This window comes from Cibotium barometz, chromosome 46 (genome assembly GCF_041138505.1).
Source record: "Cibotium barometz isolate CiBa-2024 chromosome 46, ASM4113850v1, whole genome shotgun sequence".
Lineage (NCBI taxonomy): Eukaryota > Viridiplantae > Streptophyta > Polypodiopsida > Cyatheales > Cibotiaceae > Cibotium > Cibotium barometz.
In genome coordinates, this window is record NC_141091.1 from 42,560,494 (window position 1) to 42,632,582 (window position 72,089).

A 72,089-nucleotide genomic window follows, 5' to 3' on the forward strand; every position below is an offset into this window, starting at 1 on the left:
AGAATCAAGCAAAAGAGGTGGAGTGAATCAAAGAGAGATCAGTGGGATTAGATGCTTGGCATCTTGTGGATGTAAACACTATAAATTGAGGCATTGGCCTAACGAGTATTTGCTGGTTTTTGAGTATCCATGCCTACATTAAGCTATCAGCAGTTAATTGCTCACTAATCTTATCTTAATCATCGTATAATCACTTTGCTAATGATGTTGATTCTTGCATTTGATCCACCGTAGCTCATCACTTTGCTTGCATTTTAACAGACCCCCTGCAGTTGTTTATGGCATGACATTTGCACAAAAGTTAACAAGCATAAAACCATATGTGTCTCACTTGAATATATTTGGATGTATTGCATATGTGGATTGTTTCCCATGAAGTGAGAATAAAGTTAGATCCAAAGGAAAAGAAATGCACTTCATTGATTATGCATTTGTGCAGAAAGGTTATAAATGTTATAGCCCTACCACTCAAGAGATGCGAGTAAGCATAGATATTGTCTTTGATAAGATAAGTAGCTGGTATAAACCAATGATCAAGGCAACGGCAGACGCAAATGTAAGAATTGATGATGCTACCCCACATGCAACAACCACACATGCTTAGTGGACTTGGAGAGTCCTCTAGTAGATATTGTCTTTGATGAGATGAGGAGCTAGTATACACCAATGATTAAGGAAATGGAAGACACGGATGTAAGAAGTAATGCTACCCTACATGCAACAATCACACGTGCTTAGTAGACCTGGAGAGTCCTCTAGTAGTGGATCTAGTGTTAGTCCATGATCAAGCAGGTTGAGGATAGATGTAGGTACACATGTATCACACAAAGGGAAAAAAAGGTAGATCAACCTTTTATGCCTGATCTATTAATAGATCACTTATGTGTGGATGGTGACTCTAGTGACTCTGAGCAAATCCTTGATGAGACCTTTGCATTCTCTACTCTTGGAACTACATGGCAAATTATGGCTGTTTTGAGGACACCTAGCAGTGATCTAGGTGTACGTCGGTCTACGAGAGCTAGACACTCTATTGACAAGTCAAGATATGATGAATATATAACCCATCATTGTGCTTACAAGGTTAAAGTAGTACAAGAGTTGGAGGAGCCCACTTTTGACAAGATGTGATGTGATGGATATATAACCCATCATTATGCTTACATGCTTAAAGTAGTACAAGAGTTAGAGGAGCCCACTTAATTTGATCATGCACTTGGAAATAAAAAATGGAAAGATGCTATGGATAAGGAGATGGCAGCATTGGATGCAAATGCAACATGGGAGTTAGTGTATTTGCCTAAGAAAAAGAAGGTAATTGGATGTAAGTGGGTTTTTAAGGTTAAGCATAACTTGGATGGATCAGTGAGAGAGCAGGTATAAGGTAAGATTGGTTTAAAGTAGACAAGAGTGGTTTGAAGTAGGCACCTTGAGCTTGGTCAAGCAAAATCAAGGAGTATCTTGTTACCATTAGATTTTAGATATTCAATGGCAATTTTTTACTTTCTGTAAAAAAGATAGATAGAGAGATCATGCTATTAGTCATTTATGTGGATGACTTGATTATCACTTGTGATAGTAATACTAACATACATGATGTCAGGATGAGTTTAAAGCAAAAGGTTGAAATGAGGGATTTGGTGGGTAAGCTATGGTCTTTCTTGGGTATAGAGATGGTGAGATCCACTCATGGCATTTTGTTATTACATAGATAATATGGCTTGGGCATCTTGTGTCCAAGTAAGGTATGACAGGCTATAAGCCTATTTCAATGCCATTGGAGAAGAACACAAAGCTTTTTGTAGATGTACATGTGAGCTTTTTGGAGGACCCCACTATGTGCAAGCACATAGTGGGTAGCTTGATCAACATGGCCATTACTAAGCCAAACTTGAGCTATGATGTTGGACTTTGTGAGTCACTTTATGTGCATGCCCCCAAGAAGCCACATTTGGATGTGGCTAGATGGATTTTCAGCAAGTACATAAAGTCCATAGTGAATTATAGACTTTTCTATGAGGCTGCACAGAGATATAGCTACATGGGTACACATATGTTGATTAGGCTGGTAGTGTCACCCGCAAATAGGAGATCTACTAGTTGCTTTATGTTTTCTTTTGGAATTACTATGAGTTAGGAAGCAAGAAACAACGACAATTGCCTTGTTGAGTATAGAGGTAGAGTACAAGCACTGCTATGGCAACTTGTGAGATAGCTTAGTTTCGGAAGCTACTTAGTGATATGGGTGAGCTCATGGATAGGGCCATTGTCATTGATTATGATAACATAAGTAGCATACAGCTTGTTAGTAACCCTGTCTCTCATACTCGGATGAAGCACATTGATTATGATAACATAAGTAGCATACAGCTTGTTAGTAACCCTGTCTCTCATGCTCGGATGAAGCACATTGAGGTGCATTATCATTTTATGATGGAGAATGTTAGCAAGTCATGTGAATTTGGTATATGTATCATAGAGGAACAGGTGGCTGACATCTTCGCGAAGGCACTGGGTATAAATAAGCTCCGTAAAAGTCTCACGTGATTTAAGTTTCACATGTATGGGATTCTCATGCGATTAGCAATTTAAGTTTCGCGCGCAGGTGATTCTTTTACGTGAATTTAATTTTCACACTTGAAAATGTGATTTATTTATTTTGGATTCTCACGCAATTTTATATTCATGCAAATGTGATTCTTGTTACCTATGGATTACAATGAAGAAATCCTACATGAATCATCATCAGAACTGGGCGGAGACCCTCCCTTTTATTTTCTTTTATAGGAGGATACTCCAACCTAGAAACATCTCCTCCTCTCCTCAATTATTTTTCATCTAGTGCCCCTGATTCCTAATGGGAGCCCTCTGGTCAAAGCCTATTGGAAGGAGGCTTGGTTCTCTTAAAAACCTCGGGATTCTCTCCCATCAGGGGTACCAACTCTTTTCATGGTTCTCTTAAACAACTCAAAATTCTCTCCCATCAAGGGCACCATAACTACTATATTAACTCCAGAGAGATGGAGCTCTTGCATGTCTGGCTAAGAATAGGAATAGTGTATCTTAGATTCCAGACCCTTCTCGATTTGCTGGTTAACTACAATTTACATATCTTTGATAGTTTGATGTCTAGTTTTGAGTAGCTCTTTGTACCTTTTTTTTTTGGCCATATTTTGATGATGTAACTAGCCTCTGACTTGTATGGCTCCCTTTAATATGACTTGTACAAATCAATATTCAGTGTTGTATTAAAAACCATAAAGTTCACACAATTGGTTTAGATGGAGAGAAAAAAATTAAGACATGTTTAACCCCCTAAGGTTGTGATCATATTGAAAACGACTACAAAACTCATAAATTCAACAGTAAATTACTTCTAATTGTTATGCAATTCCAAAACTATGAAGTCAATTTGCCCACTTTTCCCACTCTTGAAATGATAACATGAGAATGTCCCATAAATGAGCGCTAAAATTGAAGCAACATTTGAGATATTTAGATTGGGATAGTTTATTTAAACCTTAAATTAAAAGGTTACCAAAAATATGTGATTAGTTTCCAACTTGGTTTAGCTAATTTGTGAAGTTAGAGCTTATAATGGCTGATTGTACTATCAATTCCAATGCTATTTTATAATGTTGACATCCAAGGAACAGGGATAAACTCAAAAATAAATCAATCTCAAATATATTAAACATCAAATGATATTTAAGCCAATACAATAAGTAGAATCTCATCAAAGCTGTATGGTTCATGCAATGTTTGCAATATTGATACAATATGCAATGGTAAGCAAGAATTTCTCAATCTCAAGACTAGAAACCTCTTCACATAGTTAAATTGGATGTAAACATGGCTATAATTAGTTTTCAATGTAACTTGCTTACTACTTTCAGGCATGATAATCTCCATCTCGTAGGTGCAATCTCTAAAGAATCCCATTGTCAGATGCAATTGATATCTTTTAGGCATTTGTGGAGGAATTTATAGAAAAGATTCTAACCATTGGGATCTACCTAATTTATGAAGCAACTTGAAACTTCCAAAAACCTGAATTGCAAAAAAATCACCAATAGCAATGTGACATGCATGATGATCTTGTGAAATGTAAAAAGTGAAAATATATTATTGCATTGTTAGACACGTAATATAATGACCATGAACCTAATATACATCCAAACAGAGAGATGCCAGATCAGAAATATATGCACATGCCACATCAAATTAGTGGCCCTGTCTCATGATACTCTAGAAAGATGTAACGTTCAGTCTTTCCTCCCAAGTAGGCAAGCAATAGCACATATGACATGTTGCTTGCAAATATCACATCATAGTAAACACGATTTTCTATGAAAACTAAGCAGATCCTTTGTTTCTCATAGCTTTTCTATGCTATAGTTTTGATTGAATGCTTGCCCCATCAGTAGAGTCTGCTTTGCCGAGCTCTCTTTCCCTTCTCTTCTGGTACATGCTCGCAGCTTTCATCAGTGTTTCGTGCACTTCAGAGAAATGCGGTGCAGTGGCCTTCTCGACAGCATCCAACCATTTGTTCACCTTTGGCCTGGGGCCCAGCAACTCCAACACATTGTCTTTATCGAGAAGCTTTTTGCATGCACACACACCACAAGAAGCCGTGTATGACCATATCACTCACTAATGACTTGTGTGTCAACCTTATCTATGGCAAAAGAAGTACCTGCAATTGCATGACTTCGCAAGCGAGGCTTAAGTCTGCAATGGATGGTTGCAAACTGCCTGTCAAAAAACTTCCACTCTCTTTCAACCAGATGGTCTCCATCTTCGTGAGAGATGCTTTCAAGAGGGTTTCAGCTTCTGATGCAGCACGGGCATCCAAAGCACGGCCCAAAGCGGGTGCAATGACACGGTTCATTACCAAGCCCGCTGCAACAAATCACACATCCCACACCATAGCATCCTTCAATAAGCCTATTGTTCACCCATTTAAAATAACGGCTCTTGGCACAGAGCAGCTTACTGCACCTGAACCACGTCGAAGGTTGGAATGATGCCAATCCAGAACACAATCAATTTGAGCTCTCTTTCTTAAATCCGCAGGGTACCTGATACCAAGTATAAGGTTAATGTTAGCTGCGATAACGGCACCAATTCAGTACGAAGACATGATAACCAACTGAAATCATCTTGCCACTTACCAGTGGTCTTTCATGTTGGGGAATGCACAAGCTAAATACCTCAAAATCGCATGACTGCAACATGTCAACCAAAGGTTATTTTAGTGCACCAAATACTCTAGTAGTACTAATTATTTTAGTGTCCCAAATACTCTAGTATAAGTGACACCATGGTATGGAATCTGTTGCGTACGCATACCTCTCAAAAAGTTGAAACCCATCATCATTTATGGCAGGCACCAGGCCCATTGGATTAATAGCTGTCAATGATGCAAACAAGTTTCCACAAAGATCAGAACATGAACATCAGAGAAAAGCAGGAAACCAAAGTTTCCACATGATCAGAACACGATGCAAATGCTTGTGGTCACACCAGAAATTTGACTGATATGAGTATCAACAAAGGTATCCCACATAGATCTTTAACAAAACTAGATGTTGCAACCGGGATCTAAGCCTCTGCATGCAGGTGCCTCTGTATTTGCAATCCAGAATCCAGTTCACCAATGTCAATTGATGATAGCCCCTGCCCAGAAAAGAGAAATACCGCAGTAACATGGCCAAGGACTGAATGTTCTTCTTGGCCTATTCCACTGCCTGTGAGAAACAAGGATATTGAAGGACCTTCTTAAGAGAAACCTAAAAAGTTCATGTACCCATTGCTGCCTTACAGAAGTTCCATTCTAAGCAGGTTGTCAGCAGACTACCTCAGCTCATGTCTCTCACACATCTCCTCATCCTGCATGATGGGCAAGCATCATTGAGATGCATTTCCAGAGGAGGCCACTCATCAAGCAACCCAAAGACGAGCTTAGATCTTGCAGGCAGAGTCACACGGGGACGCGGGGACAGGCCGTAGGGACGCGGGACGCGGGGACGCGGAGACGGGGACGGGTGGGACGCGCAGGGGACGCCGTGCAACACGGGGACGCATGAGGGCGTCCCGGGGACGCGTTCCCGAAACGCGGGACGGGCAGGGGACGCGGTGAGGGGACGTCTCCAACGGCCAGAAACGGGCAGAAAACGGCCAGAAACGGGCAGATTTCCAGCTATAAAAAAAGGCACTCTCTCTATTGCACCCACACTCATTTCTCAAGCCTCAAGCTTCCAAATCCAAACTTCAAAGTTCCAAGTTGTGCCAACTTCCAAGCCATCTCTCTCTCTCTCTCTCTCTCTCTCTCTCTCTCTCTCTCTCCAAGCCATCTCTCTCTCTCTCCAAGTTCCATGATCCATCCCTCTTGAGACTTGCAAGCCTCAAGAGTCAAGCAATACTTGCAACTCTCTATTGCACCCTTCTTCCCTCTCTCTCACACTATCATCATTCATCATTTCATGGCATCTCAAGGTGAAGGCGCCGCCGCCACATCTTCCGTTGCGGGCTCTTCACGAAGGAGGCCGGCGGTGCACACATGGTCATGGTGGGATGAGGTCCACTACGCTAGTCGTGGAGTGGGCGGTGGTTCAAGGGCATGGAATTGCAAGCTTTGTTCCTACAAGAGAAGTGGCGGCGCCAACAAAGTGCGAGCTCACTTTTTGCACGAGGCCGGTCATCAAGTGCAATTTTGCGCACGCGTTACTCCTGAGAAGCGAGCGGAGCTTCTTGAGAAGCTCAAGGTTTATGAGGCGGCCGAGGCGGCAAAGAGAGGGCGACATGTTGCCGTTGATCCTCATGATGTGGTGAGAGCACGAGAGCAACCGACGCGAATGGAGGTGGAGAGGAACCCAAATCTTGCTTCAAGCTCTCAACCATTCAAGTCCACTCCATCCACATCGGGTGCCTCCATTCCCATCCACCGTCAATCCACTCTTAACGAGAATTGGAACCCAAAATTGAAGGATGAGGTGGATAGGTCGGTGGCTAGGTTCTTCTACCACGACCACATTGCGTTTCAAGCGGCACGGTGAGAGTCGAGACTCAATTCTCTTCACTCTTTTTTTTTTTAATGTCTCATGCTTCAAAGCATTTGTCATATTGCCAAAAAAAGCTAACATGCTACATGGTTTTCCTTACTTGAAATAGGTCTCCTTACTTCCGTGAGATGGCCACAAAGATCGGGGAATATGGCCCCTCTTATGTGCCACCATCATCGGAAAAGATTCGCACCACTTTGCTTGATAGGGAGAAGTTGGCCGTTGAGCAGGCGGCGGCGGATACAAAGGCAACATGGGAGACTAACGGAGTCTCTCTCATTGTAGACGGATGGAGTGACACGCGCAAGCGCTCCATCCATGGAGTGGTGGCCTACTCAAGGGGCAAAGTGTACTTCATCGAGTCACATGATGCGAGTGGCACTGGGAAGGCCGTGGATGTGCTTGCCGCGGAATGGGCGTCCACGATCGAGGTCATTGGACCGGAGCTTGTGGTCGGCATGGTGGCGGATGGAGAGGCGTCAAATAGGGCAACCGGGAGCATTATTGAGTCAATGTATCCATCCATCACAGTTTCTTTTTGCATGGCCCATTGTCTCAACAACCTCCTCAAAGACATAGGTGCCTTGCCATGGATTGCACCCACCATTGAGGAGGCTAACCAGCTTGTATCCTTTGTCCTCAACCACCAAAGGCTGGACATGAGTTCTCTAAAAGGAGCACTCTTTCCCTCCTCAAGTATTCTGAGAAAAGGTTTGCATACAACTTCCTCATGCTAGGCCGCTTGTCTACATGTGGCGGAGCCCTAAGAGGGCTTTTCCTTAGTGATGAATTTTCTGCCATGCCGCAGTCAAAATCGGCAACAGGGAGAACGTGCCGAGATCGCGCCGACGATGCCGCTTGGTGGGAGAAGGTGAAGACACTCGATGCCTTGGTCAAGCCTATTGTTCACCTTCTACCAGTCATTGACGGCCGTGAACCATGTATCGGCAAGGTCTATGAGGCCATGGATCGCATGATCGAGTCACTCCAGCAGCTTGTGCCAGACAGGGCCGAGTTTGAGGAGATCCACTCATTATGTGAGTCCAGGTGGAACTCCTACTACTCCCCTCTTCATGCGGCTGCCTTTGTGGTTGATCCAGAGTTCCAGGGCAGAAAGCAAGAGGCCGACAAGGAAGTAAGCAGGGGATGGCGAGCTCTAGTTGCTTGGAGCAACTTTGGAGCGTTTACAGTCACATTGCCTCTAAGAAGAGGAACCGCCTTGAAGTGCAAAGGGCAAGTGATTTGGTTTTTGTGAGCGCTAACTTGCGCATGCTATGTGCGACAGCAACAGGGAAGGCGGATCCCTTCACCGAATGGGAGATGGCACAGCAGGATCCTGCAGCTCAAGAGCATCTTGAGGAGGTAGAGGAGGAGCTACAGCCTGAGGGGGAGGAGGAGGCTTCAAATGGCATCGACGACTTCGACTTCCAAGCCTCCCGCCAGGCTAGCACTTCAGGAGCTTGAGGCTTGACTCTTGAGCCTTGAGCCATCTCACCTTTTTTGTGCCCACTGCCAATGGCCATGATCTATTGTGATCTATCTAGTATCCCTATTTTGTACCCATTCTTTTTTGTAACCCTCACTGCCCATGAGGCATGTACTTATCTCTTTGTATCTATCAGACTATCAATCACATAATCAGTGTGCCATCGATGTTTTATTAGCGCATTTTGCTCAAAATGACTCTTGTTTTTTTGTCTATTCGGTGTAAAATTTTGTTCAAAGTGTGTCTCTATATGTATGTCATGCATACAACTCCTAAATTGCTTTTAAAAAAGAGGTTTTTTTTTGCCGTTCCCGACCCCGTCCCCGGGACGGCACTTCCCCGTCCCCGTCCCCCGTCCCCCGTCCCCATGTGACTCTGCTTGCAGGACCTATGGAGGTTGAGTCTCTTGGTGGGGCTCGATATTTTCTTCTTCTTGTGGATGATTTCACTCTCAAAGTTTGGGTATGTTCTCTGGCTCGCAAGTCAGATGCTTTTGCCAGTTTCAGGACTTGGATCGCGATGGTGGAAAATCAGTCTAGGGGTAGAGTTTCATTCCTCCGGACTGATAATTGTGGCGAGTTTGTACCATTTGATGACTTCCTTGCTTTGAAGGGCATTCACCGACAGACTTCAGTTCCTTACACTCCTCAATAGAATGGAGTTGTGGAACGAAAGAACCGGACTGTCAAAGAGATGGCTCATGCTTTGTTGCATCATGCAGGTGTCCCTCCTGCTTTCTGGGGTGAAGCTGTGGCTACCTCAGTTTATCTCATTAACCGCTCTCTCACAAAAGCGGTTGAGGGGATGACTCCGGAGGCGGCCTTTACAAGACACAAGCCTTCTGTATCTCATCTTCATGTTTTCGGCTATGTTGCTTATGTGCATGTCCTAGATAAGAAAAGAACCACACTTGCCCCAAAGTCAAAGAGGATGATCTTCACAGGCTACAGTCTGAGATCCAAAGGGTATCGCTTCTGGGATCCAGAGGTTGATGACATCATCATTTCCTGTGATGCTTGATTTTATGAGAGCTTGTTTGGCATTCTCTGCCTGATGCATCTTCCGACTTTCTGGATGATTCATTCCTGGCAGATGCTAGTGATCTTTTACCTCTTCCACGTCCAGCTCCTCCTCCTCCCCCCCCCCCCCCCCCCCCCCCCCCCCCCCCTGCTGCAACCCCGGTGCCAGCTGTTCCTTTACAGTCACCCGTCCCGTTGCATCAACTTCTACAGCTCCCAGTCCCTCTACGAGTCCTGCTTTGACTCCGGGATTACCCTCACCAGTGCTTACCTCATCACCACTTCTAGCAGCATCGGATGAGTCCTCTACTGTAGCTGGATCTTCTTCTTCACGCTTTGAGAGGAAGGCTGGCCTACCTCAGTGGGTTCAGCAACTCTTCAGAGATTTTGGTCTCACTGATGCACAACTCCATAACCAGATCTCTACCACCACCCCTGGCCCTCGCCTTCATCTCGGGCTTCCACATCTCATCACACAGTGAATTATGCTCTCATGAGTTCTCTCCAGGGATTGATGAGCCTACGAGTCTAGAGGAGGCTCTTTCATAGCCGCAGTGGCGACAAGCCATGGAAGCAAAGATGGCCTCTATTGAAAGGAATAACACTTGGTCTTTGGTACCACGACCATTACATCGTTGTGTTATTGGTGTGATATGGATATTCAAAGTCAAGTTTCATGCAGATGGTACTTTGGACAAGTACAAAGCCCACCTTGTTGCACGAGGATATGCTCAAAAGGCAGGTGAAGACTTTGATGAGACATTTGCTCCTACAGCCAGGTATACCACCATCAAGATTGTTTTAGCTCTGGCTGCACACTTCAGATGGCCCGTGTTCCAGATGGATGTCAAATCCGCTTTTCTGAATGGAGATTTAGAGGAGGAAGTTTATGTTGAGCAACCTCCTGGTTTTGTGATTCAGGGACAGGACACCCGTGTTTATCTTCTGCAAAAGGCTCTTTATGGTCTCAAACAGGCACCCCGCGCCTAGTATCAGAAGATTGATGCCTTCTTGTTATCTCTTGGCTTTGAGAGGGCATATGCTGACAGCAATCTCTATGTGCTTCTTTCTGATGGAGATATTTGTGTCATTGTTTTGTATGTTGATGACCTCATTCTTTCTGGTTCAAATTCTGGGTTGGTCACACGCGTTCAGTCCAAGCTTTCAGAGACATTTGAGATGACTGATCTTGGCCTTCTACATTATTTTCTTGGTCTAGAGGTTTGGCAGACAGATGACTGTATTTTCATTTCTCAGCAGAAGTATGTGAGGAAGCTGCTCACACTTTATGGCTTGTCAGATTGTACACCTCTCTCTTGTCCCATGGATCCCAATGCCAAGTTATCCAAGGAGGATGATACACCCTTGGTGGATTCCACAGAGTACTGGCAGATTGTTTGCTCATTGCTTTACCTTGCCAACACCCGTCCAGACATCTCCTACGCTATGAGTGTACTCAACCAGTTCTCATCAGCCGCTCGAAGGTCTCATTGGCAAGCAGCTTTGAGAGTTCTTCGTTATCTTCAAGGTACTTCAGATTATGGCATCACCTACTCTTGTGGTGCTGATTTGGTTGGCTTCATAGATTCTGATTGGGCAAGCTGTATTGATACTCGGAGGTCTACATCTGGATATTGCTTCATGCTTGGTTCTAGATTGGTTTCTTGGAAGTCTCAAAAGCAGAGGTCTGTTTCTGCTTCTTCCACCGAGGCTGAGTATAAATCCTACCTTCTCTTGAGGCACTTTGGATTCATCAAATTCTCGAGTATTTGTGCTGTGCCGTCACTTCCTTGGTTACTATTTTCTCGGATTCTCAGAGTGCTATTGCTCTAACACAGAATCCTGTGATATGGGGACGATCCAAGCATATTGAAGTGCATTATCATTTTGTACGCGACTGGATCGAGTTGGGCCTTCTTCGACTGGCCTATTGTTCTACCAAGGACAATGTGGCTGATCTCTTCACCAAACCACTTCCGAGAGCTACTATGGAGGTGTTACTTCAGCGTGCTGGTATTGGACCGCCCCTCTGGCGCTCAAGAGGAGGTGTTGAATTATATCATCTCCAGAGGGTCTACATCACCTTTTTCATGCTTGTACTAGCCATTTATGAGGCCCCTGCATTGGCATATCTTAGCAGAGATTATTCAACATTTTTCTACCATTTTTTGGTATTTTAGGCATTTTATGTAGCATTTTATGCTACAGCCATGTTGTCGGCCTACTACAGCTGGCCGACCAGCATCCTGAGGTAGTATATAAAGGTAAGGGCTGGCTCCCTTTCCCTCAATTCATCTCATTTTTCAGCATTCAGTTGAGGTCATTAGCAGCTGCTACTGTTGGAAGGTTGGCGATTTCGAGCGTGTGATCTATGGCTAGAAGGTGCCTTGGATTATGTGGAAGCATGGGAAGTTGAAGAGCCATATATAGGCTAGAGTGGCACCTTGTCATAGTCATCTCCTCCGGCTGGTGTTTTGGGAGGCAGCTCACCGGGAGATGGGAGCCCGGTGAAGGGATGCTGCGTGCCTGTTGGGGGTGTTCGTGGAGCTCGATGGTGATGCGTCTCCTACGTGCATTAGTCTTCCGTTGCGCATTCTGACATGGTATCAAAGCCCGGGCGTGTGTGGTCCTGGGCAGCTCAGGCGTGTGTGGTCGTGGGCGACCCCCTCGCGCCTCGGTGGCTTGCGGAGCTCGAATCGAGGGAGGGTGTTGGAAGGTTGGCGATTTCGAGCGTGTGATCTATGGCTAGAAGGTGCCTTGGATTATCCCATAAGTGGAAGCATGGGAAGTTGAAGAGCCATATATAGGCTAGAGTAGCACCTTCTCATAGTCATCTCCTCTGGCCAGTGTTTTGGGAGGCAACTCACCAAGAGATGGGAGCCCGGTGGAGGGATGCTGCAGTGCCCGTTGGGGGTGTTCGTGGAGCTCGATGGTGAAGCGTCTACTACGTGTGTTAGTCTTCCGCTACGCATTCTGACAGCTACTTACTTCTCACCATTGTACAGCACCTACGGGCTTCCCTCATGCTCAGATTTCAGCAATAAACATCAGTTTCCAGCATTTACAGGTCTTGTACCTCGGCCTACATCTGTGTTTTATATTTGCTTCACTTTCTTTCAATCTTTGCTGCGTTTTTTTCTCCTACAGGTTTGTTGTTTCTATTTGCTAATATGAGGACTTGGTGGTACCATATCTCTTCTGTTTTTCCAGATTCAAACCTATCTATTGCCCCGAATACCTCTGCGTTTTCAGCCATGATTGCTACGTTTTTCTGAACAGATCTTGCTGGTAGCCCTACCTTCACCTGGGCTCCTTCCGTTGGACCTGAAGGTACCTTCTCTTCAGCGTTTTTTCCTCATATGAGGTGTGGACACTGTTTAGCCTGAATTTTCAAGTTTGCAGCCCTCTGTTGGTGCTGCGTTTTCTTCTCCACGGGACAAAGATCAACTATAGAGGGTGTTTTGTTTGGATTGTGGCTTTGGTGGCAGTTTAGTACTGAGGAGGACACTGAATTTCTGTTTTCAGTCAGCGTTTTGCTGATTTTGCAGCATCTATACCTGTGTTTTGTTCCTAGCCTTCACAGTTACCCGGTTTCGTCGTGTTCGTTGGCTTCTGATGGCGGTGGAGTGCTATTTTTTGCTGGATAGCAGTGTTTTGGTTGCGTTTTGCTTCCCACAGGAGTTTTCTACACTCAGAGGGGGGCCATCTCCAGCTACTTCACTTAAGGATCAGTTTCAGGAGCTGTTTTGTTTCTGTGGAGACTTTCCTGTGACAAGAGTTTACAGATTTTGGAGGAGAGTAGTGATCTTTTCAGAGATCCTGAGCAGAGTTTTTTTTTTGTCCGAGCCTGTGTTCTTTGCAGTGTTTGCAGAGAAAGGAGAGTGTTTTGCCTGTGAGGCGTGATCCTTTCACATGGATCACTTGTTTGTTGCTGATTCTTGGGATCTGATTCTACTTATGAAAGAGTCTTCTGCTATCAGTGATGCTTTTGAGGACCTTGTTACCATTGCAGCTTATATTCCTGCTTCCCTTCCTCATTGTGAGGAGTCTACTTTTGGACCCGATGGGATGTTTTGGATCTGTGGTTTCTAACCGTGCCTGGGGCACAATGGTACTTCTAGCGTTTTTTGGATTTGGCTCAGAATCAGGTTGGGCTTGTACCAGTCCGACGACATCTTTTTTTAGAGGGAAATGTGGAGTCCTTTCATCTTGTGATGCCCACCTCAGTGGAGTGTGCTTATGTACAACATTGGGCAACTCATGGTACGGAGTTTGACCAGATGGACCCATCTTTCCCATCTTTTCTACAGAGTCTTTACATCTTGCGATGCCAACCTTTCCAGAGGATGTAACTACTCCCTAATTTCTTGGGATTCATATTGTAAATTCTTTATTATCCATGGACATGGGTGTTGGACACTACATGTAGCCATGGAATGTTTATGGTTAAGATTCCCATGTATGTATATGCTAGCTGTATCTACGAGATCCTAACTGCATAGAAGCATGTTAAGCATTGATGGATCTTGGAGAACCAAATGCAATATATAATGCCATGGATATTTGATGGATCTTGGAGAGCCAAATACCATAAGTACATATAAATAGATGCGGTTTCTTCCAAAAAAATGTGTTTAAATGCATACATTTGTGTGCATGGCTTATTTTTATTTGCGTGTATTGTTTTATTTGCCTGGACAATGCTTGTATTTTATTGCATGAGAAGCTCATGGATCTGGAGACGCCTGGATTGCACCCATGGGTTAGTATGTTGCATAACCTGTCTTCAATTAACTTGTATTGATGGATTTGTACAAAAATAATTGACATTTTGAAAGCAACCCACTCTTATACGGATTTTCTATCTCTATGCATGCATGCATGACAGTCTAGCTAATTATTGTTGATAAACTTCTTCTCCACGATGAGAAACCTCCATGCATGCGACATGCATAGTCAGAAACCCTCATGCATGTGACATGCATAATCATGCATAGTTAGAAACCCCATGCATGGGCAGAAATCCTCATGCATGTGACATGCATGGCTAAAAGCCCCCATGCATGCATCATGCAAGCTTTTTCAACTACATGCATGAATCATGCAATGCTTTATCTTTTCATGCATCTAAAAGTGTGCCATGCAAGCTTACTTTTCTTAAAAGTAAAGCATGCAAGTTCACTTTTCTCCAAAAGAGTCATGCAAGCTAGTTAAGTCAAAAGAAAGAGATAAAAAGTAAACTTTTCCTCCTCTTTTAGCTACACGAGTTGCTACTTTGCTAATAGCCATTCTTTGATCCAAAAGTCTTGCACAAACCTCTCCCTACCACATCTTTTCATGAGCAATAAACTCCACTCCTCCTCTTCATCTAGGCGCCTCCTTCTAGGCTGAATAGAACTCTATAAATTCAGATTTCCAGCCTCATTCAAGAGTACTTCTTGGCCTTTGTTTCTTGCTCTATCTAATACACTTATTCTAGAGTATTTTTCCAGCCATACCATAGTGTTTTTATTTCCCCAAAACACTTAGAAGCTGGCTGAATTCTGATTTTCAGAATTGAAAGTCTCCATTCAAGCTAGAAGAAGAAGAAGAAGACTATTCCCAAGATTGAAGTTGTGGAAGAATCATCTTGGATCCGGTTGCTACAAGTTCTATGCGGGAGAATCCTTGGGAAGTGCTTGGCATTCTCCTAAGGCTGATTCTCAACCATTAGGTGGTTGATTTTATTGAAGTTAAGCTACATTTGAAGAAACCGGGTTTGCTGGGCAATCTTGGTGAAGGGTGCTAGGCACCATATTGCTAACTTGTAGCTGGGCTACTTGTAGGCAAGTATAGCGTTTGTAAGTTGTTTTCATATTCAATCATTTTGGAAGAAACGGTGGTGTATGGTTGGGCCAATCCACTTGTTTTATATACCAGTAAAATTCTTACTCCCTTAAGGCAATACATATCCTTCAAGGGGGGGGGGGGACCAACCCATCTTCTGGTCCCTAGTGCAGTATCATACCTTTTCAGTACTTCCACATTGTATAATCAATTGTTATGGCTATGTATGTGGGATATGGCATTGATCAAAGGATGATAAATTTTGTGATTTCACTATTAAATTCTGTATAATCACGCCTCCATTGGTGACAAAGGATGCTTCTTTTCAACATTTGGCAACTCTTGTTATAGAGTTTGAGCAGATAGACTCAGAGGGTTCCAGTGAGGAGCAGCCTGCTTCTCCCAGGATTGATTATCTAGAGGATATGATCTTGGTTGGTTTTGAGGTTTTTCATACCTTCTCCAGGCTGGATACACGACATTCAACTTCGGGGAGTGTTCTTACACTTGGGTTTGGAACCATTATTTGGAGCAGCACATCGCAGCCTACATGGTTGTTTTCTTCCAGAGGAGCGGAACACCTGGCAGCTTGTTCTGTTGCTTTTGTAGCTGAGTTACTGAGAAGATTGCTTGTGGAGCTTTCTTGGTACCTGTTTCTACAGTCTTTCATCTTTGATCGATGACGGCGTCTCTGGCTTCTTGGAGTTCACTCAGCATCCGGTGTTGAGAGGGGGTGTTAGACATCATCTCCTTGTTGCTGGCTTCCTGTGTGGTGTCCTATTTTAGCCTCCAGGGCTGACCATGTTAGCTAGAGGGGCTGGTCACCCCTCACTTATTTTACACATATTTTATCCCCATTTTATGGAGTCCTGGGCACCTTTTATCCTAGTCATGGGGATTTTTCCCCTAGTCGTGAGTTGGTCAGCTGCCTACTTCTGGGCATATATATAGCCGGCATACCCTCACTTCTTTTTCATTGCTTAGCATTGTTTGTTGCAGTCACTCACATATGAGGTCTTCTCCCCTCTTGCTCGGGACTTGTATTCTTGGTTGATGATATTGAGAGTGGTGATTATGGAGAGGCGCTCTTCATGACGGCGCGAGACCTATGGGACTACACTCAAAGTTGCTACTTGGAATTGTAATGGATCTCTACACCTTGATGTAGGGGCTTTTGAGGATAGTTTCACTAGGAGGGACATCATCTTCTACTCTGAGACGCATCAGGCTCCTGGACAGTCCATGCCACATGTTAGTGGATACCGATGGGAGACAGCTTGTAGACTGGAGACTCGTTCAGAGCATAGAGGACGGGGCTCAGGAGGAGTGGCAGTATTGTTAGAGAGGAGCTACAGCCACTGATACATATAGTCCGCAGAGATGAGCAGGCTAGGTACATGTGGGTTAGACTGAGGGCAGAGACGGGCAGATATCTCTACATTGCTATATGCTATTTTGCTCCTAGTACATCAGTGTATGCATCACCTAGAGAATCTCCCTTTTCTATTTTGGATGATGACATTTGGGAGTTCTCCAGGGATGGTGACATCATTCTCCTGGGGGACTTCAATGCCAGGACCGCCCAGACAGTATTTTATGATACCTCAAAGCAGATGTTGAGGGAGCTTGATGTTAGGGATATGGGCCTATCTAGACTCTCACAGGATGAGGAACACACTGAGTATGGGCGGTATTTGATAGACATGGGGACTGCACATGGATTGGCCATCCTGAATGGCCTACAGAGATTCCCAACAACGGGCGGTTTCAGTTGCTTTCCACATCGGCATGGTGCTAGGACAGTGGACTATGTTATGGCTCAGCCCAATCTCATTCCCTCTCTTCAGGATTTTATGGTAGGCACTAGGCCGGTTGGAGTAGCAGTGGATCATGCTATCTTGTCCTTCACTCACATTTCAGTTCAACACAGCTCCATTGGGACAGGTCTCCACACACACTCGTTATACCTTTACGAGGGAGACTGACACCGTGTACACGGATGAGATATACAGAAGCTTATGTGCCGAGGAGCCGGGACGGCCATTAGATGAGCTCACTCAGATATTGATAGAGACACTTCATGCTGCAGCATCAGAGGCATATCCCCATAGTCAGCCTACACGGAGACGATCTGGGAACATGCCCCAAAACAGCTGGTATGATGAGGAGTGCAGAGAGATGAGGATCAAATTACAGAGAGAGGTGCTCATGGGTGTTACCACTCACAAACAGTCACGGATTACCTTCCGGCGCCTAGTGCGACAGAAGAAGAGGGCTTATCTTGCTCAGTTAGAGAGGGATTTGTATCAGTTATTTATGAGTCAAGACTCAGGCGAGGCATGGAGACTATTCCATGAGCATTCACCATCACCAGCCATTACCTCCACAGAGATTTGGGGTGAGTATGCAGCATCCCTGTACACAGCACCAGGACAGCCACCCCTGCCAGACCCATCGAAGCCATGCCCAGAGACATGTGCTTTCTTTACTACTGAGATGGTAAGGAAAGCTATTGACAGGATGAGGACTGGGAGAGCATATGATCATGATGGTTTGGTAGCAGAGCACTTTATTCATGCCAGAGATATGCTTGCAGAGCTTATTACTATGATGTTTAACCGAGCCGTGTGTGAGGGTTTTCCTGAGACTTGGAATATGTCCACGATTGTGCCTATCTTCAAGTCAGGGGATCCCATGCTTCCTGGGAATTATCGTACCATCATGATTGGTCACACATTCGCTAGATTATATGCATCTATTCTTGAGCAGGAGTTGAGTAGATGGGCAGAGAGAGAGGGCATACGTGCATCAGGGCAGGCAAGGTTCAGGAGAGGTTTCTCCACTCTTGACCATATCTTGACACTCAGAGCTATTATGAAGGAGGGCAGATCATATGGTAGGAGGATTTATTGTTGCTTTGTGGATTTCCGCAAAGCTTTTGACACAGTACCGAGAGCCAGACTGATGCGCAGACTACAGGAGATGGGAGTGCCCACAGAGCTGATTTGGTGGTATCATGGCTTTATACAGGACAATTGTGGGGCAGGCACGTACTACTCAGGGTATATCTGAGATGGTTCACTCCACTATTGGGGTGAAACAGGGCTTGCCCCCTTTCTCCCACCTTATTTGGGATGTATGTGGATGAGGTTTCGGACTATGTAGAGCGGGAGGATGACAGAGGAGCACAGCTAGCAGGGACATGGATTCCCTGTTATTGTATGCTGATGATATTGAGTTGATCTCAGATTCTCGAGAGGGGATGCAACGTCATTTGGATGCATTGCACACGTTTGCACAGGACAGTGGATTGTCTGTTAACCTTGGTAAAACCAAGGTGATGGTGTTTAACACCACAGCACAGTAACTTCTATTCAAGGCTCGATTACAAGAGCATCTAAACAATTTCCGCTAAATAGGAGAAACGGCTCGATGAAGCTTCCGCTCCCCCCTGCTCGCGCTGCTACCTGCACGCCCTCCCCCCTTCCCGCCTTCGCGTCTGTCCCCCCCCCCTGCCTGCCCTGTGTTTCTGCCGCCCGCGCGTATGCCCCCCCCGGCCTGGTTTTCTTGCGCCCCCGCCCCAGTGCTGTAGCGCCCGCCACCCCCTGCTCCTCTCCTTCGTGCCCCCCTCCCTTCTTCAGCGCCCCGCCCCCCTCCGCCAGCCTCCGCCCTCTCTTCCCCCCCTCCCCCCTTTCGCGTTGCTTCCGCGCCCCCCCCCCGGGGGGTTTTTCTTCGCCGCCGCCTTACCCCCCCTCCCCTTCTTTCTGTTTTTTTTTTCCGTCCCCTGGGGGTTTTTTGCCTTCCGCCTTCCCCCTCCGCCCTTTGTATGCAGCTCGGCTCTTGCAGGACTCTCCGCATTCGCTCTGCCTTCGACATAGCTTCAGACTCTGATGGAGGCTCCTCCCGCCCCACCTCAGAGGGACTCTTCCGCAGTCCCCTCGCCCGCACCTAAGGATACCCCTATCAGGCTTTCTCTTTCGCCAGAAGAGGAAGCGAGCCTCGCCGCAGAGGTGGAACGCCTCCAGGCACATTCCACCATCTGCCGTATAGTCGGCACTCGCCCCAGCAGAGGGGAGATCCAGGATCTTCTCCAAGCCCGCCTTCTTGCAGATGTGGGCAAGATCCTGGACGTTCAGTTACTGGGCCGTGGACACTACCAGATTGAGTTCGAGATAACCCAGAGCGTGGCCTAGGTCCTAGCCATGAGTCCCCTTGACATCAGAGGCGCTCGGGCATTCTTCAGACCTTGGCAGCATGGCTTTGACCCAGCAGCGGCCGAGCAGGGAGAGCGCCTATTTCATGTTACAGTTTGCTTCCCTGGACTCCGCCGTGAGTACCTTCCGCTCCTTTCTAGGCTAGGAGCATTGGTGGGCTCGGTGCTTGAGACTGGCCCCACAGCAGCTTCAGTGGTGGCTAGAGCAACTGGGCTCCCTTCGGTCAGAGTTTTGGTTCCTGACATCTCCTCCCTTCCGAAGGTCATTCAGCTACCTAGGATAGGGGGGGGATGGATTGATCAGAGAGTGGAGTTTTCGGGGCTCCCGAACCAGTGCTTTATCTGCAGGCAGGTCGGCCACATGGCCAAGGCCTGCCCTCGCAGGAGACCCCGACCTTCACCGCAACAGGCAGGCCCCCGGTGGCCCGCCCACAGATGCGGCTCGACAGGCAGCCTCCGGGACACCTGCTCAGCCCACAGAGACCTCAAAGTGGCAGCCTAGACAGGGGCGCCGTCGAGGGAGACAGCCACAGCAGCATGCCCAGAGACCGATGCAGCAGCAACCACAGTCTCAGCATCACTGGATTCCTGTGAGGAACAGCTTTGCTCCCCTCCAGGAGGAGACCCCAGCGCCGACTGAGGACCAGGAGATGCCAGCACCCCCTCCTTCGCCCCCACCCCCCCCCTCCCCCGTCGCCCCCTCCCGCCTCGCTTCCACCTTCGCCTCCTCCCGTTCCCACTCTGGTTTTGGCAGCGGCTCCTTCTCCACCCCCTTCTCACCCCCCTCCCCCCCCCCGGCTCGCCTCAGCTCCCCGGGAGGCCCTGGCAGTTCCCTGGCGGTCACCTGCAGTCCGGCGGACACTAAGCACCGACCTTGCTCGAGCACCGCAGAGGAGACATACCATGCCGATTCGGGCTTCACGGATATCCTCTATCCGCAGTCGGCTGAGTCGTCTCGACACTAGACAGCGCTCGGAGGCTTTTGATTACTCCTTCACACGGCTTTTTGGAGCGGAGGGCCCCCATGAGCCAGCACCCATCAGAGTTCATGTAGTGATACCTCCGGCCCGAGGGGAGGAGGCACTTGATTCAGCGGTGGCCTTCTCATTCCCTCTCTATGGCCCTAGCGACCGGGAGTGGACTCTGGATCTCGATCTTAGCATTTTGAAGACTCAGGCAGTTGAGTTTTCGCACCATGTGAGCGATCTGGAGGTGACAGACGTGATAGGCCGACTATGGGAGTTGGCTCATTTTTTCTTTGATACCGGGAGTGTGGATGCCTCCGGGATTCGACATTTGGTGGTTCGCATAGTGGCAAACTTAGCACGCGACCCTGGATATGTATGCATACACGAGGTTGCTGTGTCTGAGCGGGAGGCAGTCGCCATGGGACACAGCCACTGGCGCCTGATCCGCGATTCTTGCAGCACACCGGGTGGGCAGATTCGTAGCCACTCGGATGGGGACTATTCTCCATCCAAGCCGCTTGCGAAGGCCCGCCGTACAGGTGAGACAGCCTCCACCTCAGCAGGTCATCCATGAGGATCATCTCATGGAATGTACAGGGCCTTGGTGGCGCACACTATATACGTTATCGTGGTTGCTTGAGGCAGCAGCTTCAGAGATGCCTGGTTGGGGGCAGTATTGATATTCTGATGATGCAGGAGCACCATTTGGGTGAGAGCAGGATCCAGAGATACGGTTCGGTGATGCCAGGTAGATGGGACACATTTTGCTCTGCAAGGTTTAGCCCCTTGGGTGGGCAGGGAGGAGTATGTATGGTCATTGCGGATGTATGGCGGCATGCCATTGTGGATCGCGGGATCATTGTGCCTGGTAGAGCACAGTATGTCCTTCTGAGGATGCATGATGAGCTCTTTGGCGTGCTCAATGTCTATGCGCCCAACCATGCTCGTGCCAGAGCAGAGTTTTGGACCCAGGTTACGGATGCATTGCCAGAGGCCGCACATTGGTGTGTGGGGGGAGACTTCAACATGCTCGAGGACCCGGCCGATAGGGTGGGAGGCAGTCATGTTACAGTGCACGGCACGGAGCTTGCAACTTGCAGCTGGGGAGCGATTTTGCATGACACTGAGGATCACTGATGCATGGCAGCATGAGGCTTTCTCCCGCTCTCAGGACAGTCTTAGTTTCTCTCGGTCGGATCGCCGACAGGGAGGGACTAATCTATCACGGATTGATCGCTTCTATGTGGGCGACAGGTTAGGGGAGCGTGGGGGCTCCGTTGGCATTCTCGCTGGCACCTCTTTTTCAGACCATGCGCCAGTTATTTTGACACTTGAGGAGAGGACACGGGAGACTAGCTTGCAGTTGAGGATCCCAGAGAGGGTACTTACAGATCTTAGTCTCGCTAAGGACATTGAGAGGATATGGCATGATAGCCAGAGCTCTGACTAGGATGCAACAGGCCAGTGTGCCCAGGGACTCATTGAGCTCAGCTCTTTTTTGCACACTGCAGCCTTGACACGGCTGGGAGAGACTCGCGAGCGGGAGCGTCAGTTGAGACGTAGCCTTGCTTCGCTTCAGCGCCTTCAGGAGCAGCAGCCTACATGTGAGTGGGTGGTGTCCCAGCTGAGCCACACACGCCAGGAGGTTAGAGAGGCAGAGGAGCAAAGACATGAGTTCTACTATCGTCGCCAAGCCTCTCAGTGGATGCAGCTTGGTGATAGAGTGACTGGGGAGTTTTTTGAGATTACTGGACCTCGCCATGCTCGAGCAGGAGTCCGCCAGCTCAGGAGGCAGGACGGATCGGTAGTCACTAAGCCCGGGAAGATCAGAGCCATTGCCACTGAGTTCTATAGAGACCTGCTTTCAGCGGAGCCAGCCACTGAGGCTCGGGATGCTTGCAGACAGACTGTGTGGGCCCATGTGCAGAGGAGGGTCATAGATCGTATGCGCACCATTCTGGGTGAGCCTCTTTTAGAGGTTGAGCTTGTTGAGGCCTTGAGGGTCCTTCCGCGCCATAGTTGCCCTGGGGAGGACGGATTGACACCTGCCTTTTTTATGCGCTATTGGGACCTTTTGGGGCCAGGCCTCCACAGGGGCTTTCAGTATGTTTTGGACACTGGGGTGATGCCACAGAGCTTTTCAGAGGGCTTGATCTTTCTTATCCCCAAGGGGGAGGGAGTATCAGATGATATTCGGCATTGGAGACCGATTACGATCCTCAATACTGTCTACAAGGTCTTAGCAAAGGCCTTGAGTTTGAGGATCCAGCCCTTCTTGGGGGAGTTGATTCATGCTACCCAGACAGGATTCGTCAAGGAGCGCAATATCCTTGACAACATTTTCACCTTCTGGGAGGCGACGGCCCGAGCTAGATTTCTCGGTGAGGACCTGGTCGTGATGCTTCTCGATTTTGAGAAGGCATACCATAGGGTCGATTGGGGTTTCTTAGAGGGCACTATGCTTCACCTGGGCTTTGAGCCAGTTTGGATTCGAGGAGTGGCAGCTCTATATTACACAGCTCGTAGCCAGGTGCTGATGGCAGGAGGACGGGGGCCGAGTTTTGAGTTGACCAGATCAGTCCGTCAAGGGTGTCCTCTCGCCCCTTTTCTTTTTCTCTTCCATGCTGAGGCTATGAGCATGTATCTGACGACAGAGGAGGTTGGTTTGAGAGGACTCCAGCTCCCAGTCCGGGGGGAGGACCTGCTCGATGCTGAGTTTGCTGATGACACGGGTTTATTTTTGCATGGCCAGGAGGCCAATCTTGAGCCGTGGGGCAGAGCAGTCACTTCAGGTTTTTAGTGCAGCTTCGGGAGCATTGATCAATTGGCGCAAGACAGTGGCCTTTTGGATCAGTAGCGCTCCCACTCCGGCATGGAGCCCAGACCCAGGTTTTAGATGGATTCCTCCTGGCACAGCAGTAAGGTATTTGGGATGCCAGATTGGACTAGATTTGTCACACCTGAGCAGCAAATTGCCCCGCTTCTTCTGAGCATTCGGAAGAAGCTTTTGTATTGGAGTACAGCTCGGCTATCCTTGGCTGGGAGGGTGGTCGTGGCAAATCAGGTGCTTTTAGCGACCACGTGGTACATCACGTCTTGCTGGATCTTCTCGAGCTCTTGCATCAGCCACGTACAGAGGCTGATCAGGAACTTTCTTTGGTCTGGGCGGGATGGTCGGCCAGCCTGGGCTAAGGTTGCTTGGGCAGTTATTACACTTCCGCCGATGGCCCAGGGAGGCTTGGGCATTATAAATCCAATTGATCAAAGTAGAGCCTTATTGGGGAAGCTTATTGTTCGGGGGCTGCTTCCAGGCGCTGAGCCTTGGAAGGAGCTTCTTTTTCAGCGGCTGCAGGCTAGGGCTCCCCCAGCAGGGGGCACTTGGGCACCAGAGATATGATGGATCTTCATAGAGATGAGAAGGACAGGCCTCAGTAGAGGATGGGAGGACAGATTTGCCTTGAGCATCCTGCGAGCTTGGGAGTTGCTGAGACCGGGACTCTCTCAGAGACCTCCTTCTTGTGATGAGGAGCGGGCCAGACAGCCGCTCATCTGGAGCCCAGCGGTACGCACAGAGCAGGGTCATATGCTGGGTTCTCGGCCTCGTCTAGCCTGGGGACCATTGGCGGCAGGCCCAGCACGTAGTTTTGGAGACTGGCAGGCCTTCTGCAGTCTCCCTGAGGAGATCCAGGTGGAGAGGCTGAGTCACTTCAGAGGGGGGCTGATTATGAGGGATGACATTCAGGAGGCACTCACAGAGGAGTGGTTCACGCCTCTCGAGCCAGTGGCCCCACGGTGGATGGGAGCCTTTACACAGTTGGAGATCCTGATTGCTGTCTGAGCTTGCACTCAGGATGGTAGATGCCTCTACTATGAGATCCAGGATGAGGGCAGACTTCAGAGAGTGGAGGCAGAGTCGCCTTTGGTTGCAGAGTGCATCTTTCAGAGGATACGGGTAGTGGCCGCCGCTTCCCGAAAGTGGTATATTGATCCAGACCCTGCAGATGTGGACTCTGATTGGCGCATATGGGCATATGCAGCGCGCCCCTTGGCCCGGCTCCAGTGGACCCTGGCGAGTACGAGTGGCATGATCCTTATGCATCCCCCGAGGCCACAGAGATCACCTTTTTCCAGTACACTGTTCGGTTGGGAAGACATATTTTGACGGCGAGGAGGATGGTCTCTCCAGCTGCATCGGAGCATTGGCGGCTACAGGGACTCTCACAGGAGTTCCTGGAGGATTTTTGGACCAGGCTCTGGGCTAGTCGACAGGCACGCAGGATCTCGACTTTCCAGTGGCTGGTCGCCCACAAGGGCTCTGCAGTTGGCACCTGGCTTGTCTACAGTGGTCTTCCGGCAGCCTGCGTCCGATGCGGCCACCCTTTGGAGACACAGAGACATTGCCTCTGGGACTGTCCTCAGGCGCAGCAGATTTGGCTGCGGATGCTGTGCATTCTGGCCCCCCTCTCTCCAAAGGGCATGTATACGTGGGGTGCCGCTGCTTGGTCGACTTTGTCAGGGCTTGCTATGGGCTATGAGACGGAGCAGGACAGCCAGGCCATCAGATTCATTAGGGGCCAGCCTCGCCTTGTTCCTTCACCGGATTTCTCGTCCGCCAGCTGGACACAGGAGAGGGATCTACGATGGGAGCTCTTCAGCAGCCTCACCATCTGGTTCACCAGGAGAGCCCGGTGTTTTAGGGCCTTTGAGGGGAGACCGGAGCCACGAGTAGAGACTGTCCGGGTGATTTGGCAAGAGTTGATCCACACCCTGCGAGGACAGTATGACCGCATCCGGGGCGACTCGGATGAGGCGATCTTGCGGCGCCAGGCCTTTCACACCACTTGGCGCAGTGGCCCCTTCTATACCCTACACGCGGGTTCCCCCCGTTGGCACTACAGGCCACCTGTTTGGCTTTTTCCCCCTCCTATTGTATGATATAGCCCCTCAGTTCTTTGTGCTGATATTTGTACTTTTCTGCACCTAGGGAGAGTCTCCCTAGCTGCCTTGCTTGGATCTCTGCTCTGTTTTCTTATGAACAGGAGAGAGTCTTTTGTAGCCCTACGGGCGTTTTTTTTATATAACTAATGAAAGGATCTTTTCTGGATTTTAAAAAAAAACACCACAGCACAATGGGTTAGGAGGTCAGCACCCACCTTTACATATGGTCAGGAGACAGTGGAGTATACAAATGCATATACTTACCTTGGTGTGGTTTTTAGTGGCCCACTATTTTACTTGAGGAGAGCAGCAGAGACTAGATTGACCAGAGCTTATGCAGCATTGGGGAGACTAGAGAGGATGTGTTCCCAGGTTCAGTTTCAGGAACCTCGAACAAAGCTTTGGCTCTTTGACACTTTGGTCACTTCAGCCATGCTGTATGGAGTGGAGATATGGGGACCCTCAGTGGATCACCACAGTTGAGCTGGTAGCACTGATGGATGGAGATGTATGGAGAGGCCCTTGGTTTCTATGATTTCCCGGATGATTAGGGCCAAGGCCTCCGTACCACATGATATTATCCGTGCAGAGATGGCTGCCCCCCCATTAGTAGTAGAGGCACTCACTCGATCAGTCTCCTTTATACATAGCACTTGGGCTCTCCCTAGAGACAGATATGCTCGCTTAGCCCTGGAGTCTTCACGACAGTTGGCATCACAGGGAGACGGATCATGTTGGTATGCACAGATGACAGCTTGGTTCCAACTGCATGGCTTTAGTATGGACAGGCTACCTCCATTTCAGTACTCCCTAGATGCACCCTCCCTCTCTCTCACACGGGCAGAGATTACCAGACTTATCAGGCAGGACTTGACTCAGCTGGACACTAGGAGGACATGGATACAGCCGACACACGAGCTTGGTACGAAGATGGCTTTCTATAGAGATCATCTTCTCCAGCTCACGCAGAATGGGTTTGTGATTAGACCCAGCTACATGGATACTCATCTTTCTCATGGGGTACGGTGTGCTATTGGTCAGATGCGCACATCCTCACACCAGCTAGAGATTGAGACTGGCAGATTCAGAGGAGTACCAGCTGAGGCCAGGATTTGTCAGTTGTGCCAGATGGAGCCAGAGACAGAGTTACATTACATGTCACTGTCCAGTATATTATGAGATACGAGGCCGTTCTCACTGCCTGTTTAGAGAGGGTTTCGGACCACTTTCCAGAGTCATGAGATACCAGGATCAGAGATGCCTCGGATTATACTTGCTGGAGCTGCGTAGACATAGAGAGGGTCTCTTGAGAGGGAGGGGATCAGAGAGGGAGAGACACCTACAGAGGCAGATTACAGACTTCTTTCGACCAGAGATTGAGCAGTCAGGCCAGCAGGCATTGCAGCCAGCCCCAGAGTATAGCCGCACCAGAGGTACACTGATTGATCGGGCTTTAGAGCTGGGGTGGTCCAGGCGCCCCAAGATGAGAGGCCCATCTCGACACCGGCGGAGACTACAACAAAGGATCAGGACCATACTAGCACGGCATGGGAGACATCCAGTCAGAGTACTCACCATGGAGGACATTGAGGATATCCGCCATCGACCGATGAGAGACATCTTTGGATAGTGATGTATATGATGCTTACCTTTGTTGCCGGAGTTTTCCTTCCCAGATGTTATCCATTAGCAGCTCCTAGTACCTTACTTTTCCTCATAGTTGTTGTTTCAGTTTCAGTTAGTTGTTTAGTTGTTTTAGCTTTTCTTACACAGATATTGTATCAGATCCACCAATTGTTGTAACCTTTTTGGTCTCATAGGTCATTTTGGCCTTCTGAAGACGTTAATATATCATTTCATTTCTCACTCTCTCTCCTGTGTTTCCACTTTCCTTTCTTCCGCTGTGCATTCTATCAGAAGAGAGGGGGAAAAGGAGTCCCTTTTGCTACAGTTCGCCCATTTCAGCAAAAGGAGCAAGAGAGCTATTTTTCTTCTGTTCACCAACTACCTTCCTAGCACCTCCCATCCATGTGCGAAATGGTCAAAACGGCACCTGGTTCTTCACCAGCTAGCCACCATCGTTTTTCACGTCGACTCCCATGCTGGAGAAGAGGGCAAACCACACGTCGACAGCCATGCTTTAATATTATTTTATTTGAAAAATATTGCTAACCTTCGTAAATAATGTTGTGTCCCTCAAGCCCTTCTCATACAAATGATTTAAATACTTGTGTGCCCATTAGGGTGTTCACACCTTGTTTTAATGTGGGTGTGAACACTCCACCTTATAAAAAAATATAACTAAACCTTATACATGGTTCGATGGCCAGTTTTGGTGCCTGCAAAAAGCCAATCGCAAATCAACAAGCAAAGGCGTCCACACAGTCTCGTAACCAATAGTTCTAGGCATCCCCAGCGCTACGAGACCAGACATAAGAAAGCATGCAGGACACAAAAACAAGCCATGCATCTAGAAAATCTTTTATCTTCACACATACATAAAATGAAGTGCATATGCAAATATACATTGGAAATCCCCCGTTCTCAAGCCATGTATCTCACTCAAGGGTCTAGTCATACTAAATGACCCCGAGCTCCAGTGTTCCCAGTCATACTGGTCACACCTCCAGGCCTACTAGTCACACTAGCACTGCCAAATGAGCTACTAATCATATTAGCAAAGCTCTCATCCCTCTGGAAATATCAATCCATCTCATAGAACTATTGATCATATCAGCAAAGTCTAAATACTGGACATCCCGAGGGTGATTCACCAGTCAAACAGGTGTCCAAATGCATAGAAAGATCCGGACAAAATCTATCTTTGCATTTATTTGAGGATACCTTGTTGTTCAGGGAGCCAAATGGTGACATCTCCCCCCTCTTCTAAACAGTCGACCGCAGCTGAAAAGCTTCCAAGTAGGCATCCAAAATTTGAGGATAATCTTTCAATGTCTGGTCATCCAACCATTTCGCATCCATAGCAGGATAGTTGCAAAACTTAACTAGAAAGCGGCACTGTAAACGGCCTCCAGGGAGCCTCTTTTCTTTATGAAAAAGGATTTGCTCAGGTTGGAGTATCTCTTCCATTTCCTCAACTTCAAGAGGGTCCTCCTCCATGGGTTCACTGGGCTCTGGTCCCAAATACTTTCGAAGAAGACTCATATGAAAAGCATTATGAATCTTCCAATGATCTGGGAGAGCCAATCTGAATGCAACCTCATTAATCTTTTGGGTAATTTTGAAAGAGCCATAATACCTGTTAGCAAGCTTAGGAGTACCACCCTCCTTGCCAAGTCTTTTACGAAGCCTGACCTTATCAAATTTCAGCAATACCCAATCTCCTTCTTTGAGATCCATGTGAAGTCTATGCTTATCAACAGCCTTTTTATGCTTTTCTTGCGACTTTTGAATGGTTGTCCGTACTTTGGCAAAAGCATCCTACAAATCACGTACATATTCATCTGCTGCAAAGATTTCATCTTTTGTACGCAAAATGGGAGGCAAGACTACTCTGCCATACATAACCTCAATAGGTGCTTTGCCTGTAGAAGAGTGTACGGTATTGTTGTCGGCAAATTCTACCAATGGCAAAAACTTCTCCCACATGCTCTACATAGCATTTAAGCAAATCAAGTATGGCTAAATTTGTAGCTTCACTCTGTCCATCGGTCTCCGGATGAAAAGCTGACGAGAAGCTAAGTTTTGTGCCCATATTGTCAAAAAAAGCCCTCCAAAATAGACTAGTAGTCCTAGGATCTCTGTCACCCACAATGGACTTAGGCATTCCATGATGCTTAAAGATGTGTGAGAGAAAAAGTTTAACCATGTAGTCTGGCTTAATGGTCTTTTTCATTGGGATGAAGTGAACCTGTTTGCTGAATTTATCCACAGTAGTCCAGATGGCATCATTGCCATACTGTGTACGAGGCAAATCCATGATGAAATCCATGGCTATGCTTTCCCAAGGTTGATTTGGCACGGGTAAGGGCTGAAGTAACCCTGGGATCTTTTGCCTGCTGAATTTTATCTTTTGGCAAGTAACACATTGACGTACATATGCCTCAATATCCTTGCGCATAGTAGGACAAAAGAAATACCTCTCAATAAACTGAGTGGTTGGCAAAATTCCTCGATGCCCTACATAAGGTGGTGCATGAGACTCATGCAAAACTTTTTTCCTGAAGTCTTTGGTAACACAATCTGTTAGCATACATGAGATATCCATCTTTACATACATATGGCATATATGCTCTCCCAAACTGCAAATCAGCCCATAAAGATGAAAATCAGCATCCGTAGCATAAGCATTATGCATCATAGTCAAATCCTCATGTGATGTAACTGAAATAGCAGCTACATATGGCTTTCGTGAGAGTGTGTCGGCAACTACATTCTCCTTTCTAGGGGTATGAATGATCTAGAAATGAAACATGAAAAGAATAAAAGAACTTTCCCTCCTAAAATGGAGGAGGAAAGTAGGCAGCTTTGATGGAGGCCAATTTCTCCAGCAATCGAGGGAGAAATGCGCGCTAATTTAGTGGAGCAGGTCGGCCGTCATCTGTGCCAAAGAAAACTACAGAAGATTGCGCCTATTACCACCTGATTTGAGGATAATTAATGCTCTAATTAGCATCTGGTGTTCTATAGAAGGCATAGCAGACCCCGTCTACAGAGAACACTACAATATGCGCACGCAGGTGGCATTTCTGCTCAGATTTTTTGCTAAGCTAGATCGCCACAGACAGGACCACAGAGGCCCTAAGGAATTCCGCCGAATGTGCTGCAAAATACAACTGTTGAAGGCCTCCAAAATCTATCTTTTCTTCTCTACTCAACAAAGGCTTGAACCCTCTATCAATTTCCTGGTTCTAGGCGACAAGTTACTGAACCTTTCTGCAGATGTTGGGCTGCACCAGAGTTTCGGCTACAAAAGCCCTCACAAATTCCTTGGAGAAGACGCCCACGAAGATGCAACAGAAGCCTCCAAACAGAGTGTACTTTTACACTATTTTCACTCTGAAAAAACCAGTAAATGATACCTTCAACTTGTTGCTCTAACATCCAATGTTGTACTCAATTGGATTTGATGTTGATCTTGAGCTTCAAAATATAACTTCAAGTGTTGATGATGGCCTTGAGAGAAGTTCCCAAATTTAGCTTGCTTGGTTGCTCCTTCTAGCTCGCAATGCTTCATTCACTTGGCCTTATCTCACAGAGAGATTATTACACAAGGTTTTTCTTTCCTCTCACTCTCTTGTACCCAAATATGAGAATGGAACAAAGCTCTTCCCTCTCTCAATCTCATGTATGCCACTCACACAAGTATGGGAAGAAATCATATGCACCACATAAGGATGTTCACAAAGGTAATGGTACTCACTAAGATGATAATAATGCTCACAACAATGGATGTGACTATACCCACAAAGAGTGTGATTAGAGCTTGAATAAATGCTTCAAATGCCACTCAATGAAGCAAGGGAATCAGCTCAATCTTGCAGCTAATGCAATAAGAAGATCTCTCACAAATTGTAAGAGAAAATGATAAACAAATCAATTATGAAAGATCACACACTTACTCACATAGAGAAAGCTCCCAAGAAGGGAGGCTCTGATACCATGTTAGAAAATAGGAGATGAGAATGCAATGCTAATGATGGTTAATCACTTAGATTGTGAGACATAGACAATCTCACCCATACAAATACGCAATGCTATTGTGATAGAGGATGTGATTATACCCACAAAGAGTGATTAGCATAGTTACCAGGGGACGGGAACGGGGACGGGGAACGGGGACGGGGAACGGGGACGGGGACGGGGACGGGGACGGCTAAAGGTAGGGAACGGGGACGGGGGGTGGGGACGGCACTCAAAATTGTTAATTTTAGAGGAGTAAAGAATCAGGATTAATCAATCAATAACAACAAGCTTTCTAACTCCAAAAGTTATGAATCATGATACACATTACATTTAAAATTAAATTACGCTACGAGGTGCAAGAGTCAAGAGTCAAGACTTGCAAAGTCGGAACAGAAAGACTTTAAAGTTGATAACATTAAATAGATATACTCAAAAGATGTTGGGGCCTAGGCGATACAAAATATAAGTCACTCGCTCTCATACTCTGCGCTCCCAATAAGAGAGGTGCTAGCCCCATGATCATGAGTGCGTGAAGTGTGGATGGGGGTTGTGTCATCCGATGAAGGCTCATGATGAGAACCATCGGTCCCACCCTCCTGTGCAATAGTTGTAGCTGCCTCCTCTTGTTCCATCTTCCGCTGTGTAAAAGTATCGGCATTGCATCTTGCACTCTTGCCAAGCATGCGCAAGTTTGCGCTAATGAAAACAAGATCATTAGCTCTTTCCACCCCAAGCCAATTTCTTTTCTTTGATGAAATGTGACTATAGGAGGACCATAATTGCTCTAGGCAAGAAGAGCTAACGGACTGGCTCAAGATCCGGATCGCCAACTGTTGTAGCTCTAGTCCATCTGATCCGAAGTCCTCCCACCATAATGCTGCACCAACCTTGAATCTGTCCTGCTGCGCATCTGCACATCCATATGAGCCTTGAAATGCCCTGTAATTAGAGAGCTGGTCTCTAATTTTGCGCCTGATTTCTGCATCCGGCGTGAGGCGATCCAAGATGAGTCTCCAACCGTTGCTCACCTCTTTATCACCCTCCTGCCCTTTTCCCTGAAATTCTGGGTCCACCATAAAAGCAGCTGCATGTAAAGGAGAGGAATATGAGCTCCATCTCGCCACACAAAGCGAGTGGATCTCCTCATATCTATCTACGTCTGGCTCAAGCTTCTCAAGACTCTCTATCATCTGGTCCATGGCTTCATATACTTTGCCGATGCATGGCTGCATAGCATCACCAATCCTGAGCAAGTGGACAATGGGATGCACCATGGCGTCAGTGCGCTTGAGGTCCTCCCAAAAATCAGTATCGTCGACCTTTTTCTTGCATGAAATCCCTACCTGTGTACGTGCAAAAGATGAGGAGCAAAACTCATCACTGATGAATAGTTGCCGCACGGCACCCTGACAATCCTTCAAGCGATGCAACATAAGAAAGTTGTATGCAAAGCGAGTGTCCGAGTACTTGAGAAGGACCTTTGTGGACCTCTTCCCAAACTCGGATCAAAGTATGTGTGATTGTTGATGAAGGTCACAATTGCACATGCATCATCAATCACCGATTCAATCCATGACAATTTCCCAATATCTTTCAAAAGATTATTGAGACAATGTGCCATGCAAAAAGAGACGGTGATTTGAGGATACATACTCTCAAGAATAGCTCCCGCTGCCCTATTTGTCGCCTCACCATCCGTGACGAAACCGATCACACATTCGGCGCCGATAATCTCGACAGCACTACTCCACTCAGCAGCAAGGGTACTCAACTCTTGGAAGTTGGAAGGCTTGAGTAGAAGAGGAGTAGCAGGAAGCCCATTATATAGCATATGGCAGCTCTCTCTCTCTCTCTCTCTCTCTCTCTCTCTCTCTCTCTCTCTCTCTCAAACTCTCAAACAGCCAGCCGCCAACGGCTAGTAGCCGTTACCCGAAAAAAAAACGGCTCGATTTTTGTAGCCGTTGCGCCGTTGCAGACGTCCCCCCGTCCCCGGCTGACAACGTCCCCCCCGTCCCCCCGTGTGGGGGCGCCCGTCCCCTGGTCACGTCCCATCCGTCCCGTCCCCCGGGCCGTCCCGCCGCCGTTACGCAACTGCAGTTAGTCGGGACGACGTTCCCACGTCCCATGTGGGCGTCCCGCCGTCCCCCTGTCACTATGGTGATTAGTGACAACGTCCCCCCGTCCCCCCGTGTGGGGACGCCCGTCCCCTGGTCACGTCCCATCCGTCCCGTCCCCCGGGCCGTCCCGCCACCGTTACGCAACTGCAGTTAGTCGGGACGACGTTCCCACGTCCCATGTGGGCGTCCCGCTGTCCCCCTGTCACTATGGTGATTAGAGCTTGATTAAATGCTTCAAATGCCACTCAATGAAGCAAGGAAATCAGCTCAATCTTGCAACTAATGCAATAAGAAGATCTCTCACAAATTGTAAGAGAAAATGATGAACAAATCAATTATGAAAGTTCACACTTACTCACATAGAGAAAGCTCCCAAGAAGGGAGACTCTGATACCATGTTAGAAAGTAGGAGATGAGAATGCAATGCTAATGATAGTTAATCACTTAGATTGTGAGGCATAGACAATCTCACCCATACACATACACAATGCTATTGTGATAAGTGAATAGATACACCAAGCATATGAAGAACTAACCAATAAACATCATGAATAGAAATGATAAACAATGAATAACAAGATTACCTTAATGCAAGAAAAGATGGCCTTATGCCCACAAAGGATCCACCAAGTATATTGCCAACAAATGGTAACTTGCACTAAGCAATTACAAAGACTCCACTCATATTTCACAATGAGTGTAGAGACCTCTTTATATAGGTTTCCTAGAGGTAAGCGCTTAAGCTCCCTAGGATGCCTCCACCTTCCCCTGATTGTCTCACCAGACTCACCATAAAGTGACTCCACAATCAAGGATTTTACCTACCATGCCTACACTGGTTAACCATGGTAATTGGAGACCTTATGACCTTAGAACTTCTATTCCTAAGATGCACATAACATTTATCCACTAAGGACTAATACTAATGGATGCTAGATCACTAAAATCTCAACAGATTTGGCCACAGCCCTGCCAATCCCTACCTTGGCTCCACGTATCCTCCCTTGCTGGTATTAGTGGCTCTCTTAGCATGTTCACACCTACCTACACCTAGACAATACAAGATTGACACTATTTGAGTTGGCCGATGCTTAACAATTGTCTAATAAGCAGCATGCTATACATTGCTACATCTTCCAAGCTACTTGCAAATACTGTGCGAGACCAGCAAGACGTAACTTTGCAAGACGTTAAGGCATCAATATCCCATATTGACTGCGTGAGTTGGCCACAACCCTGTCAATCCCTGCCTTGGCTCCACGTATCCTCCCTTGCTGGTATTAGTGGCTCTCTTAGTGTGTTTACATCTACCTGGACGTGAGTTGACCACAGTCCTGCCAATCCCTGCCTTGGCTCAGCGTATCCTCCCTTGTTGGTATTAGTGGCTCTCTTAGCGTGTTCACACCTACCTAGACCTAGACAATGCTAGATTGACAATATCTGAGTTGGCATGTGGTTGACAATTGTCTAATAAGCAGCATGCTATACATTGCTACATCTTGCAAGCTACTTGTAAATACTGTGCATGACTAGCAAGACGTAACTTTGCAAGACTTGCACAACACGATTTGATCACCTTGATGGTACACCAACGACTCGTCCTTGGACAAGGGCTCACAAAATGCAACATGTCTAGCCTCGAGTCGTGGCACTTATATATACAACATGTCCACAGGGCATCCAAGTGCAGAATGCACGTAACGTCCCCTCTTACTTAATTTGTTGACAAAGTAACTACTCCGGATAGTCTATCAACAATGTTGGATACTCCTGAAAGAAGTTGTCATACCACACTACATCATGCATCCCTCAACCTTGATACTTCGTAAGGTGCAAACGTTGGCGATGGGTGGCGCCATGCTTGAAGCAATGGCAAACAATCTATGGAGTATCAATCTTCAACTTCGTCGATCAATTCTAGTTTTGACTCATCTAAAACCTCAAAAAGAGTAGGACCCACATACGGCTTCTGCCAACTAACAAGGAATACATTGTGCATGGTCCAACTTAGTGAAGGTGGGGAGCTTCATCAAAACTTCATTTATCTTCTTCACAATAGGAAGAAGCTGCGAAAAGATAACTTGGAGCAAGGTGGTTAGAAACGTTAGAGATGATACGTGCAACACATATTCGATATGAGTACGGAAGAACTAATAAGAAGAGGTACATTATGTACATTAGTCTTTTTCTAGTTTGGATAGTATCAAATATAAATATGGCATATTGAAAACAATTATTTACACATAATGTGTGTAGGTGGTATGAAAAAGTATATGGGATGCATGGATGAGAAATATGGGCTACCTAATAAGATCTAGGGCAAACAAGGAATTCAAAACTTATACAGAAGCTTGTGTATTTTGTACAACATACAAAACGTCCATACAGTGCGCATGTGATATGCAAAAAAAGATATTGTACAGATCACGAGGTTTAGTACGGGTATGGAATGCAATTATGACTTGGAGATATGCTTGCTCAACCTTTACTTCATAATCCAAAAATATACATGATCCCCTTTTGATGATTTGATGTCTCAGCAATGGTTGTTGTCATGCTGCGTATAGCTTTTTGGGCTTTAGCCTTTGACCAAGTGACCTTCGAATACTTCAAAAACCTCTTGGTAGGACTCCGTGACCCAATCGAACAAGCGTCCAAATGCTGACTCGTACCAAGTTCTAGCAATGTAAGATGAAAAGAATCATATCCCAAAGGCAAATAAACTTCCCACTTGCCATGCTAGTCATTGACATAACATTTCAACACGCCGCAGACCAATTGATTAAAAAACTCTCTCCATAAGTCTATGAGTTAAAGGTATTGGAAAAATTAAGCTTAGTACCAAAGTTTCAAAAAATGCATGCTGGAAATGACTAGTAAACTTGAAATCTCTATGTAACACAATGGTATGTGGAAGATCCCAATCAGAAAGCAAAAGTGTACAAACACTCGAGCAACATACTTGGCAATAACATTAGACCGGTACGGGATGTAAGAGTCCTGCTTGTTGCCCCTAAGACACTTTAACTTTCTAACGAACATAAGTAAAAACATCCCAATGCATATTCGGCCAAGGAAAGATGTCGTTCCAACTTCTCCAAGGCCGCATTCATGTCCCGATGACCACCAACGACAACATCATGCATGTCATGAAACTCTTTAAGCAACATAGTCAATTCTTATAAAAGAGCCAACCGATGTGTATCAAGAAGTAACTTGGTCCCACAGCGGCTTTAAATATATAAGCCCACTAACCCTCTGTGATATGCAGCGGAAGTCTTTGTATTGGAAGATCCTGTCACACAAATGCTCACACCGTCTTCTGTATCCTGAGTTTCGTGAGTTTAGCAATCCACTTTAGTACTTCAAACTTTAAAGAGATATGAGAGAGAGATATGAGAACTGTACACTAGATTGGGTCCCGAATTACCCACTGAAGGGCCCCCTATCCCGATAACGGGACAGTATTTGCTTTATTTCTTTAGAGTGGACTGTAGATAAGCCAAACGCAAGATCTCGGAGGATCGGAGATTGGCTGAACTGTACACGGCTGTAGAAACACCTCAATGAACTGATCTCGAGCCTATGCACTCTTCCCAAGGGCACGAGGAAGGGCTGCACACCTGAGGCTGAGAAAAGAAGATGGTGGACTGTTCTAAGCTATGTTAGAATGCTGTAAATGCTTATGAATGCTATGTTACCTTCACCAGATGAATGTTGCATGTATGGATGATGCACAGAAGGCGGGGTACTGCTGTAGAACTGATGCAAGACTGAAAATGCAGGCTGTAGGACTGAAACGCAGGCTGTACTGCCGCTGCTGGACAGAAACGCAGGTGTGTTGCTGCTGGACAGAAACGCAAATGAGTACGGCTGCTGCTGGACTGTAACGCAGATGTGTACGGCTGCTGATCTGTAAACGCAGATGACTGTAGGCGCCTGGTGCACATGCTGAAAACGCTGGCTGAATTCTGGCGTTGAACTGGGGCTGGACTGTATGCTGAATCAGGGACTGATTTGATGCTGAATGCAGGCGCCTATGGCTGTAGGGACTGCTGAACTGCAGGCGTTGGATGAACAGGGCTGACTGAAGCAACCTCAAGCTCTCCAAGGGCTGGATGAGACTAGTCTAGTGCTGAAGGCAAGGGAACTCCTAGGGCTGAGGAGGAAAGCTCTTAGCACACTGAAGACTGAATGATAAACTAAGCCCTATGCAAGCCTATTTATACTAACTGGAGGTTGGTCAAGTTGGCTGGTCATTTAATAAAGTTTATATTTATAAATGACAACTAATGCTAAATAAATACTATAAAATATGAAAAAAATACTAGTAGTAAATTCCCTAAGGCTTCTGGGATGTTCTAAATGATGCACAAGCATATGAATGCATATTATGCAGGATGCAGAGTGCTTTCTGATGCAAACCCTAAGGCTTCTACTGACTCTACATGCATGAATGATTCTCTCCAAGTGGGTTAAGGGACTTGACTGACTGACTGACCCGCTAAGGCTGAGGAATGACCTACGTAGCTCGTGCCTGACTTATCCTCGTGCCTGACTTATCCTCGACTGAGGATGTACAATGGGGTCACGGCGTATGACAATTATCATCCTACTAGGTTCTAATACTGTACAACTGTTACACTGCTGATGATGAGCCATCTTGTCACCATGCACTGAGTGCAGAGTGCATGTGAGATTCCCTCCTGCTTAGCTTGGCGGCAGGTTCATGGCTTCCAAGTAGTCCGCCAATAACTAGGGGTACTCCTGGAAGAACTCCTCGACGAGCCATACGGCTTCGTGGGTGCCTCGATCTCGGAATTTCGTATAGAACTGACGTACCCGTCGATCGGAACCATGCTTCCATCGATGAAGAAGGATCTGCTCAGGCTCAATAACTTCTGCTTCGTCTACCACGTCTGGCTGCTGTTCATCTGAAACATCAAACACTTCTGGACCAACATATGGTTCTTAACTATTGGAAAAGGGCCAAAACTACGGAATGAAAGCTTGGGACAACGTTTGCCCACTTGTTTCAATCTCTGTTTCATAATACGCAAATAGACCCAATCCCCTTCCTTGAAGTGGACATCTCGTCTAGACTTATTTGCCTGTCTGCTATATGCTTCCTGAGCTTTGGTCAAGCGGTCCTTGACTCACTCAACGATCTTGGAAAATGCTTCCGTGGTTTTATTAGCCTCTAAAGATGGAGACACCATTCTCGTCGAAAGAGAAGAAAAACAGCGACCAAAGGCTGCTTCATATGGAGTCCGTCCGACACTGGATGATGAATGAGTGTCGTTCAAGATAGCTTGAACCAATGGAAGATAATGTTCCCATTTGGACTGTTGGTCATGACAGTATGACTTGAGGACATCAAAGGCCAACTGGTTATAAATTTCTGTCTGGCCATCTGTCTGGGGATGGAATGCACTAGACAACTGCAACTTAGTTCCGAAGCTTTCAAATAATGCCCTCCAGAAATGCGAGGTAAACTTGGAATCTCTATCTGATGTTATGGTGCTAGGCAAACCACAAACTGGATACCAATGCTTGAGAAACAGACGGGCTACGTCCTCGGCTGTGGCCGTATGCTTGCATGGGATGAGCATGCAGAATTTACTAAAGCGATCCACAATAGTAAAACACTGAGTGTTACGGGATCCGGTGGATGCTGGTAGAGGCCCTACAAAGTCCATAGATATGTCGATGAAAGGTCCGTCAGAAATAGGCAAAGGTTGAAGTAAACCTGCCTTCTTTGTATGGGGAACCTTGACTTTTTGACAAATCTTACAGGCTTGTACATGTGCATAGACATCACGCCTCATCTTTGGCCAATAAAAGGACCGTTCTAATTTCTCGAGGGTATTGTTGATACCCCTATGTCCTCCAACTAAGGAGTCATGGGCATTGTGGAGAAGAGCATTGAGGGCCAAATTGTACTGAGTACCAAACTCAGGGGAGTCGACATATTGGTCTTTCATACTATCCAAGTCCTTCCCCGTGATTTCGAGAATGGTAGCTTCTTGGACTGCCTGGATGCTGGACTTTCGACTGAGAGCATCTGCTACTGGGTTATGCTTATCAGGGATGTATTCAATCATACCTCCAAACTGTTGGAAGATTTGACTCCACCTGGCCTGTCGATCACTCCACTGGGCACTTGGCATAGTCTGAAGCCACTTAAGTGCTTGGTGGTCTATTTTCACTGTGAAAGCCTGTCCATAAAGAAAAGGCTTCCAATGTTTGAGCGCTGTGATCACACCCAAAAGCTCTTTGTTATATACCGAATAATTCTTTTCGGCGACATCCAACTTTCTACTATAATATGCCACTGGTCTACTGTCCTGCTGGAGGACTGCACCTATGGCTACATTGCTGGCATCGATGATGACCTCGAAAGGTTCGTCCCATGATGCTAACTTTAATACAGGTGCTTCAGAGGCAGCTTTCTGGAGTGCAAGGAATGCATCAAGTGCCTTACCTGTAACTGAGACTTTCTGCTTGCGAGTCTTCACCCCCTTGAGCAAGTCGATAAGAGGTGCTGCAAGGTTGGAAAACTGATGGACATGGGTACTATAGGCCTGACAAAGACCTACGAATGAATGGATTTCTTGGGCGGTCTTAGGAATGTCCCAATCTAAGATCTCCTGAACCTTTGATGGGTCCAGTCTAATCCCATCGTAACCGATGATGTAGCCCAAATACTGAACTTCCTTAACACCAAAGACAGACTTTTTGGCGTTTATGTAGAGCTGATTATCTCACAAAGGTGCAAGACTTTCTCCACATCTTTCTCATGCTGCTCCGCAGTGGCTGAGAAGACTAGTATGTCATCAAGGAATATGAAAACACACTTCCCAATGTGGATTGCAAAAATCCTAGACATCATCTTATTGAACGTTGCGGGTGCATTTGTAAGCCCAAAAGGCATGACTACGAACTCGTAGTTGACCACGCTCTGTCCGAAAACACGCTCTGTCTGAAAAGCTGTTTTTGGAATGTCAGCTTCAAAAATGCGGACCTGATGGTAACCACTCTTGAGGTCGATCTTAGTGAAAAACTTAGCACCGTCTAAACGCTCCAAAATGTACTCTTTCCTGGGCATAGGAAACTTATTCTTGATAGTGAGTTTGTTTAATGTGCTGTAGTCTACACAAAGGCGTGCAGACTTGTCCTTCTTTTGGACAAATAGGATAGGAGTAGCAAATGGGGAGGAAGAAGGCCGAATGAATCCGGCTCGGAGAAGCTCAGATAGCTGCTTTTCTAACTCGCCCTCTAAAGTCTTGGAAAGACGATAGGGAAACCTGCTAGGAGGATCTGATCCAGGGACCAAATCAATGTGATGGTCCTCAAGGCGAGAGGGTGGGAGACTGTGCGGGAGATCGTCCCTAAGCATAATGTCCTGGTGTCTGGATAGGAGGTCTGCTAACTGAGGGACTGAAGATGTAACGGATGCTACTAATGAGGGAGGGGCTGTTTGAGCACGAACATAAAGGAGTGCTCCTTCAGCTCCCTTGCGGATAGCTCGTCTGGCCTGGAGATGCGAAATCAATGGAATGCCAAGAATGCTTCTATCCCCACGAATCATGACAGGCTCAGGAAAACCTTTACAAATAGTAAAAGTGTCCTGCCCCCAATTGGAAATAGGCTCATACTGACGGAACCACTGAATTCCTAAGGTCATGTCACACCCCAACAGAGGTGAGACGATGAAATCTCATTGAAATGAGGCCTTCTGAAGTGCAAAGGCAAATTTCTGTGCCTTCTAGGAAATGTGGGTGCGAAGACCAGGTGTAAACCCGTCCACATCCAGATGATATGGGACTAATGTGGTCCCCCAAACGGCTCGCTGAAGATCTCGCTCCCCCCCCTGCTCGCGCTGACTGCACGCCCTCCCCCCCCCCCCCCCCCCGGCGCCTGCTCGCGCCTGCCCTCGCGTTTGCCCCCCCTCCTCCGTCTGGCTGTCCAGCGCGCCCCAGCACTGTAGCGCCGCCGTCCCCTGCTCCTGCTCCTCTCCTTCGCGCCCTCCCGTCTTTCTTCAGCGCCCCGCTCCCCCTTTAGCCGCCGTCGCCTTTTCTTCCCCCCCGCCCCCTTTTTCGCGCTGCTTCCGCCTCCCCCCTAGGGGCTTTTTGTCTTCGCCGCCCCCCCCCCCCCCTTTCCTTTTCTGATTTTTCCGTCCCCCCTGGGGTTTTCTTCCTTTTTGCCTTCCGCCTTCCCCCTCCGTGCAGCTCAGTTCTTGCAGGACTCTCCGTATTCGCTCCGCCTTCGACATAGCTTCAGACACTGATGGAGGCTCCTCCCGCCCCGCCTCAGACGGACTCCCCGCAGCCCCCTCGCCCGCCCCTGAGGACACCCCCATCAGGCTTTCTCTTTCGCCAGAAGAGGAAGCGAGCCTCGCCGCAGAGGTGGAATACCTCCAAGCACATTCCACCATCTGCCGTATAGTCAGCACTCGCCCTAGCAGCAGAGGGGAGATCCGGGATCTTCTCCAGGCCCGCCTTCTTGCAGATGTGGGCAAGATCCTGGACATTCAGCTACTGGGCCGTGGACACTACCAGATCGAGTTCGAGACAGCCCAGAGCGTGGCCAAGGTCCTAGCCATGAGTCCCCTTGACATCAGGGGTGCTCGGGCTTTCTTCGGACCTTGGCAGCATGGCTTTGACCCAGCAGCGGCCGAGCAGGGAGAGCGCCTTTTCCATGTTACAGTTTGCTTCCCTGGACTCCGCCGGGAGTACCTTCCGCTCCTTTCTAGGCTAGGAGCATTGGTGGGTTCGGTGCTAGAGACAGGCCCCACAGCAGCTTCAGTGGTGGCCAGAGCAGCTGGGCTACCCTCGGTCAGAGTTTTGGTGTCTGACATCTCCTCCCTTCCGAAGGTCATTCAGCTACCTAGGATAGGGGGGGGATGGATTGATCAGAGAGTGGAGTTCTCGGGGCTCCCGAACCAGTGCTTTATTTGCAGGCAGGTCGGCCATCTGGCCAAGGGCTGCCCTCGCAGGAGACCCCAACCTTCACCGCAGCAGCAGACCCCTGATGGCCCGCCCACAGATGCGGTTCGGCAGGCAGCCTCCGGGACACCTACTCAGGCCACAGAGACCTCGGAGTGGCAGCCTGGACAGGGGCGCCGTCGAGGGAGACAGCCATAGCAGCACGCCCAGAGACCGATGCAGCAGTAGAGCAGCCACAGTCTTAGCATCACTGGGTTCCCATGAGGAACAGCTTTGCTCCCCTCCAGGAGGAGACCCCTACGACGACTGAGGACCAGGAGATGCCAGCACCCCCTCCTTCACCCCCCCCACCCCCGTCCCCCCCTACCGCCTCGCTTCCACCTTCGCCTCCTCCCGTCCCCGCTCCGGTTTCGGCAGCGGCTCCTTCTCCACCCCCCTCGCCCCCCCCTCCTCCCCCCCCGCTCACCTCAGCTCCCCGGGAGGCCTTGGCAGTCCCCTTGCATTCACCTGCAGTCCGGAGGGCTCTGAGCACCGACCTTGCTCGAGCACCGCAGAGGAGACTTACCATGCCGATTCAGGGTTCACGGATATCATCTATCCGCAGTCGGCTGAGTCGCCTCAGCACTAGACAGCGCTCGGAGGCTTTTGATTACTCCTTCACACGGCTTTTTGGAGCAGAGGACCCCCATGAGCCAGCACCCATCAGAGTTCATGTAGTGATACCTCCGGCCCGCGGGGAGGAGGCACTTGCCTCAGCGGTGGCCTTCTCGTTCCCTCTCTGTGGCCCATGCGACCGGGAGTGGACTCTGGAGCTCGCTCTTAGCACTTTGAAGACTCAGGCAGTTGAGTTTTCTCACCATGTGAGCGATCTGGAGAGGTGACAGATGTTATAGGCCGACTATGGGAGTTGGCTCATTTTTTCTTGGATCCCGGGAGTGTGGATGCCTCAGGGATTCGTCATTTGGTCGTTCGCATAGTGGCAGATTTAGCACGCGACCCTGGATATGTATGTATACACGAGGTTGCTCTGTCTGAGCGGGAGGCAGTCACCATGGAACACAGCCATTGGCGCCTGATCCGTGATTCTTGCAGCACACCGGGTGGGCAGATTCGTAGCCGCTCGGATGGGGACTACTCTCCATCCAAGCCGCTTGCGAAGGCCCGCCGTACGGCTGAGACAGCATCCACCTCAGCAGGTCATCCATGAGGATCATCTCATGGAATGTACAGGGCCTTGGCGGAGCACATTATATAAGCTATCGTGGTTGCTTGAGGCAGGAGCTTCAGAGATGCCTGGTTGGTGGCAGCATTGATATTTTGATGATGCAGGAGCACCACTTGGGTGAGAGCAGGATCCAGAGATATGGTTCGGTGATGCCTGGTAGATGGGACTCCTTTTGGTCTACAGGGTTTGGTCCTTTGGGTGGACAGGGAGGAGTATGCATGGTCATTGCAGATGTATGGCGGCAGGCCATTGTGGATCGAGGGATCATTGTGCCTGGTAGAGCACAGTATGTCATTCTGAGGATGCATGATGAGCTCTTGGGCGTGCTCAAGGTCTATTCGCCCAACCATGCTAGTGCCAGAGCAGAGTTCTGGACCCAGGTTACGGATGCATTGCCAGAGGCCGCACATTGGTGTGTCGGGGGAGACTTCAACATGCTTGAGGACCCGGCCGATAGGGTGGGAGGCAGTCATGTTACAGTGCACGGCACGGAGCTTGCAGCTTGGGAGCGATTTTGCATGTCACTAAGGATCACTGATGCATGGCAGCAAGGGGCCTTCTCCCGCTCTCAGGACAGTCTTAGTTTCTCTCGGTCGGATCGCCGGGCAGGGAGGGACTAATTTACCACGGATTGATCGCTTTTATGTGGGCGACTGGTTAGGGGAGCGAGGGGGCTCCGTTGGCATTCTCGCTGGCACCTCATTTTCAGACCATGCGCCAGTTATTTTGACACTTGAGGAGAGGACACGGGAGCCCAACTTGCAGTTGAGGATCCCAGAGAGAGTACTTACAGATCCTAGTCTCGCTGAGGACATTGAGAGGATCTGGCATGATAGTCGGTGCTCTGACCAGGATGCAGCAGGCCAGTGTGCCCAAGGACTCATCGAGCTTAGCTCTTTTTTGCACGCTGCAGCTTTGACACGGCTGGGAGAGATTCGCGAGCGGAAGCATCGGCTGAGACGCAGCCTTGCTTCGCTTCAGCGCCTTCAGGAGCAGCAGCCTGCATGTGAGTGGGTGGCGTCCCAGCTGAGCCAGGCATGCCAGGAGGTTAGAGAGGCAGAGGAGCAGAGACATGAGTTTTACTATCATCGCCAGGCCTCTCAGTGGACGCAGCTTGGTGATAGAGTGACTGGGGAGTTTTTTGAGATTACTGGACCCTGCCATGCTCAAGTAGGAGTCCGTCAGCTTGGGAGGCCGGACGGATCGGTAGCTATTGAGCCCGGGGAGATCAAAGCCATTGCCACTGGGTTCTATAGAGACCTGCTTTCAGCGGAGCCAGCCACTGAGGCTCGGGATGCTTGCAGACAGACTGTGTGGGCCCATGTGCAGAGGAGGGTCACAGATCGTATGCGTACAGTTCTGGGTGAGCCTCTTTCAGAGGTTGAGCTTGCTGAGGCCTTGAGGGTCCTGCTGCGCCATAGTTGCCCAGGGGAGGACGGACTGACGCCTGCCTTATTTATGTGCTATTGGGACCTTTTGGGGCCAGGCCTCCGCAGGGGCTTTCAGTATGTTTTGGAGACTGGGGTGATGCCACAGAGCTTTTCAGAGGGCTTGATCTTTCTTATCCCCAAGGGGGAGGAAGTATCAGATGATATTCGGCATTGGAGACCTATAACGATCCTCAATACTGTCGACAAGGTCTTAGCAAAGGCCTTGAGTTTGAGGATCCAGCCCTTCCTGGGGGAGTTGATTCATGCTACCCAGACAGGATTCGTCAAGGAGCGTAGTATCCTTGACAACATTTTCACCTTCTGGGAGGCGATGGCCCGAGCTAGATTTCTTGGTGAGGACTTGGTGGTAATGCTTCTCGATTTTGAGAAGGCATACGATAGAGTCGATTGGGGTTTCTTAGAGGGCACTATGCTTCGCCTGGGCTTTGAGCCAGGTTGGATTAAAGGGGTGGCGGCTCTGTATTCCACAGCTCGTAGCCAGGTGTTGATTGCAAGGAGGACGGGGGCCGAGTTTTGAGCTGACCAGATCAGTCCGTCAGGGGTGTCCTCTCGCCCCATTTCTTTTTCTCTTCTTTGCTGAGGCTATGAGCATGTATTTGACGGCAGAGGAGGTTGGTTTGAGAGGACTCCAGCTCCCAGTCCGGGGGGAGGACCTGCTCGATGCTGAGTTTGCTGACGACACGGGCTTATTTTTGCATGGCCAGGAGGCCAATCTTCTTCGGGCAGAGCAGTCGCTCCAGGTTTTTAGTGCAGCTTCGGGAGCATTGATCAATTGGCGCAAGACAGTGGCCTTTTGGATCAGTAGCGCTCCCACTCCGGCATGGAGCCCGGACCCCGGTTTTAGATGGATTCCTCCTGGCACAGCAGTGCGATATTTGGGATGCCAGATTGGACTAGATTTGTCACCTGAGCAGCAGATTGCCCCGCTTCTTCTGAGCATTCGGAAGACGCTTTTGTATTGGAGTATAGCTCGGCTATCCTTGGCTGGGAGGGTGGTGGTGGCAAATCAGGTGCTTTTAGCGACCATGTGGTACATTACGTCTTGCTGGATCTTCTCGAGCTCTTGCATCAGCCAGGTGCAGAGGCTGATCAGGAACTTTCTTTGGTTTGGGCGGGACGGTCAGCCAGCCCGGGCAAAGGTTGCATGGGCAGTTATTACACTTCTGCTGGCCCAGGGAGGCTTGGGCATATAGATCCAGTCGATCAGAGTAGAGCCTTATTGGGGAAGCTTATTGTTCGGGGGCTGCTTCCAGGCGCTGAGCCTTGGAAAGAGCTTCTTTTGCAGCGGCTACAGGCTCGGGCTGCCCCGGCAGGGGGCACTTGGGCACCAGAGATTCAATGGATCTTCATAGAGATGAGGAGGACAGGCCTCAGTAGAGATGAGGAGGACAGGCCTCAGTAGAGGATGGGAGGACAGATTTGCCTTGAGCATCCTGAGAGCTTGGGAGCTGTTGAGACCGGGGCTCTCTCAGACACCTCCTTCTTGTGTTGAGGAGCGGGCCAGACAACCGCTCATCTGGAGCCCAGCGGTTCGCACAGAGCAGGGTCATATGCTGGGTTCTCGACCTCGTCTAGCCTGGGGACCTTTGGCGGCAGGCCCAGCACGTAGCTTTGGCGACTGGCAGGCCTTCTGCAGTCTCCCAGAGGAGATCCAGGTGGAGAGGCTGAGTCGCTTCAGAGGGGGGTTGATTATGAGGGATGACATTCAGGAGGCACTCACAGAGGAGTGGTTCACGCCTATCGAGCTAGTGGCCCCACGGTGGATGGGAGTCTTTACACAGTTGGAGATCCTGATTGATGTCAGAGCTTGCACTGAGGATGGCAGATGCCTCTACTATGAGATTCAGGATGAGGGCAGACTTCAGAGAGTGGAGGTGGAGTCGCCTTTGGCTGCAGAGTGCACCTTTCAGAGGATATGGGTAGTGGCCGCCGCTTCTCGGAAGTGGCATATTGACCCAGACCCTGCAAATGTGCTCCCGGATTGGCGCATATGGGCATATGCAGCGCGCCCCTTGGCCCGGCTCCAGTGGGACCCTGGTGATTACGAGTCATATGATCCTTATGCATCCCTTGAGGCCACAAAGATCCTCTCTTGCTCTGTTTTTCTTGTGAGCAGGAGAGGATCTTTTGTAGCCCTACGGGCATTTTTTTATAACTAATGAAAGGATCTTTTCTCGGAAAAAAAAAAAAAGAAAAAAGGATATGGGACTAATGTACAGTTCAATTTATTAGCCAACTGGGGAGAGATGGCGTCTTCAGAACTACCCATATCGAAAAGGACTACAAATTGTCGGCCCTGGGCAGAGCCATAAGCTCGGATGAGGCTCTTCTGGGCAGCATCGCTCTCACCCTCCTGCTTAGCATCAAATACCACGGATGGCATAGGATGCATGGAAGGTAAAAGTTGAACTGCATTTGAGGTAGTAGGCGGGGCTGGAGGAGCTGGGGAGGCTGTGGCAACTGTGGCAGAAGGAGCTTTGGCAGCTTGTGCCGCTTGCCATTTGTGGCCTTCTTACCATGCCCTATAATATGACAGAAAAAACATCTATTTTCTGACTGGTACTTCCTTTGCTCCTCTGGAGAAAGATAATCTCCAGTAATGCCTGCTTTAGCCTTTTCATCAGGGGTTTTCTTAGGTTCTTTATCCTTTTTACCCCTTGAACTGGAGCTATTACTGCTGTCCTTTTTAGCATCTTTAGAAGACGTGTTACCTTTCCCTGTCTGTGAAGCTGATTGCTGCTGCTGGGGTTTGGTACTGGACTGAGATGACTGCTTGGGCTTGCCCCCGTTGAGCTTCATTTCTTCATTCTGAGCGAAAGTCAGAGCCTGGTCATATGTACTTGGTTCAAAGTTACAAACTGTGAACCGAATGTTAGAGTCCAATCCACGAATGAATTGCTCCATCTTAGCCTGCTCAGTAACCCTAACTGCTGTGCTAAAGTATAACCTTACCGGAAAACTGAAGCACTAGGGATCCATTCTGTCTGGGTCCATAGAACACGTCTTTCAGACCGGTCATGTACTGGGGCGGGAGAAATCTGGTCTTCAGGTCATGGACAAAGATGTCCCAGTCAAAGACTGTGACACCTGTGGCCTGGTCTGTATGAATACTAGACCAATGCTGCCACCAAGTGACTGCCTCACTAGTGAGATGGGGAGCCGCTAAGTGGACTTTGTCTTGAGGGTTTTGTCTTGAGGGTCTGTGATCCTAGCTAATGGAAAATGAGCATTAAACTGATGAATAAATTGATTAACTGATGAATGATCACACTTACCATCATACTTACTGAAGTTTGGTTGACTGCGAATGATGGTGGTTGATGCTGCTGCGGACTGTTGGCTGGTGACACCTATGACTGGGGAGACTGAGGAAAGCTGCTGATACCTCAAGTGTATGGCCTCCTTTTCCCGTTGGTGCTCGAGTAACATACATTCTCGATCAAGCTCACGTTGGTGTTCCCGAGCGGCGAGTTCAGCCTGACGCCGGTCTTCGTCGATCCTGCATTGGGCTTCCTCATAGTCCCGTCTTTCTACTTTTTCTCTTTTCCTTCGGGCCTCGTCCTCTCTCCTTTGTTGTTCCATCTGTTGATAGAAGAGGGAGATGTAGTCGAGTGCTGCTGGGACATGCTGCTGCTGCCTCCAAGAGTTGGAGGTGTAGAAGGACGTGCTGCTGCTGCCTCCAAGAGTTGGAGACGCTCCATGAGCAGCTGGTTCTGAGCTCTAAGAAGAGCTATGGTGTCTGCTGTAGGCAGAAGAACATGGTCTCCTTCGGGGGGGAGACGTCTTCCGGCTGATGAGTACTCTCTTTTGTAGACATGATGCTGAAGTCGGTGGTCATGCCGGAACGCAATCTAACCATCCAAGGATGCCCCCACGCTAGGATACGATGTGTATGGACAATCTGAATCTGATACCAATGTGATATGCAGCGGAAGTCTTTGTATTGGAAGATCCTGTCACACAAATGCTCACACCGTCTTCTGTATCCTGAGTTTCGTGAGTTTAGCAATCCACTTTAGTACTTCAAACTTTAAAGAGATATGAGAGAGAGATATGAGAACTGTACACCAGATTGGGTCCCGAATTACCCACTGAAGGGCCCCCTATCCCGATAACGAGATAGTATTTGCTTTATTTCTTTAGAGAGAATGACTGTGGACTGTAGATAAGCCAAACGCAAGATCTCGGAGGATCGGAGATTGGCTGAATTGTACACGGCTGCAGAAACACCTCGATGAACTGATCTCGAGCCTATGCACTCTTCCCAAGGGCATGAGGAAGGGCTGCACACCTGAGGCTGAGAAAAGAAGATGGTGGACTGTTCTAAGCTATGTTAGAATGCTGTAAATACTTATGAATGCTATGTTACCTTCACCAGATGAATGTTGCATGTATGGATGATGCACAGAAGGCGGGGTACTGCTGTAAAACTGATGCAAGACTGAAAACGCAGGCTATAGGACTGAAACGCAGGCTGAACTGCTGCTGCTGGACAGAAACGCAGGTGTGTTGCTGTTGGACAGAAACGCAGATGAGTACGGCTGCTGCTGGACTGAAACGCAGATGTGTAGGGCTGCTGATCTGTAAACGCAGATGATTGTAGGTGCCTGGTACACATGCAGAAAACGCTGGCTGAATTCTGGCGTTGAACTGGGGCTGGACTGTATGCTGAATCAGGGACTGATTTGATGCTGAATGCAGGTGCCTATGGCTGTAGGGACTGCTGAACTGCAGGCGTTGGATGAACAGGGCTGACTGAAGCAACCTCAAGCTCTCCAAGGACTGGATGAGACTAGTCTAGTGCTGAAGGCAAGGGAACTCCTAGGGCTGAGGAGGAAAGCTCTTAGCACACTGAAGACTGAATGATAAACTAAGCCCTATGCAAGCCTGTTTATACTAACTGGAGGTTGGTCAAGTTGGCTAGTCATTTAATAAAGTTTATATTTATAAATGACAAATAATGCTAAATAAATACTATAAAATATGAAAAAAAATACCAGATAAATCCTAGTAAATTCCCTAAGGCTTCTAGGATGTTCTAAATGATGCACAGGCATATGAATGCATATTATGCAGGATGCAGAGTGCTTTCTGATGCAAACCCTAAGGCTTCTACTGACTCTACATGCATGAATGATTCTCTCCAAGTGGGTTAAGGGACTTGACTGACTGACTGACTGACCCGCTAAGGCTGAGGAATGACCTACGTAGCTTGTGCCTGACTTATCCTGGACTGAGGATGTACAATGGGGTCACGGCGTACAACAATTATCATCCTACTGGGTTCTAATACTGTACAACTGTTGCACTGCTGATGATGAGCCATCTTGTCACCATGCACTGAGTGCAGAGTGCATGTGACGCCCTCTGAAGGGCTCCCACTGTGAAAGCGTATTTGTGGTTCTCACATCTCCGCAGGGAATAAGTTTCACCTATGAAGAAGTTCTTCAACAAATTGCAATCGAGCTAAGTATGATGCTCTAATTTTGGTCTTCAACCAGCTCAGGAATTGGAAATTAAGAATTTAAATGTATACGGTGATTCTCAATTGGTATGCAATCAAGTAAAAGGGGAATAAAAAGTGAAAAATTTGTCACTTGGTTTGCTTCATCTACGAGCTAGTGGACTCACGTAGGAGTTTGAATTTGTGCACATCAAGCATATTCCTCGTTGTGAAAACCATCAAGCAGCTTATCTCACCAAAGGTGCTTGTTTGCCTCTATCAACAACCCAAGATTTGCTAGAGAGGTAGAACTGAAAGAGAGAGTGCCGAGGCTAGAATCAATGAAGAGGCAAAGGGAAACATTCAAGCTCTACATTTGGCGGCACTAATCTTGGCTATGATGCTTGTTCTCATCACTAAGCTTGTCATGTGCACAGTGCATGCTGCACTTGGATGCCATGGACATGACTATAAAAGTGCAAAAATCATGTGGTCAGACACCTGGCTATGTCTTGCACACATCAATCGAGCGAGTCTTGCACAAGTTCATAACCCACTTGAATGATGAAATGGTGTCAAGGACTCCAGGATACTTATAAAACACATTGTTGCATGGACGGGTACCTGTCGGTGTCAAGTGTCTAGATTTAGATGAGTCCTTAATGTGTGTGAACCCATGGTATGCAACACCAAGTTTGGAGACATGGATGGTCAAGGGGCCATGGGCTGTTTACAGCCCAATGGACAGCCCATTTGAGGGGCAAAGGACCCTAGCAAGGTGCTCAAGCATAGGCACCTAAGCTAGTAGGAACCACAGTGTGAAAAGTAGGCAAAAAGGATTCTCCTCTTCAAGTCGGCCAGGCCTACATGCTAGTCAGCCAGCTCCTTAGGCATCCATACCCCTATATAAAGGGTGCTATGATCATTGATCATCTCTCATTCTTGCAAGAACCCCCTGCTTGGAGTATGTATGCATACCTAGGGATGCCTACAGGCCCGAGAAAGAGGTGTGAAGCCAGGCAAGCTGAACGCAGCGTGTAGAAGGAAAACACAAGCATCAAAGGTGCTGTTTTGCAGCAGGTCAAGCATAAGCTGGCCAGTTGTGCTTCCTTTGTAGGTGCCCCAATGCTCGTCGATATGCAAGGACCACTCCAACTTTACAACAAAATGAGAGTGTTATTTCCCAAGTAGCAATATAGGAAGAATGAGAAGTTTGGGAACATGCATGACTTCTGTCATTGTTTTGGCACCAAAAAGAAGGACCAACCTTTAATGATAATGAATTTTGTGATCCAATATCATATCGATTGATGGTTGGCATTGGGTTGTTTGGAATAGTTGATTAGGGGAAAAGAGTTGTGGTAAGAGGAAAGATGTGGATGAGGGCTTGGAATGCTTGTTCGTGAACTAGTTCTTATATAAGACTCTCTACAGTTAAAAGAAACGATTAAAAGGGGATTATACTGCACAATGAGTAACTACATGGGGTCCAAATGAATCTTCACATGTTATATAGGATCAATTACATCTTTAAAAAAGGCCCTACGATTGCAAATATTACCCTAGAATTACAGCAAAAAGAGAGGGCCTCGTACACTTGAACTCGGGCTTTTTGTGCTTGCCCATGGCCAGGTTCACCAACTGCACATCCGCATCGATCCCATTCGCCCTACACACAAAAGACGAAAACAAAACACAATTATCGTTTGATAAATGTAGGTGTACTTGGCGTGTCGAAGGGTTGGGAGAGGAGCGTTAAGTACAAGCAGAAGATGAGTAAAGCACGGGAAGGCTGCGACATGCGGTCCACAAACAGCCGGAGCTTCCCCATCTTGAACTGCTTTCGCGCGCTGCCCCCACCCACACACACACACACGCACACACGCACACAAGCGAGAGCAAAATGGGAAGCAAAACTGTCTAAGCTACTCGTTGCTTGAAATATCCCAGGCTGGTGGTTTTTGCTAAGGTTATGTTATTTTATGAGGCTATATCCACTTGTGCGTGCCAAATATATTGTGGGGCATTAATTAATTAGTTCGGAACGCAAACCTTAGTTTAATTAGTTAGTTCTGAACGCAAAACCTTAGTTTAATTTTTCTTCAAAACGTCATGGGCCTAGCCCAACGCATGGATGCTTCGCATGGCTTCTGGAGACATCTCTGGAGGCCTTTAAAAGGGCTTTGCCTCTCATTTACCAGTCCGGGCTAAAGCCAAGAGAGAGTGCGAATATGTTCACGCGAGAGAGAGAAGTGTGTCATTGCGCTTGCGAAGATGAGATACGAAGAGAGAGGCCTACATTAAAGAGAGAGAGACGATGGCATAGTTTTTTCTGGTATTTTTCCTTGAGTGACGGTGTCTGAGAGACGAAATCTTGTCTGACGGACGCTGTCTGGTCAAGAGAGAGACAGAATCTTGTATCTAAGGTTATAAACCTTAGCTATACTAAGGCTTCTAATTAACTAACCATGCTGGCAGGCCTGGTTAATTAATTAATAGACGTATATACTAAATATGTCTAATTAATTAATGTGACCTAAGGTTGAACCTTAGGCCTAATTAATTGATAGACGTATATACTGAATATGTCTAATTAATTAATGTGACCTAAGGTTGAACCTTAGAAATCTAAGGTGGCGACACATCTTGAACTGCTTTCGTACACTAGCCCCCCCTTGCGTGTGCACACACACACACACACACAAAAGCGAGAGGAAGCAAAACCGTCTAAGCGCAGCTACTACGCCATACGGTCGTTGCTTAGGAAACATGAGATATCCCAAGCTAGTGGTTTTCCTAAGGTGATTTTGTTACTATGCATACTCACAATAATATTTTGGTTTTCATATCGCACTTTCATATTCGCTACTCTTTCATTGATTGGTAACCTTATTAATAAGGTTACCAACCTTATGTCATCAAGCCATTGCAGACAACGAGCGAGAGAGAACAAATGCACCCTGATGGTGGAGAGCAGTGCAAACAACGAGAGAGAGAGAGAGAGAGAGAGAGAGAGAGAGAGAGAGAGAGAGACCAGCTTGATAAGAGCTTATATGTGGCAACAAAACAAGAGAGAAAGAGAAAGAGACAAAGAGACAGAGAGAGAGAGAGAGAGAGAGAGAGAGAGAGAGAGAGAGAGAGATTCAGCTCCATGGAGCCCTACAAAAAAAGAGAGGGAGAGTGTGAGAGGGCTCCATGAGAAAGAGAGATACAGAGAGAGGGGTTGCTTTTTTTTTGTTATTGCCAACTTTCATGGGTACCTATTCACTACTTATTCATTAAAATCCCCATGCCAACTTTCACATCATCATCATCACTAAAATCCTCCAAAACCTTAACAAGCCTAGGGTCCAAAACACATTAAAACCTTAAATCAAATGGCATATTCCATAAAAATCCCAAAAAATGATGTTGGTTCCCTAATTGTCTTGTATATGTAGTATTAAACCATTTAAAATGAACCCTTGGGTTTACTGTATAACATGTAAACCTTATTGAGACCAAGGCGGGCTTGGCCTGTGCTTCGAAACTACTTGCAACCAAGGCAAAGAGAATAGTGTCATGCCCAAGCCAAGGCATGCAATCAAACAAGCAAAGAGAACTCAAACTAACACGCCTCTCTCTCTCCTTTATCTACCCCCAAGCTTCTCCGTCTACCTGCCTACAAACTCCCTAGTCCATGGTCCCATCTTCCTTGTGCTCCTCCTCATATAAGTACAAGGAAGAAAGAAAGAAAGAAATGTTGGAAAAGTATTTGCTCAATGCTCCACCCTCATGTTGTTTCTGTGGGTGATAGATGTGCTCTATTTTGGAAGGTTCCCTTTATGAGGAGTAGCCATTGTGGTTGAGCACTTGGACAGTTCCCAATATAGACACTAGATGTTGGTCACATGGTTAGGAGATGGTTTATGTACATTTGGCACTCTGCCAAGTAGGATACATGCTTGTGTGGGCTATGTAATCACATTAGTGAGTGTAGATAGCAAACCGAGGACACATTGTTCTCGGGTTGCGGGGCTCGTTTAAGGGTCCATAAGGTCTTAAATGACCATGAGAGCTGTGCTAAGTCCTAGTAATGGGACTTATCCATTCCTTGAGTTAACTAGATTGCTAGACTTCCATACTTCTTAATAAACCAAGGGAGGTGATTGTGAATAATGTGCTGAAAAAAACAATAATGCATGTTAACGATTATAAATGTTGTTTTTTAGTTTGATATATTTAAAAGTTTACCATATAATGTGCGATATTTAGATATGTCCCTATCTGTCCATGCATCATTCATGGACATGCGAAATACTTGTACACAGTGTAGCCGTAAATTGTTTCAAATCATTGCAATGACTTCCAATCTTTCTTTTCACAAAAACACTTGTAGTGTAGCCGTAAATTGTTTCAAGTCATTGGACTTCCAATCTTTCTTTTCACAAAAATAAAAGATCTTATCAATTGACTTCCACACATCTGCTTTTTTTGTTCTTGCATTCCTACTATCAACATGGTCTTTCATAACATTATGTAAGGCCTTCCACTTCTTAGAACAAATAGTAGTTTGGCCCCCTCTTTCTAGTCCCGATTTGAGAGAAATCATCATACTTTTACACCATTAATGGATGGGTTTCCTATAGGGACTTTAACACCATTTTTGGACTTCTTTGCATCTACTTTAATCTTTACCTTTCCCCCCCTATAGGTCAATTTCTGATAGAACTTTTTATAGTGCTTTGATTGTTTTTTTCCTCTTGCATATAGGTATGAGCTTCCATGCAATTCCAATATACAAGAATACAAGTTTTTCAATTATTTTGCATAGCGCATGTAGTATGCATATATGTACCCTTTCCAATGGTATGTTCAACACCAATAAAAAATTAGGGTCTTTTTCATGCCTCTTTGGTGCTATTGTTCAATTTTTTGAATCCATTTTTTTGCATATTGCATATAGTAAAGATATGAACATTTGGCATTACCTTCTTTCGATATACTATACATGCATTTCAATGTTTTATTAATTATAATAAATACACTGTGAAGGAATTATTTTGTGAACAATGGTTGTTTTAGTACCTGCCTGCCAGGTGCCATTCAACTAAGAAAATTATGATATCTTCCATAAAGAGTGCTTCTCCTTGGTTTGCTAGTCAATGATATTTGGAATATTGGTTTGGTGGAAAACCAAATAGAGGGCAGCATGATCTTCTACCTATTATTAATGCACTTTAAATACATGAGTAATGAATAAGTCAAAATAAATAACATGAGAAAAGCAACATACCTCAAATGAGACAAGTCACCAAATATTGTTTTTTTATTGCACACTACAGTACCTTAGGATCATCTTTACCAATTTTTATATCAAGAGCTTTATTCATCAATGTGATGGTTACTCTTTCTCGGTCTTTTTTTGTTTCATTCATCATGATTTATCACAAATATTATTTTTCTAATTGCACACTCAAGTAATGGTTACTCTTTCTCAGTCTTTTTTTGTTTGATTCATTATGCTTTATCACAAATATTTTTTTTTTTATTGCACACTAAAGTACCTAGGATCATCTTTACCAATTTTTATATCAAGATCTATATTCATCAATGTAATGGTTACTCATTCTCGGTAGAGAGGAGCCGTTTGCTGTCCATGCATCTAAGGTATCGACAGCATTGTCATCTTCTACGTGCATCTATGACATCAGCAACGTTGGCATCTATCAGGAGATAAGGCTTTCTTTCCTTGTCTATTGCTAAGAACATTTTGAGCTTTGCTAGTATTTGAAATAAAGTGCTACACACCTAATTTTCACATTATCCATTGTCTTGCTCATGTATCCAAGCTGTGATATACACACTGTCGATATATACTTTAATAACAAATCTTGTCTCTGTAATACAATACATTTTAAAACTGTGATTTTGTGATACATATATAAGTGATTCGTCATCTCATTATACATCATTGTAGGAGGGATTTGTGCATGTTTTGTGACACACTTCTAGAGGTGTTTGGCTGTGGGGTTTCCCTTTTTCCTTACTCCCAAATATTTATGAGACAGTGGCACGCCCGGTGGGACTCAAGCTTTGCCTTGTGTTTCACGACACGAATTTGCAATAAAAAAGGGATATGCAACAAGCCCGTGGGCAGAAACATCTTAGAGAATCTGATAGAACTCGTAGATATCTTAGGCGGGAAAAGGAAAAGAAAAACAAAAAGAGTGAGAGACGGGAAAGGTCCGCTAGTCCTACATCTAGTGCTTTTCCATTACAGATTGTGCATAATTCAAAAACTCCGCTTGTTGCACCTTTACTACTACCTGTGCTTCCACCTAATCCTCCCATGGCCCAACAACCTGGTCCACACACACCTATGGTACTTCCTCCTATCCGGATACTCACATCAATAGCTTTCAGGTGGCATGTTTAGCCTCTCACATAAATGAGGATGGTCATTTGATGACATATCTTTCTCACATTTAAGGGTGAAGCTTCTAGTTGGTACAATAGGTTGCCACCTCAATCCGTCTTGAATTTTGCTGATTTTGAATAGAAGTTTCTTGCTCAATTTCGTAAACCTCCTAATCCACATCAATTTTTCAATCAATTACACAATTTTACGCAACAAGCCAATGAGAAAGTTGAGCAGTGTGGGGCTCGATTTTGAAGTTTTGTTGAACACTATTCTCTACAACTTTTGCCATGGACCAACGGATGATATTGGAGTCATTTTTGATGGGCCTACACCCTACTATTCAAGTCCTTGTAAGATTGCAGCAGCCTATCAACCTTGAGGGGGCCATTACTATAGCCATGAATGTTGAAAATTCATTACGCTCCGCTTTTGACCCTTTGGGAACTATGGGCTCTCCTACTTCTAATCTTTCTTGGGCACCTCTTTATTCCACTCAACTTGGGCCCCAAGCCTTTGTGCCTCCATCATTTCCTTATGGTCAAAATCAACAACCTCACCCTTTGCCCACTCCATCTTATGTACCTCAATTACAACCATTACAAACCCCCGTGCCTCTAACTTTGCAATCCATGCCCTCACCACACAAATTAATTCCCTTAATGTAGCCCCTATGCCCTCTAGGGTGAATTCTCCCACTCCACTTGCTCCAGTTTCCACACCACCTACCTCCATTTACTATACCCCATCTCAACCTACTTCGTCATCTTCACAAGTACCTGGGATGAGCCATGGGGAGCATGATGGTTATGAAAGCACGGCCTCAAGTTCGAGTGATTTAAAGGAAATGTTCACAAATTACATGAACCAACTAAATGAAAACATTAAAGCTATCACTTTGGATGTAAATTTTTTAAAAAGATAACAAAATTTGCTTTCCGCACCTCGCCCTGACTATCAACCAACCAAAGTGGTGTGTGGAGCTTGTAGGGGACCTCACCTCACGAGAGATTGTCCTAATGTTCAATGCACTTACCCTAGTTGTTTAATGAGGGGCCACACTGAAGACCAATGCATCAAGAAATTTAGAGCACAAACAAGTAGGAGGGGCCTTTTTCCCACCCCTGGCCCCCTATCAACCATAGGAGTGAGAATGAGAAACCTCCTGGTCCTAGTTTTACTCTTTTGCAAAGGGGTGCATCACCTAGTGGGGCTCAAAATTCTAACCAAGCATCTACTTCCCAGGGTGATCCTTCCATTCATATGATTGATGTTATGCCGCCATATGTTGGAGCTATTACACGAAAGGGGAAGAAGAAAGTAGTTGAAGAACCCTCTCCACAGCCTGAAGCCTCTCCAGTTTCCCACCCACCTACCTATGTTGCAGATCATGTTGCTCATCCTCGTGCCCCACCTCGTTCATCCAAAGTTCGTGCCTCTTCAAGTAAGTTGTTCCCCCCTATTCCTTCATATAATTTGTTACATGCCTTAAATCGGGTGGAGCTTACCATGCCCCTTCCTCAATACCTTCTCACTTGCCCTAGTGGCCGTTCGTTATTAACGAAAATATTGTCATGAGTTGAGCTCTTCTCGTGTTGCTGCTCCTACTTTACCTACTGTGCATAAAGTGGATTACTTGTTGGCCGAGAGGGAGTGCCCACGGGTGGAGTGCCTTATCCATGATTTGGTTTTGCCCCATGCTATTGTTGATGGGGGATCTTGGGTAAATGTTCTTAGTTACACTATGTTCACAAAGCTTGGCCTCGCTTTTAATGGAGTCCTTGTCTCTGGCCTTTGTATGGGAGACCATCGTTCGGTGAGAGCAGAGGGCTATGTCCACCAGCATTTGCCTATCACTGCGGCTAGGATGACGGTGGAGATTGACTCTTATGTGTTGCGACTTAGTCCAGGTTCTGGTCAGTATCAGTTGTTGCTTGGGCGGCCTTGAATTTGGCAAGTTGACTGTGTGATTGATATCCCTAGAGGGCGTCTTCTCCTAGGGCGGGGTTCCTCGTGTGATTATACCTGCTTATCCTTCTTCTATTGAGATTCAGGGGGTGATTAGTGATGTAGAGAGTGATGGAGATGATGAGGCGAGTTCGATTTCCTCCTATTCCCCTACAGTGTACCTTACCTACCCTGACTCCATTGAGATTACCATAGATGATGAAGAGGAGACTCCACCTTTGGCTCGTGCGGAGGATACTATGAGTGTGCCTATAAAAGGAGAGGATAAAGTGGTTCTTGTGGGAGCATCTTTAGAGCCTACTTTGAGGGATAAAATTGTGACTTTATGCAGGTTGTATGCTGACATTTTTGCTTGGGATTATACTGAACTTAAGGGTTTTCCTCCTAAGTTAGTTGTACATCACATCCCTTTGAAACTAGGTGCTGTTCCAGTGTGCCAGTGCCAACGTCGTTTGCCTGAGCACTATCGTGAGGGGGTTTACATTGAAATTAAGAAACTTTTAGAGGATGGTTTGATATTTCTTGTTGATAACACTGAGTGGGTGTCCCCAATTGTTGTAGTTCCTAAGAAAAATAAGCAATTACGCATATGTGTGGACTACAAGCAACTTAATAGGAGTGTCATGATTCAGCTTGTGTGGGGGACATTTTGCGGGTAAGCTCATTGCGCTTAAAATTTTGAGAGTGGGCTATTGGTTGGCCTACTGTGTTTAAAGATTCCTTTGAGTGGTGTAGAAAGTGTGATATTTGCCAGTGTGCTACACATTTGGAGAATCGTTTTATGACCTAATAATCCCATATTGGCTGCCTTACCCTTTGAAAAATGGGGCATAGACTATGTTGGGCCTATAGCACCTACCTCTAAGCATGGGAAATCCTACATTATTGTAGCCATTGATTACTCTACGAAGTGGTCCGAAGCTCTAGCAGTGTGAGGAAGGATGATGCACGTACTACTGCTACATTTTTGACTGAGCATATCATTTGTCGCTTTGGAGCACATGGGGAGCTTGTTTCTGATAGTAGGGGTACTCACTTTCTTAATGATGTGGTAGAGGCACTCACTTCTTATTTAGCATGATAAGACTACTCCTTATAAGCCGTCTACCAATGGGCAAGTTGAGAGTACCAATAAAACTTTAGTGACTATTTTGAGGAAGACAATTGATATTAATAAGAGGGATTGGGATGAGAAATTGTTAGCGGCTGTTTGGGCTTATAATACTACATTCAAAGAAGCTACTAGTTTTACTCCCTTTTCTCTTGTTTATGGCCCAGGAGTGTGTTATCCCTATTGAGCATGAGCTTGCTAGTTTGAAATTTCTTCATCCACATACCTTACCATTTGAGAAGAGTCTTCAAGAGAGGTTGGGTACCCTAGAGCATTTGGATGAGTGGAGAATGAGAGCTTATTTACATCAAGAAGTTGCTAAAAAAAGACAAAACAAACAACGTGCAAAGAAAGCTAAGAATTACTCCTTTGAGCAAGGCCAGCTACTTCTTTTGTATGATGCATGTCATGAGCTATTCCCAGGGAAGTTAAGCCATGTTTGGTCTGGTCCTCCTCAAAGGGAAATGTTTTTTCAGAAACCTCATAGCTACATTAGATGATGGAGATGTATGTTATACACATCACTTACATCAAGAATATTAAAAATCTTTTTAAAAAAAATAAAAGAAATGCATTTAGGCACGTCCTCCATCAACAACTGACATCTGCAAGCTAGACTGGCACCCTTATTCTTTGATATCTCATGTTCTGAACAATCAATAAAAGATGTTCCACAATGTATGCAAGCACATCTGAGAGGTCGACAAAACAAGCATTACTTTATCCTACTTGAATAAATCTATATGCTTGTGGAAGAGGGAAATGCCAATAGGGACTTACTCTCTGACACGCAACCATGATATCCTTGCGCGGAGTTTGCAAAGTAACATATATTTTGGGTAATGTCATACAAAAGAAAACTCCAATGTTGGTTGAAAAAACAAACAGGACATAGGTGCTATAAAAAACACATACAAATTACCTAATATATGTTTCCAATCTATAACTTAACATGAGACTCACTCTTCGTTGTAAGCCAATAATTCTTGCTAGATCAAGGTTGACCGTTTGAAACCTAGCCATGAGGTCCAAAAATGTTGTTTGGTCATTTTGCAATTGGCTTGATATGAGGGGATCAACAACATATGTACAATTATGTACCTCTTCTGGTAGAAGTGATAAACAATACCTAAAGGCAACAATGAATAGAAAATAGAATTAGGATTTGTGAAAAATAGAATTAGAATTAGGATTTGTGAAAAATAGAATTAGAATTAGAAAATAGAATATAGCACAATCATGCACCATACCATAGTGCCACATTGACAACACTGTTTGTAACTTCCATTATCCTAGCACATCACAAAACATGTAAATCAGTTGAATTGAAAAGCTGGTAACAAGCCTCATGCCCCGAATTGTAAATGCCACATTGACCGATGCAATACTCTCCAAATCCCTTAAATCTATGATATTCTCTACTTCAATGGCAATAATTTCTCTTAGAATCCTGTTGGCTTCTTGGCATGCGAGAGCATCTGCTATATCTTCAGCAAACTTATTACCTTCACTGGCATCTTTGGGGGTTGTGTCTGTGTGGTAGCAACCTCCGGTTGTGGTTGTGCCTCCAGTTGTGGTTGTGCATGAGGTTCTAATTATGCGGCATCTTGCCGGCTAGTCTTGTGCTTCTGATCTTCTCCTTGTTTGAGAGTGGGTGTCCCTATCATGAGAGTAGCATGGGTGTCAAAAGCCCTGGCCTTGCATGAGGATGGAGGGGTAGGACCGTCAGGATCTCTCACATGCGATGACCACTAACAGAAACATGTTCTAATAAAAGATCATATATGTACCTCAATCTACGGAGTGTATCAAATCCCTAGGCATTATTGTAAGCCTATGGGCATGGGCAGCGAGGAAGTATGCATCCTCAAAAAACTCAATCAACTAGTCTTTAGTAATTTCCTAGATACACAAAACTACAAATGCTTGCCATCGTATGCCAATAATCTAGTGTTCATAAATCTCACGCACAAGCCTCTAAAATGGTAGCCTGGCTATTGTAGGTTGCATATGTCACTCAATCTATTAAAGCTCTTGTAGAATTGCCATGTGGGCTTGATATCTTCTCCTTCTACCTTGCATGTGCAACGACTTCGTAGTCCTTTCACTTGTTCCTAGCCTTTGAGTAGGTTACTTGGTACGCACCATCTAATAAATAAAATCAATAAGATGACAATGGAAGAAATTCTTAGAGTTAGTACCAAGTGATAAAAGACTAGTAGGGGGATGCCCACGAGCAACGAATCGCTTGGTACTGACCCTCGCTAACAAGATCTTATTGTATAGTCCGTGAATAACATGACCCTAAGGGGAGTTAGTACCAAGCAAAATGGGGCCTGCAAGATGCCCATGAGACTCCTATCGATTGGTACTAACCCTGTGAGAAAAATGATTACAAGGGGTCAATACTAGGCAAAATGGGACCTATAGGATGCCAACGATCCTTTATCACTTGGTACTCACCCCGTGAGCAAAATAACCGCAAAAGGGGGTTAGTACCAAGCAATAAGGGGCCTGCAGGATGCCATCAAGACTTGTGTCACTTGGTACCAACCCCATGAGCAACATGCCCCTAAGGGGGGTTAGTACTAAGCAATATGGGGCTAGCAGGATGCCCACGAGTCTTCTATCGATTAGTACTAGCCTCATGAGTAAAATGACTACAAAGGGGTCAGTACCAAGTGATATGAGGGATGTAGGATGCCAACGAGCCTTTTATGAGTTGGTACTGACCCCCTGAGAAAAATTATCGCAAAAGGGGGTCAGTACCAAGCGATATAGGGCATGTAGGATGCCAACAAGACTCGTGTTGCTTGATATTGACCTCGTGAGCAACATGCCCCTAAGGGGGGTCAATACCAAGCGATATGGGGTCGACAGGATGCCCACAAGTCTCCAATCACTTGGTACTGACCCCATGAGCAAAATGTCCACAAGGGGGAAGTACTAAGTGAAATGTGGCCTGTAGGATGCCAACGAGTCTTCTATCGCTTGTACTGGAACTAGTGAGCAAAATGACCACAAAAGGGGGTTAGTACCAAGCGATATCGGGCCTGGAGGATGCCAACGAGACTCGTGTCACTTTGTATTGACCCCGTGAGCAACATGACAGTAAGGGGAGTCAGCACCAAGCGATTAGGGGCCTACAGGATGCCCATGAGCCTCCTATCGCTTGGTACTGCCCTCCTGAGCAAAATGATCGCAAAGGGGTCACATAGTACTACCAAGCAACACGAGGCCAACAAGATGCCAATGAGCCTCATGTTGCTTGGTAATGACCCCATGACCAACATGCCCCTAAGGAGGGTAAATACCAAGCGATATGGGGCCAACAAAATGCCAATGAGGCCCTTATTGCTTGGTGTAGACCCTCTTAGCAACATTACCCTAATAGATTGCAATACGTTAAGATAAGGTCATTACCAGGAGATAAAGAGCTCGCAGAGTGCTTGCAAGCCCCTTATCGCTTGGTGCAAACCCTATTAGCAACATTACCCTAATAGACCGTAGTATGTTAAGATAAGGTCATTACCAAATAAAGAGCTCGTGGAGTGCCTGGCGAGCCCCTTATCGCACAGTATTGAACCCCTATACGAACCCTCATTCCTAGGTCAAAAACTCTCAAAATACCTACAAATGCGATGGCACTAAGTTTGGGGGGGTCAATGAGCTCTCAATGAGGAGGCAGATGTAGTTGCGCGAGGCAAAAGCAATAGGGCACCGCGATAACATTTTGTACTAGTTTGTGAGATGCTAAATAAATCAAACACATGCAGGAGAGGAGAGGAGTGAGTACCTACCATATTGACATGTCATTCATGCATCAAACCTTATAAATGCCACTTATGATCAGTTAGCACCACACGAGTGGTGTTAAGACCACGTGGTAAAGGACCACATTGCAGGAGAGGAGAGGAGTGAGTACCTACCATATTGACATGTCATTCATGCATCAGACCTTATGAATGCCACTTATGATCAGTTAGCACCACACGAGTGGTAGGACCACGTTGGTCTATAATGGCCCCTATCTACCTCGGGAGCTTCATTCATTTGTGTCAAGTTCCTTGTCATCGTCTTATCTTCCCTTCACATCGTCCGTATACATTGCCATCGCCATCACCATCACCATCGCCCCTTCTTCTTCTTCTATCTCCACAACTAAACTGAAGCTTATAATCAAATTTGTAGGCATGCTTTTCTCTCTATCTCTCTCTCTCTCTAATGCACACACAAAAACTTGCGTCGTCCCTCTGCATCACCATTGCCATCACCCCTTCTTCTTCTTCTATCTCCTCAAGTAAACTAAAGCTTTTAATCAAATCTTCAAGCATGCTTTTCTCTCTATCTCTCTCTCTAATGCACACACAAAAACACTCACAAAATTCATTTTGTACACACACACACACACACACACAACCTTACAACCTTATAGAAAAAAAAACCTTACAGAAAGAAAAAAATTATGCTTTGTCTCCAACAACCTTACAGAAAGAAAAAAATTATGTGATGTTTTAATGAACAATAGCCTTGTAAATTGTGATGCATACACATGATACATGGCTCATTTTTGAATGGGGGCTGCAAACTTTTATTTGAAGGGTTAATTCTATTATGCCCTTTTTTCCCCTATATGTAATAAGGGGGTTTTGAAAAATTAATCCTTATTTTTTTGAGTGGCCTTATATGAAGGTAAAATGGCTTATGAATGTGTGAGACCTTATAATGCCACACTTATGATCAGAACACACCACACGCGTGGTGCTAAGACCACCACGTGGGTCTATAGTGACCCGAATCTCCTTGGGGACATTCATTCACATCAAGCTCTCTGCCCTTTCTAAACCCTTGGTGTCGAGCTCTCTGCCCTTCGCGTCGTTCCTCTGTATCGCCATCATCATCTCCATCGTTGCTCTGCGTGGCCATCATTTAACCTCTACCTTGCCATTTCCTTGCCCACTTTTCTTTCACTTTGTTTTATAGGGGTCACTACTACGAAGCGATAAGGGGCTCACAGACATCGCGTAAGCCCCCTATAGCTTGGTACTGATCCCCTTTTGTTTTCTTTTATTTTTGGGGTCAGTACCAAGCGACAAGGGGCTCACTTGCATCGCACCGCCCCTAAGCCCCTTATCATTTGGTACTAACCCCTTGTATATTAAGCGTGCTTGTTCTAATTGATTGAAATATTTTTTTAGGCATGTCGGTGAATGAGTTGGACATTCTCTTGGAATCGGATGTTGAGGTGGAAGCATTTTGCATAGAAAAGCAATATATGTTCCTATACAATGCACATGCCCACCACCATGCTCCTGAATTGTCTTTAATGTTCAATGCAGAATTTCCTTTTGCGAACATCATCAAGACTTCTAGGTAACATGTTGACTGATCGGTTGTTCATTCTTGAACAACTAGAGGAAGAAAGACCGATTCCTATGTAGAACATGTTAATAGAAAAGGATTGATGAAAAAAGTGGTTTGATAATAATCTCAAGAATAATCGAAATCAAGGAGGGAGACCTTGTACTTATGCTCGGAGTCTTCAACGAAAAGAAGGAGCTAAAATATGTTGAAATATACAAGTGAATAGGGTGTGTGCGGGAACAAGCTCTTGGATAGAGGCTGTAAAAGAGGAGATGTAATTGTGAAAGAACCTGTGAAAAGGTGAGTAGAATCTACTGGGAGAGAATAAAGGGTAGCATGAGAGAATTTAGGAGTGTGGAGTTATTCTGGGAGATATTCAGGGAAAAGAGAAGAGGTGGAGAGAATCAGGCAAGAGGTGGAGATATTCTGGGAGTGAATCATGGAGAAATCAATGGGATTAGATGCTTGATGTAAACTCTATAAATTGAGGCATAGCCCTAATGAGAATTTGCTGGTTTTTGAGTATCCATGCCTACATTAATCTATTTGCTAATTATTCACTAATTACGTCTTAATTATTTCTTAATCACTTTGTTAATCATGTTGATTCTAGTGTTTGATCCACCATAGCTCATCATTATGCTCAAATTTCAACATGGTATCAGAGCCATGCCTAGAATCAATTAGATTTATGAGCCCATTAGTTAATTAATTAGGATTAGTAGATAATTAGCAAAAAAATCAATTTTTTTAGTGAGTTTTCACTTCTCCCCTTCACCCCCAGCCAGTGGAGGATCTCTAGCACCTTGCACACATATAATTAGGGCATAATCTTCTAACACAAGCTAGCTAACCCATAGGAGCTCCAGCCCATCAAATCAGAAGCGCAAACCGCCCACGGAAGCTCCCGATTTTCGCTGATTAAAAAGCTACGTTTTTTTGAGATGATTTGGTGATTTCTACTTCCACAGATCAAAGGTCTCTAATTCCTCTTAGCCCAAGGGGTAATCAAGCATGCTCTACAAGCTGGTGAAGACAGAATTCAATTTCATCAAGTCTACATTGAGATCAAAGCTCTTCATCAAATCTGCAGGTGACTTTGGTAAAACAGAGATTAAGCTTTCATTATTTGGTCAAATCTTGTGTTTCTTGGCTTAATCCTCTACTAGACTCATTGCTATTGATGCCTTTGAAAGCATTTGAGCTCATTTGAAGTGGAAGGCACCAGATCTGGACTCCCCGCATACTTTGTTTTCTGCACACAAAACAGAGCATTAATTTGCTAATCAGTGATTAATCAGTGCTAATCACTGTACTTTGGTACAATTGAGGGTTCAAATTAACCATTAGGTATCTGATACAGATCCTTATAACTTCAGATTGCAATTCGGAGTTGGTTTGATACTCCAACCATCCCGTACAAATTGGTTACCCTTGATTTAATGTAATTTCTGGGAAAATTGTGCTGATAAAATTGTGATAATCATCATTTTGCATTTAACCCTTGATTAATGCCTGTAAATCTCACTCAAATTCAAGATTATTCACAGCCAGAGTTGCATTTGGAATGTATATGAGAATGAATGCTATACGCATTATGTATTGGACACATTTTATCAGTGTAAAAATGGGAATAGACACTGCCCTTGTCCAGATTAAGGCAAGTGGTAAGACCTCCCGCATAAATTTGGGTTTGCATTGCATAATGATACAAAATAAACATAAAAAGCCCAAAGGAACTGTCAGCAAAACATTGAAACATGTTGCTCACATGGAGCAAAAAGACCTGACGGACAAGCTCATGGCCCCAGCCATGAAAGAAGAAGAATATCTCTTCCCAAGAAGAGGATCCACACCAAGAAGAAAAGCTGAAGGAAGACATGGACACGAGAAGAGAAGCTGCCACAAGAAGAGAAGCTACCCCGAGAAGATTGAAAGAAGAGACGGACGCGTGGAGAGATGCTGCCACGACAAGAAGACTGAAGACAAGAGAAGATGTGAGGCTCCAAAGAGTGAGGAGCCATGTGAAAATCTCTGAGAGAGAGAGAGAGAGAGAGAGACCCCACAACCCAATGTAACCTGCCCCAATAAAGTAAAACCACCTCTGAGCCACCGATGATGTAGGCCACGTGGTAGATGTATGTGTGAGCACATTAGTCAAGGTCACTGTCAAGTAAGAGAGAAACTTGATACAGGGTCCAGGTGTGTTGAGATAACTTGAGGGGAGGAGTAGACACAAGTCGCGGACTATCAAGTAAGGGGAGGCAAACTTGGTATAGGGTCTAGGTGTACTAGGAGTATTCACTTGAGGGGAGGTGTTGAAATATACAAGTGAATAGGGTGTGTGCGGGAACAAGCTCTTGGATAGAGGCTGTAAAAGAGGAGATGTAATTGTGAAAGAACCTGTGAAAAGGTGAGTAGAATCTACTGGGAGAGAATAAAGGGTAGCATGAGAGAATTTAGGAGTGTGGAGTTATTCTAGGAGATATTCAGGGAAAAGAGAAGAGGTGGAGAGAATCAGGCAAGAGGTGGAGATATTCTGGGAGTGAATCATGGAGAAATCAATGGGATTAGATGCTTGATGTAAACTCTATAAATTGAGGCATAGCCCTAATGAGAATTTGCTGGTTTTTGAGTATCCATGCTTACATTAATCTATTTGCTAATTATTCACTAATTACGTCTTAATTATTTCTTAATCACTTTGTTAATCATGTTAATTCTAGTGTTTGATCCACCATAGCTCATCATTATGCTCAAATTTCAACAAAATATACCAGTAAAGGATCATTTTGAGTCTATGAAATAACACCTCAAGTTACTATGCGTGAAACCCTTGATGATGGGTTTGAAATTGTCGTCTTCTTTAATGGTAGTAAAATTTAAAAATATTATGGTCGTCTTACCAAGGAAGCCTTACAAGTCGCACATGAAAGGCTGCCAAGGAAAAAGCAAAACTAAAAAAAGCTCAAGCTCGATATACGAGGCTAAAGAAAGAAAAATCCGAGAATGACGAAAAGCTATTCTTGGATCCGTATAAGCCTTTGTGGGAGAGGTTGAAGGAGACACAAAGGAGCACATAGCACCTCTACAAACATCCATTCAATCACCTAATCCTTATGGTAAAGTGCTTTAAAATGCATTACTTGATATAGGGGCTAGTCACAATCTAATTTCCTTCAATACATGGAACCAATTGGGAAAACCTCAACTTGTAGATACCTCTTTAAAGGTGAAAGGCATCCATGGAAGAAATATCAAGGTTCTTGGGCTACTATAAATAGAGACATATTGTGATGGCAACAAGCACTTGATGGGAGATTTCCTGGTTATGCCTACCACAACATTACCTAAATTGGTAATACTTGGTCATACATGGATGAAGGTTGCTGTGGATGTATGATTGACTGGTTGACAGGATCTGTCTCTGTGGGTGAAGCCACGACTGAACATTATACTTGTAAACCCCTGCCACCTCTCACTATTATTGAGAGCCGCAATGACAAGGAAGCTTCAACATCCACAAAATCTAAGGAAACCCCCTCCACAGTAGCATCCACTATTCAAGGACCTCCCAATTATTTTACACCCACAAGGCAAGCACCTGAATGTCAAAAGGATGACCAAATATGATGAGCTACAAAAGCGTGGCAACCCAAATCTACTGTGAAATGATGTACCACCTCAACAAACGAAGAAAAGAGGGCCTCAACACAGTAAAGTCCAAAATACAAGTTACCCAAAAAATGGATACCCAAATGCTTATTGAAAGCTCAAGGCTACTATGAGGGTAATCTACGAGGATAACCACTGTATTTGGGTACCAAAAAATAAATGTATACCACGAGTCACACAGCCACCGTTTACATATTCCCAAATCTCCTCATTAGTAATGGATAAAGACTTCCATAGCTCAAATGCCAACAAAGGGACAACCATTGTAGAATAATCTTCACTACCAATGCCCAAACAAGTCTGGATCCCAAAAAGAAACCCTATCACACAAGACATGGTGATTGATGGTGGTGAGGCTTCTACATCACAAGTTACAAAACCATTGTTGGCTATCCAATCCCCAATCCCATTGGTTTCCCTAGAGCGACTCACTACTACAAGAGTAGAAATAAAGTTGGAAATTGACATGCTGCAATAAATAACAAAAGGTGTTCCTAGGTAACAAATACTGATGGAGCACAGTTGGAAGGGATGATTACAAAAACCTACAGTACCTTCTGCAAGGTTAAGGTATGATAGAAACTAGGAAGGGGAGACTTATGCTAATATCATTACATATTTCTCCTCAACAAAGTTCATGTCCATATCAAGAGGGAGCCTATTGGAAAAAGCTAACCCATGACAATATAGCTTGCACCAACATGTATACAACAATTATAATGTAGCAAAACTAAGGACCAAAATATGTAAATAATGGGTCATGGGCAAGGGTACTATATATAGGGCCTTGGGTTCATTGTAGGGATATTTTTAGTCATTCATATCTTGGACACTTACATGTACTCTTGGCTCCTTTCATATATATGGCCTTTCATGATCTAGGGATCATGACAAGCTTGATAGCCATCCTCATGGGGTGAGAGGTTAAATCACTTAGGCCTTATGCACATACCTTCTTTGCTACATGTGCATATGGATTTCTTCTCTTTTCATCATAATCACATGGATTTTTCATATATGTTTGATGCTCAAATGGATGCTAGATTTGGACTTTGTGAGTTGATTTCTTTGATATTTGGTCTAGATCCATTTCAATTGGTATTAGATCTTTGATTTTGATCCACATTCTTGGATTTTCCTAAAATTTTTTGAGTGTTTTTAATTTTCTTGATCAAGAAGATGGAAAAGGTGAGATTGCATGAAGTTTTTTTCATCTAGAAATTTTTCTAAGGTTTTTGGGTAAGAATTAGGCATTGGATCCATCTTTTGGACCAAATCAAAGCACATGACCAAATTTTAAAAGGTTGTGGACTAAATTTGAACAAAGTGGGAGTGATTAGTGGTAATTTTTTGATAATCACATTTTTACTTTCTCTTCCACTTTTCTTCAAGATTTCCATGGCTAGGGTTCATCGCACAATAGTCTTTTCCACATACAACCTTGGGGCTTTGGTTGGGCACATCTTTAGCAACACATCTTTAGGAACACATACAACACCATTTTGAGGTATTTTTGAAGCTTGGATTTTTTGGTTTTTCTCCTTTTTCCCTTGAGCCAAGAAACCCTAAAATAGGTTATCTCAAAGCTTCTGTAGGGTTTAAGATCCATCATATACACTATCTACTAGCATTAGAGCTTACTCTTGAGATTAGTTAGTGTGTTTTACTTCTCCAAAGACCCTAGGGGGCTAGCGGCGATTTTAGCCTATGAGGGGATTTCTTTTGCTTCAATCAATTGCTTGGTGTAAGAAGTGAAGACTTCCATAGCTTAGCAATAGTATTGGGACCTTCAAGAAGGCATTCTTGAAGAAGATTTTGGAGTTCTTGGAGCTTTCTTGAAGAGGGCCAAAACAAAGTCTATGCTTCACAAATCTACACAATAAAGATAGCTCCTAGACACTACCTAAAAAAGAAAATGGGTTTCCAAAAAAGCTGCATCACTGCCAAAAGATACCCCCCTTTCCACCCAATCCATCGATTCTCAGTGTTGGGTATCCAAGAAGATCCTCAGTGCCTAGGGTTATTATGAGGTGTTCATACTCTATGCATTCCCTAGAGATCCAACCTCTGCCCTCAAACCTTGGTAAAACATAAGGCTTCGGCAAACCCAAAAGCTCCTATTCCTCGTCATATTGACCGAGCCTCACGTCAGCCTTTAATAAGGTAGCCACAAGCCCACAAAATCAGGGAGAACATCTGGCAAACAACCCTTGTCGGTGTAAAACAATTGTCACCACCCACCTCATCTTCATCAACACACAAGTTGGAGGCTTATTGGTAATCATTGATCAATTGCTACACATTTTCTTGCACTATTTAGTCGATTTCTTGAGTTCTTGAATCCATTATCAAGAATTAGGGACTTCTTTGAAGAAACCTTAATCTCATGGATTAAGACTTGATTACATGCTAATCAACTTGCCAAGAAAGTCATGGAAGCCATATTATGGTCATTGGATTAGCTTGATTGAATGCATTATGGGAAAAAATGGGGATTGTATTGAGTAATGGATGAATTTTGATGGATTTGGTTCATGCTGTTGTTCAATGTGGATGCCTTTCTTTGTACTCTTGAACCCATGGTGAGGGGCTTTGGACCAAAATCACTTTGGACAAGAAAAAGGCTATGGATCTATGAGTTGTAAAAATGATTAGCGTATTCTATAAATGTCATTGTTTGGTATGTCTCCTATGCTCTCATCCATTTCTATGATTTCCATTGATTCTTGAACTATTAGAAAGCTAGTTATGTGGTAAGGATACCTTGGCAATTGGTGGAGAGACTAAGGGGAGAATGTCTTGAATGCCATGAGTGCCTTGCAAAAGTGGTACATCGGAGGATTAGGTACATGGAGTGAAGGCATAGCCTCAACTCTTGCCATTGGATTTTAAACTTTGCTAAGAGGGTTGGAAGGCTTGGCCGAGAGATTGGCAAGCCAAATGGTGTGAAGAAGTCTATGGAAGCCATGAATGCAAAGTTATGAAGATCTGGAAGAGTCAAAAACCCTATGCAGAGGTTGACTTATGATGGTTGTGTGGTGACACATCACTATGCTTATATGGAAAAAGTTGTACAGGTTGACTTATGATGGTTATGTGGCACATCACTATGCTTATATGAAAAAAGTTGTACAAGTTGTAGAACCCACCTGTTTTGATGAGGCTATTGGAAATGTGTGTTGGGATAAAGCTATGGATGAGGAGATGATGCATTTTATGGAAATGAG

General features: G+C 45.9%; 1 protein-coding gene across 1 annotated transcript; it reads right to left on the reverse strand.

Moving 5' to 3' along the window:
- Positions 1 to 4,188: 4,188 nt before the first annotated feature.
- Positions 4,189 to 52,308, reverse strand: LOC147612239 (glutathione S-transferase T1-like). The gene is made up of 7 exons (XM_086784125.1): positions 52,108 to 52,308; positions 51,940 to 52,013; positions 5,353 to 5,413; positions 5,175 to 5,228; positions 5,002 to 5,081; positions 4,697 to 4,902; positions 4,189 to 4,602 (listed from the first exon to the last, which is right to left on the reverse strand). Exons 1-7 carry the CDS (start codon positions 52,173 to 52,175, stop codon positions 4,393 to 4,395), a joined length of 753 nt encoding a protein of 250 aa, XP_086640251.1. The 5' UTR covers positions 52,176 to 52,308; the 3' UTR covers positions 4,189 to 4,392.
- Between the last annotated feature and the right edge of the window lie 19,781 nt (positions 52,309 to 72,089).

Bases quoted from the DNA above. Each gene is read 5' to 3' on its own strand.
- LOC147612239 (XM_086784125.1), bottom strand. From the start codon at position 52,175: ATGGGGAAGCTCCGGCTGTTTGTGGACCGCATGTCGCAGCCTTCCCGT. The intron at 52,014-52,107 runs GTACTTAACGCT...TTTTGTGTGTAG, and splicing joins GCTTTACTCATCTTCTGCTT to GGCGAATGGGATCGATGCGG. The intron at 4,903-5,001 runs GTGCAGTAAGCT...GATTTGTTGCAG, and splicing joins CAACCTTCGACGTGGTTCAG to CGGGCTTGGTAATGAACCGT.